The 69,669-nt window shown below is 41.8% G+C and overlaps 8 protein-coding genes and 1 long non-coding RNA gene across 16 annotated transcripts in view; 1 reads left to right on the forward strand and 8 right to left on the reverse strand.

The window, feature by feature from the left end:
• Positions 1–2,989, reverse strand: part of LOC139534523 (chromodomain-helicase-DNA-binding protein 3-like) — a 31,795-nt gene extending 28,806 nt beyond the window's left edge. For all 5 annotated transcript variants that reach the window (XM_071333717.1, XM_071333716.1, XM_071333714.1 and 2 more), the window contains exon 1: positions 2,307–2,989. In XM_071333717.1, the coding sequence (XP_071189818.1) occupies positions 2,307–2,469 (163 nt within the window). In that variant the 5' untranslated portion in view covers positions 2,470–2,989. The remainder of the gene's footprint in view (positions 1–2,306) is intronic.
• A 1,760-nt stretch (positions 2,990–4,749) lies between these two features.
• LOC139534527 (uncharacterized) lies at positions 4,750–7,972 on the reverse strand. 2 transcript variants are annotated; one of them, XR_011666962.1, is made up of 4 exons: positions 7,837–7,972; positions 7,680–7,756; positions 7,358–7,521; positions 4,750–5,051 (listed from the first exon to the last, which is right to left on the reverse strand). It is a non-coding gene; the product is annotated as an uncharacterized lncRNA (long non-coding RNA). The 2 variants fall into 2 exon arrangements; XR_011666961.1 differs by lacking the exon at positions 7,837–7,972 and having other exon boundaries at positions 7,680–7,765.
• A 329-nt stretch (positions 7,973–8,301) lies between these two features.
• Positions 8,302–15,257, forward strand: LOC139534526 (N-alpha-acetyltransferase 38, NatC auxiliary subunit-like). 3 transcript variants are annotated; one of them, XM_071333721.1, is made up of 3 exons: positions 8,302–8,441; positions 12,589–12,766; positions 14,825–15,257. In XM_071333721.1, exons 1-3 carry the CDS (start codon positions 8,403–8,405, stop codon positions 14,947–14,949), a joined length of 342 nt encoding a protein of 113 aa, XP_071189822.1. In that variant the 5' UTR covers positions 8,302–8,402; the 3' UTR covers positions 14,950–15,257. The 3 variants fall into 3 exon arrangements, with proteins under 3 accessions (XP_071189822.1, XP_071189823.1, XP_071189821.1); XM_071333722.1 differs by having other exon boundaries at positions 8,331–8,441; positions 12,621–12,766; XM_071333720.1 differs by having other exon boundaries at positions 8,341–8,447.
• A 1,215-nt stretch (positions 15,258–16,472) lies between these two features.
• Positions 16,473–23,732, reverse strand: LOC139534525 (dnaJ homolog subfamily C member 3-like). Its single transcript, XM_071333719.1, has 12 exons — positions 23,231–23,732; positions 22,706–22,816; positions 22,258–22,382; positions 22,016–22,090; positions 21,513–21,656; positions 21,031–21,212; positions 20,619–20,738; positions 19,632–19,737; positions 19,258–19,378; positions 18,847–18,979; positions 18,467–18,615; positions 16,473–18,251 (listed from the first exon to the last, which is right to left on the reverse strand). Exons 1-12 carry the CDS (start codon positions 23,313–23,315, stop codon positions 18,109–18,111), a joined length of 1,494 nt encoding a protein of 497 aa, XP_071189820.1. The 5' UTR covers positions 23,316–23,732; the 3' UTR covers positions 16,473–18,108.
• Positions 23,733–24,035: 303 nt separating this feature from the next.
• On the reverse strand, positions 24,036–26,849 carry LOC139534528 (claudin-15-like). The gene is made up of 5 exons (XM_071333724.1): positions 26,333–26,849; positions 25,647–25,811; positions 25,269–25,350; positions 24,995–25,102; positions 24,036–24,694 (listed from the first exon to the last, which is right to left on the reverse strand). The coding sequence occupies exons 1-5, from the start codon at positions 26,547–26,549 to the stop codon at positions 24,598–24,600; spliced, it is 669 nt and encodes a 222-aa protein (XP_071189825.1). The 5' UTR covers positions 26,550–26,849; the 3' UTR covers positions 24,036–24,597.
• A 7,352-nt stretch (positions 26,850–34,201) lies between these two features.
• LOC139534529 (mitochondrial fission 1 protein-like) lies at positions 34,202–43,345 on the reverse strand. The gene is made up of 5 exons (XM_071333725.1): positions 43,133–43,345; positions 41,627–41,759; positions 35,603–35,679; positions 35,310–35,415; positions 34,202–35,120 (listed from the first exon to the last, which is right to left on the reverse strand). The coding sequence occupies exons 1-5, from the start codon at positions 43,274–43,276 to the stop codon at positions 35,014–35,016; spliced, it is 567 nt and encodes a 188-aa protein (XP_071189826.1). The 5' UTR covers positions 43,277–43,345; the 3' UTR covers positions 34,202–35,013.
• Positions 43,346–43,674: 329 nt separating this feature from the next.
• LOC139534530 (cytidine deaminase) lies at positions 43,675–47,056 on the reverse strand. The gene is made up of 5 exons (XM_071333726.1): positions 46,760–47,056; positions 46,474–46,602; positions 46,214–46,325; positions 45,750–45,807; positions 43,675–43,979 (listed from the first exon to the last, which is right to left on the reverse strand). The coding sequence occupies exons 1-5, from the start codon at positions 46,764–46,766 to the stop codon at positions 43,869–43,871; spliced, it is 417 nt and encodes a 138-aa protein (XP_071189827.1). The 5' UTR covers positions 46,767–47,056; the 3' UTR covers positions 43,675–43,868.
• An 8,497-nt stretch (positions 47,057–55,553) lies between these two features.
• LOC139534531 (transmembrane protein 272) lies at positions 55,554–60,022 on the reverse strand. Its single transcript, XM_071333727.1, has 5 exons — positions 59,914–60,022; positions 59,458–59,541; positions 59,317–59,367; positions 58,978–59,169; positions 55,554–56,951 (listed from the first exon to the last, which is right to left on the reverse strand). Exons 2-5 carry the CDS (start codon positions 59,510–59,512, stop codon positions 56,716–56,718), a joined length of 534 nt encoding a protein of 177 aa, XP_071189828.1. The 5' UTR covers positions 59,513–59,541; positions 59,914–60,022; the 3' UTR covers positions 55,554–56,715.
• Positions 60,023–65,827: 5,805 nt separating this feature from the next.
• Positions 65,828–69,669, reverse strand: part of LOC139533345 (transmembrane protein 272-like) — an 8,745-nt gene continuing 4,903 nt past the window's right edge. Inside the window, exons 2-4 of the mRNA XM_071331395.1 lie at positions 69,052–69,102; positions 68,723–68,929; positions 65,828–66,347 (exon numbers count right to left, since the gene is read on the reverse strand). Of these exons, the coding sequence (XP_071187496.1) occupies positions 66,139–66,347; positions 68,723–68,929; positions 69,052–69,102 (467 nt within the window). The 3' untranslated portion in view covers positions 65,828–66,138. The remainder of the gene's footprint in view (positions 66,348–68,722; positions 68,930–69,051; positions 69,103–69,669) is intronic.

The following is a 69,669-nucleotide window of genomic DNA, read 5'->3' on the forward strand; positions in this document are numbered from 1 at the left end:
ATATGGGAGGGACTAGTGTCTTAACATGACTTTCTACCTTGACTGAATTCTGACAAATTTTCAATTAGTTCCAGTCAGTGTGTTTGACAGATAAGTGTATTTGACAGCTGCTTGGTATAGTTCAATGAAAAGCAAAGCCATAACTGGCTATATTGACATTATATGTCAATGAGTGTTGTATAGCACACAATAATAGTATTCATGGTGGTATTTGGAAACTGAGGCTGTCATATAAGAAATGTATACCCATAGCAATATATTTGTCCTGCAATAAACAATTGGGGAAATAGAAACCAATAAAACATGTCATAGCTTTATTTCGAAGACAACACCACCGAACGTTTTGAGGATCTGTTAGTGAGTTTTCAAGGGACTTCCAAATGAGTCTTTCAAACCTTTATTCAAGTTTTTCACTAGGCAAAGCGAGAGACAGTAGCCTTTTTGAGAGTGAGAGAAAGATAAGCCTATGTATTGTCAGGAGGGTGGAGAAAAGGGGAAACACATCACCAAGAACTATCGCTTACGGCCACCATGCACATCGTATAAATTAGTTCGTTTTTATTGTTTGTCTTTGTTGGGCGCCTACAGTAGGGTTACAACACGCAGCGCGCTCCCAAACAAGGTCTCCGCATGTCTGCTGCAGAGTGCAGCCAGAGGCGGCAGCAGCACGCACGCGGGGCTCGGTGATTCTAAGGCCGCAAGCCAGTCTGTCTATATCTGATGAACTGAACCAGAGAGGAAGAGGCGAAGCGAGAGGGATAACTAGGCCCAAAATCTATCTTCTCCAGCAGGTGGCGGTTTTGCGTTTTTATCGCTCACCAAGCGAGGAGTTTTGTATGGAGATCAATGAGAGTGTCGAATTTGGTTAAAACAAATATGTAAAGGCTTATTTGTTACTTGTGGCTTATTTGACCGAATAGAAGTTTCGTAATGCTTAGGTTGCTACTAGTGTACTGATATAAGTAGCACATGTGACATACCTGGAACTTTGAGAAAAAAACCACTTTATATCGGAGTTGTGCCTGTTGTTCGCAGGCGTATCTGCCCTCTCATTGGCTAAAATGGTCCCACCTGCTCTTGCCTCCTCCCGACTGCCTTCCATTTTATTTACATGTATTTTTATTGTTAGAGCGGCCACTTGAGTATCTAGTCAATATAATGGGGCGTCTGTGACTGAAACAACTCCCTACCCTAGGCTACTTCCCGTTAACTCCAAAACCTGGGTCCTGACCACAAGAGCGACAACCGCTGGCGGAGGTCGCTGGGGGTTGGCAACGGCGGGAAGCGCACTAATCGATTCGCGCGCTTGTCCGTCTCGAGACAATCAATTCAGTGATTCTAAATGGGCCCTTGTTGAATATCCCAAAATCATGATATGCAATAGCCTATCGAATGCTACTATTGAATAGGCTACATGCACATGCATTCTATTTAATTAGGCTAATTCAAATTAACTGTAAAATAATGCAAGCATGTTACTAGGTTTTCAGGAACCAGGTAGGCCTGATCATAGTCCCTCAAAAATAAACTTATTTGAAAAAAAAAAAAAATGTTTTGCACATTACATTGTTGTAGGCAAGTCCTTTCTTTCATGTGGCTATATTTATTATGTTTATTACATGCCTGCTTGTTAAATATGTGTTAGTCTGCTATGACAACGAAAAGAGAGGGAAAACAAAGGCCCTGTTGGCGACACATAACGGTTCTATTCATAACTTTAGTAGAGTGTCAGTGTCCTATCATGTACCGTCCCTGTCAGTGTGGAGACAGTCAGGGGGTAGGATCAAGTTTATTTACACGCTGTCATACCAGCACTCACTCCATCATCCGGTTTTAACGCTTACGCCTTACACATCACTATTCTAAAGATCACTATCAGAAAGCGTATTGCTGGGGAGTCCATGTTTTCTAACAGTGATGTCGTGAGCTTTACCCTTCACGTCGACCTATTCATATTGAGATATGATATATATTGATGAATGTGGCACCATTCTACGGATGAAAAGAAAGTCGAGGAGGATCAACTTTGTTAATTGTAGGCAATATATATGGGATAAAACGAAAAGAGCATTCTCAAGTTGGTTTAGAAGTTGGAATCCTCAACTCTTTCTATTTCAAACCTGCGCTATCCTCTGGAGCAACGGGAGCGCAACTAATTATATTGTAGCAAAGGATAACTATTGAGATGAGCAGCACAACGTGTCCTGTCTTACTTTTTTCACAATTTGGAGTATGTGTTTCTATTTTGTGTGCGCGCTCCCGAGTCTTTCGCCAGTGTCTGTCTCCTGTAGCCTACTATAGCCTACCTGGCGCGGCTAGTGTTGCAGTTTCTCGAGGCGCCGCCGGCGAGTTTATGTCGCTTGCGTTCTCGTCTAGATCTCCGTCGTCCTCTTCTTCATCAAAATCTCCTCCCTTGGAATTAACCAACATGCCCTTGTATTCCTCACAGGACCGGAGAGGAGAGGACATTATATTCCTGTCATCGGCTCCGTACTCGAAATCAGAAATCCTCCGGAATTATGATATTTATTTAATATTCAAATCGACTCCAGAAAAAAAGTGGGGGGCGTTTTGGAATATTTTACACTACAACGCAAGGAAACAAAGATGGCCGCCCTTATATTTATTTTTTAACAACCCCCCCAATAAGAAAAATCCCCTTACATAAAAAATGGCTGACTATATTATTGCAGAACGCCCCCCACCACCCCTCCTCCTTTCTCTCTCTCTCTCTCTCTCTCTCTGCCTGTCTCTCCCTCTCTCCGCGCACCCCTCCCTCCTCAAAAAACATTCACATTGTTACAAGAAAGGGGGTGTATGACTGCTTGTATAAATTGTTACTTGTTTGTTCCCCCCAAATCAGACACGAAGGCAGACTTGCCTGGTAACTGTGCCCCAAGATCACACGAAACAACGCTCCCTTTCTACACTGCAGAACACGACACAAATCTCTGAAAAATTCTTAAAGGCCCCCACCGTAGTATAAAATTATACGTGTGTGTGAGAGAGCGAGAGAGAGAGAGTCGGGGAGGGAGCTTGAAAGCGTGTGTGTGGGGGGCGGGGGGGTTGGAAAAATCTGCCGCAGCCATGCCCAGACTTTACATCAGATTGGATTGCTTAAAAATTAACCACTTGTGGTGGGGATAGAAAACAATGCAATATGCAGACTGTCATTTTTTTCAACTGGAAATGATTTCGGATTAAAATATAAATCGAATAAATTATTTTCAAGATGGTGAACACAGAGAAATGAAAGAGGACACATTTTTAACGCATCTTGTACTGTTTCAGTAAGGCAATGTGAACTCTAGTAGTCAGACTACCTTGTCTCCCCTTTAGGCAGTTCAGTTTTGATTAAGGGGTCTACGATCAAACATACTATACATACAATCCCTTCAGGAAGTATTCACACCCCTTGACTTTTTCCACACTTTGTTGTTACAGTCTGAATTTAAAATGGGATTACATTTAGATGTAGTTTGACTGGCCTACACAATAAATCATAATGTCAAATGTTTTGAGATACAGGCGTCCTTCCTAACTCAGTTGCCGGAGAGGAAGGAAACCGCTCAGAAATTTCACCATGAGGCCAATGGTGACTTTAAAACAGTTACAGAGTTTAATGGCTGTGATCGTAGAAAACTGAGGATGATGAACAACATTGTAGTTACTCCACAATACTAATCTAATTGACAGAGTGATAAGAAGGAAGGCTGTACAGAATAAAAAATATGACATAACATGCATCCTGTTTGCAACAAGGCACTAAAGTAATACTGCAAAATATGTGGCAAAACTAAATTAAATGTTCCTGAGTGGCCTCGTTACAGTTTTGAATTAAATCTTCTTGAAAATCAATACAAGACTTGAAAATGCCTTTCTAGCAATGATCAACAAACAACCTGACAGAGCTTGAAGAAAGGTTTAAAGAATAATGTGCAAATATTGTACAATCCAAGTGTGCAAAGCTCTTCTTAGACAAACAGACTCGCAGCTGTCATCGCTGCCAAAAGGTGATTCTAACTTGTATTGACTCAGGGGTGTGAATACATATGTAAATTAGATATTTTTGTATTTTATTCTCAATATATTTTTACACATTTCTAAAAAATATATTTTTACTTCGTCATTATGGGCTATTGTGTGTAGATTGGTGAAAAACACATGAATTCAATCAAAATTTAATTCAGGCTGTAACACAACAAAATGTGGAATAAGTCAAGGGGTACAGTATGAATACTTTCTGAAGGCACTGCATGCACATTTTACAGTAAAAAATGTGTGTGTTGAATAATTGTGATGAAAAACTAGACATTGATAACAATGACACGTCACTGATTTAAAGAAATATGTGTAACATGGCTTTTCACAACTAGCTAAAACTGCTACTGTTACAGTAGATTTGGTTTCCTGCACATTCTGTAGTACAGGAAATTAAAACTCAGCAGAGCCACAAAGGAGCTGTTGAGAGGAAGTAGCCTACTATTAAATATCACATAAACAATTACCATGGTTACCATGCAGTTTTATGTACAGTTTTGGCAGACTATTGTTAATTTATTAACGTATGTTGGCCTATTGTAGATGCAAGAAGGTTTGAAGGAATGACAAAAGGAAGACACTGGGATAGAATGGCAAGGAAATTATGTTGATTGTGAGGTTATGAGTTCTAGTCCTTTACGTGCTCAAATTCGCTGTAATAAAATGTTAATAACAATATCACAATATAAAATAAATTAAGGACATGTATTTTGTAAGTCAACCTTTTAATAGATTGCTCATATTGCTCATCACCATTTTCTGACATCCTTACATATGAGGTCAAAGTTCAGTGGGATTGTCGTTGAGTAGAGACCCGATGGACTGGGAGAAGAGGTCGCAGTCCATGCGTCCACTGTAGAAGTCCTCATCCTTGTTGAGGATACCGTTCTCCTCCAGTGTCTTACTAATGTCCCGGTTGACGCAGTTGTGCTTCCAGGTGGAGCTGGCGGCGTGGGAGCTGTTGCGAAGTTAACGCTGGGGAATCTCATTCAAGGTCTCCTCGGAACACACTTGGGAAAAGAGAGGGAGAGAGGAGAGAGCGAGAGAGAGAGAGAGAGGAGGGAGGATTTGCTGTTTTAGACCTTATTTTACTTTTCCACCCCATGTACAGTGGTTATTGACTGTAGCTGAAATCAGTTGCAGCAGTTTTAGATTTAGAAACTACAGTCAGTATACCAAACATTAGGAACACCTTCCGAAAATTGAGTTGCACCCCCCCTTTTCCCTCAGAACAGACTAAATTCGTCGGGGCATGGACTCTACAAAGTGTCGAAAGAGTTCCACAAGGTGACTCCAATGCGCCTGGCACCTACTACCATACCCCGTTCAAAGGCACTTAAATATTTTGTCTTGCCCATTCAGCCTCTGAATGGAACGCATACACAATCCATGTCTCAATTGTCTCAAGGCGTAAAAATCCTTCTTTAGCCTGTCTCCTCCCTTTCATCTACACTGATTGAAGTGGATTTAACAAGTGACATCAATAAAGGATCCAGCATTCAGCTGGATTTACCTGGTCAGTCTATTTAATGGAAAGAGCAGGTGTTTGTTCTGTTTTAATGTTTTGTATACTCAGTGTATAGCTTATATTTATGATACAGTATATAAATAGTAATAGTAATTTTTTTATTTTACCTTAATTTAACTAGGCAAGTCAGTTAAGAACAAATTCTTATATACAATGACGGCCTAGGAACAGTGGGTTAACTGCCTTGTTCAGGGGCAGAACTACAGATTTTTACCATGTCAGCTCGGGGATTCGATCCAGCAACCTTTCCCCAACTGGCCCAACGCTCTAACCACTAGGCTACCTGCCGCCCCGGCTACCAGCCATTGTCCTCTAATGACAAGAGGATTTTAGGATTTTTCATTCAAAAAACTGTATTTTCCATTGGTTTATCTATGAAAATCATTCTGTGGACTATGGGCAAGTTTTGCAACAGGCAGTTAAACGACTCTAGCTTGGCTTCCACGATTTTAGAAAAAGAAGAAAGGAATTTGTTTATGCAGGGTCCAATGGGCACATTTGCCAAGAACCACTAGAGAGAAAGTGAGGGAGGAATGAGGGGGGAGGGAGGAGGCAGGGCAAGAGAGAAAGAAGGAGGATAGACTGTTTGAGGAAGAGAAAGAGAGTGTGAGTATGTGTGTGCAGGGACAGAGTGTGGGAGAGAAAGAGAGAATTTGTGTGTTTTGTGTGTGTGTGTGTGTGTGAGAGAGAGAGAGAGAGAGAGAGAGAGAGAGAGAGAGAGAGAGAGAGAGAGAGAGAGAGAGAGAGAGAGAGAGAGAGAGAGAGAGAGAGAGAGAGAGAGAGAGAGAGAGAGAGAGAGAGAGAGAGAGAGAGAGAGAGAGAGAGAGAGAGAGAGAGAGAGAGAGAGAGAGAGAGAGAGAGAGAGAGCATGTGTCTGACTGTGTGAGTGGAGAGTGGAGCACCCACACTAAGCCTCTGGCTCAGTAGAAGACTAGTAGTGCCAGCTGGGGCGGGTTGGCGGGAAAGCCTGCTCTCCCACCGTGCTCTCCCACCATGCTGGAGAGGAGAGGTGTGCTCGGGGTGTGAGTGTGCTGTGTGTGTGTGTGTGTGTGTGTGTGTGTGTGTGTGTGTGTGTGTGTGTGTGTGTGTGTGTGTGTGTGTGTGTGTGTGTGTGTGTGTGTGTGTGTGCTGCAGGGGGAATGAGTGAACCCAGCCAGGACTCACTCATATGCCCCCAGGGTTTGACAGTGACACAGTGCACTACTAACTCCACCTCGTCGTGTCCCGTTGGAAGCGAGTCATGTACAGGCCAGGGCTACCTAAAGGGCAGTGTGGTAACCCATATATTATGCAGCCAGTGGCACACAGAGGAAGGGAGAAACAGCACCTGTGCTCCACTCAGTGATATTATGCTGTGTGGGTGAAACCGTGCCAGATGAATGGACACACTCCCAAAAGACTGTTACTGTGATATGCTGAGGGGTAGAGGTGAGGGAGGGGGTAGGAGGATAAAGCTTGAACAACTACAATAGAATGCATGATGGTTATGTATAAATGACGCACGTATGCATGTAGGTGATATGTATGTGATATGTAGGTGATACGTAGGTAGGTGATATGTATGTGTGCAGAATGATGTCTGTATGTTGTCTGCATATCTATTGCACATGTATGATGCAGCACTGATGATATCTATGTAAGACACTAGGCCTCGCTTGCCAGGGGATGGTGTCAGGCTAAGTGAGATTAGTATGATAACACATGTAGCCTATACATGTGGCATGTACACATGTAGCTTCTTGTGCTCTATGCATGACATTCTCGCTAATCTAAATAAGGATATTTTACCTCCAGCCTATGCTCCTGGGATGTGAGGGTGTTGATGATGCGGATCCACCTGGTCTTGGCAAAATAGTCCCACCTCATATTGGGTATCCCTCCACCAGGGTTGCCCAAAGTCATTGGTCCAGTCAGTACTAGGGCAGGGAGACGACACGTGCACAGAGCGCCCCCTAGGGGTGTAGTACATCAAACAGTCAGATAGTGGGTTAAGGGGGGTCCGAATCTAAGAATACAATTTGTGAATTACTCATGATGAAAAATAAACTTTAAGAAGACAAATATGCTGAATTCTTGATAAAGATTATTTTCAGATTATTTTCTCACTCACAAATGTTGTCTTTAATTCAAACCATTGACTGATGTCATTTCCTGCACAGTCAATAATAGGTTTCAGAAGTACATCCCCTGAAAAATAATTGTGTAATTTAATAAATGTTTGTAGCCTAATAATAGCCTATTATAAATGCATGCATCTGACAACTCACGTTTAAAGTCATTCACCAATAGTGTCAGGTCGTACACCTTGCCCAGGTATGACACCCACAAGTCGCCAAGGCATGGTGTTATGAAAGGACACCTCGTTCGGAGTGAAATACTTTGGTCGCGGCATTTGTATTACTTCTGAAAGTTTACCCAATGTATGGAGACCTATAGAAGGTCATGTAAAATGTAACAACTGAGCATATGTCATAGATATAGAATGTTATTTATTTTGTTTATTTGCAAGCTCTTTCGCTACATTGCAAACAAGCTCCGTTACTATGGTAACCACGGAAGCATCTGGTATAGAGACAGCACGAGACTCATATCAGCTTTGCTGCTCCTCGTGAGCGGCTGGACAGTCCATAAATCACAAGACAGATATTTGACAAATGTAATGCTCAATTTGAAAAGTAAATAGGCGAAAAGTTTCAGCAAAGTTTTAACTCTTAATTTTTCATACCTACCTTGCATTCTACAATACCCATAATGCAAAGTATTCCCGGATGCATTTCCGGTTGTACGTCAGAGAAATAATTCCGCTAGAAAAATAGAATCAAGAAAGGGTGGAATGGCAACAATGATTGAAGAAAATGGTCCATCAACTCATGTAGGGGTGATATATGTTTAATATTCTCGTACTTTACACACTTTTAACGCATAATATTCAATTTGCCTAACTGAAAGGAGAGCGTGCGTAACTGATCCATACATTTGTTGGGCAAGTTGGAGCCACTAGCTAGCTATGCTAACGTAGCTACAGTAGTAGCTAGCTAACGTTATTTGTCCACAACCTACAGTACCATTAGCCAGCAGATCCGACCTGATTTCTTACAGCTGCACTAGGGTCGGACATACTTCCTGTTTAGATTAAAGGGTGTATGTGTTGTTCTCTGAATTGTCCCATTATCCCAACTATTATAGCGAGAAGATTGAACAAGATCTGCTAGTTTTGCCGAAAATCTGTCAATTTCGCCCGCATGCTTTGGTAGCAGAAGCCACAGCAGCAATTTTGGAATGGCAATGTCAGCCAATCAGCTCCTTTGTTCAACAGCACGTTCCATGCTACAATGGCTGCCAGTGCTTTGGCTACGGGCGAAAATCAGCAAATCGTTCAATCTTCTCGGTGTAACAGTTGGGATAGTGGGACAATTTGAAGTACAATACATTTCTCATCCCTGGATTGAGGTATGTTTTCCGAGCCATATCTTGTGCCGGCTGTGCAGTGTCTTAATCTACACAGGAAGTCTGTCCGACCCTAGTGTAGCTGTAAGCAAGCCGGTCGGATCTGCTGGCTACAGTACTATTGGCATTACCAAGAATAGTTGGACCAGAAACATCTGTTAAAAGTGGCACGCTTTTGCATTTCTTAAAGGGTGCATTTCAATAGTCTAAAGTAGCTTCTTCTCCTTAGCTCTAATCTAACCCAAAGGCTGGCAGATGGCGATATTGAGTCGTTTCGTCTTTAAAGCTCATTTAAGCTTGATCCGGAAATGTGGACCGGAGGCTCCGTACAGAGTGTGTGACACAATTGTAGCCAAATCATGCTCAGTACTGCATCGCCGTGCACCTCACAAGTTTTGTAACAATGCGGAGGGCACCTTGTCAACCTTGCCAAGGGGAAGCTTGACAAGCATACGAGGAGAAGAAGCCAGACGGTTGAGATCCACCCAGTATCACCATTATGCTTCTTTTACTTGTGGGTAAATCCATTTGAATTCGATCACTTTTTGACAGCACCCCTTTTGATTTGAATGAAACCTTTCATACATACTTGCCCATTGTAGAAGTGCTCAGAAAGTTACTGAGCCCCTTAGGGGTCATGGCCACCAGGCTAATCCATTCCCTCAGTTTTATTATCCATTCCCTCTGATTATTTATGTCCCTCTGTTTTTGTTTTATTAGTTCCCTCAGATTTTGTATTCGTTCCCTACATTTAAAAAAATCTATTTCTACAGATGTTTTATTTGTTACATTGTTTTTTTATCCATTCCTTCAGTTTTTTTTTCATTCATTCCCTCCATGACGGTCCCACTTGGCCAATAACATATTACAGCCTAATTGTTTTTCTATTTAGTTAATTACATGCTTCAAATGGTGATGATCACTGACCATTCATTAGCTAATTTCCAGTTTGTGTTTTCATATGTCTCCGAATCACAAGGGCAAATAATAGGTAACGGATGTGCAAAACCACTCAAGGTGCAAATACGGTGCTCTCATCCCTAGGCAATAAATCCGTCTGGCTCTGCTTCATGACCTTAGCTGTTCTGTCTATTTTCCAAAGGATTTCTTTAGCTACATCAGCTGATTTCCAGCTGATTTTTCATCGCAACCAAGCAAATAGCTATCAGTTTTAGTTATAAACATACCACATAGAGCCAGAGCTGCTTTAAACCATCTTTCTGTGTGCCTGGTTGGCTATGGCAGATGTTCACCTGCCTAGTGCAGGGATGAGAGCGCATCATTGCACCAGAATTATGCACAGTAAATTCGCATGCCGTTTCTTTCTGCCACCGGTGAGTCACATGCACAATTGTGTTTGTCTGGACCATGTTTTACTGGACATATGTCCCTGACTTTATGCACAAGGGGTAATACACTGGGTTGCGGGGAGGAGAGGTGCTCAAAATGGATCCATGTGGCATGAATCCGAGTGTAGCCTATCTGGTGTGCATCCTAAACATGCATCATTCATTTATGACTGCAAGTGATGCTCCTGGCTTTTCAGGCATATGAACACACCATTTGAAGCATGTAATAACTAAATAGAAGTACATTTAGGCTGCAATATGTTATCGGCCAAGTGGGACCGTCATGGTAGCCTACATAAGGAGAAGCGGGAACGAATAAACAAATAAAACAGAGGGAAAGTATAATTAATCAGAGGGAATGGAGAGAAAACAAATGATGGAATGGATTAGTCTGTTTTTTTTTTTTTAACACACCATGACCCCTAAGGGGCGCCATGACTTTCTGAGCACGTCTACAATGGGCATATATGTATGGAAGGTTTCGTTCAAATCAAAAGGGGTGCTGTCAAAAAATGATCGAATTCAAATGTATTTACACACAAGTAAAAGAAGCATAATGGCGATATTGGGTGCATCTCAACCGTCTGGCTTCTTCTCTTTGTATGCTTGTCAAGCTTCCCCTTGGCAAGGTTGACAAGGTGACACGACTTTTGAACACTTAATTTACCTAGCTCTGATCCATTCACATGCGTCGGATACGCACGCATGCGCATGGACCAGAGCTAGTTTGACGGTAAACAAAATGCTCAAAAGTAGTTTGTCTTATAGTCCTGGACAGTCATGGTAGCCTACATAAGGAGAATGATGTTTTTAGGCCTAGAGATAGGCTACTTAAATCCACAAGGACTTCAGGAGTAGCTTATTTGTTTTGTAGGGAACTAATAAAAAATTCGTAGGGAACAAATAAAAATTCGTAGGGAACAAATAAGTAGGGAACGGATACAATTTTTTGTAGGGAACGGATAAAAAAAACTGAGGGAGCAGATTAGCCCGGACATTTTTTTCACCACCATGGCCCCTAAGAGGCACCGTAGAAAGTGCCTTTTTGGATCTGAATGCCAAAACATTCAAGAGATAAAGGTGCTCAAAGTTGACCCATTTTGCATACCCTACCATACCATGAGACATCCATATCTTCATCACTGGAAAATATAAACAGTTGAGATTGATCTCATTTAAAAGCTTACAAACAGGGTCGCCAAACAATTATATAATTTCCCTCCCACACTTTTTTTCACGTCAATTATCAAAAAATGCATGAACTCAGATTATTTTCATATTTGCATATGTTGTAGCCTAGATCCTATTTTACATCATCTAAGGTTTTTGTGTTTTGTCCACTAACGTTTGAGATACAACATGCTCTTGAATACATGGTGAGTTTCATGTTTTGGGTGATAAATGTACTAAAATGGGAATAAAAAATAGACATTTCTACTTTCAAATGGTACCACAGAGATGGTTGGAGGTCCACACATCAGAGAATGTTGACTTGAATGGGAATATCTGTTGTTTTAAATTATACTGTTAATCCTCCATAGGAAACCTATTGAAATCATAGAAATATAGATAATAGAATAGGCATGACGTTTTACGTTGACATTCGATGGTGGGTGGACGAGCGGTCATCTTTGTGATAGTAATTAGAAGTTACAATTTAAATTTAAATGTCTATGCTGTACCAGATGAATTGCAGTGGTCTGAACTGGGATAGGTCCATTCTTTTAAATCTATTTCTATGATTGAAATGACACCAACCCTGTATTCAAGAGCATGTTGTATCAACTGATGGCGGTCACAACACAAAAACCTCAGATAATGTGAAAGAGGGTTTAAGCTACAACCTATGCGACTATGATTTTTTTGGGGGGGGGGGGTTATATGTATTTTTTATCATTTACGTTAAGGTTTAAAAATGACAATTTGTTTTAAAACATTTTTTTCAATAAATAAAATAGTTTGACAACGTACGCTTTTAAATGATATCAAACTCAACTGTTTATATTTTTTAGTGATGAAGACATGGATGTCTCATGGTATGGTGGGGTATGCGAAATGTGTCAACTTTGAGCACCTTTATCTCCTGAATGTTTTGGCATTCACGATCAAAAAGTCAATTTCTGACCGGAAGGGATGCTGTCAAAAAGTGATTGAATTCAAAGGGATTTACCCTTGAATGATTATACGCCTATCATCTAATTTCTCCCCAATCCCTATTTCTAGGGGCAGAGTGAACTGTCATCCTCTTCTTCCAGAGTGCGTCAGAAGCTGGAGAGCCTGCTGAACAAGAACATGAGAATCAGAATGACAGACGGACGGACGCTGGTGGGACTGTTCCTGTGCACAGATAGAGACTGCAACGTCATCCTGGGGTCCGCTCAGGAGTTCCTCAAATCCTCAGGTAACTAAAGTACATATTAGGCCTACATACTCTAGCAAGTTCACTGCTCTTCACCCCTGTTCCTGCAGAGCAGTCAAGGCAGGGTTTTGTCCCAACACAGCACTAAACACCTGATTCAGCTGACCAGTCAATCGTTAGTTGATTTGCTGTAAGAACCTGCAATCAGAAATGCAAACCATATTTCCACATTTTGTTGTGTTACGGCCTGAATTAAAAATTAATTAAATGTATCTGTCACTAGCCTACACCCAATACCACATAATGTAAAAGTGGAGTTATGTTTTTAGATTTTTTTCAAATCAATTCAAAATGAAAAGCTGAAATGTCTTGAGTCAATAAGTATTCAACCCCTTTGTTTTGACAAGCCTAAATAAGTTCAGGAGTAAAAATGTGTTTAACAAGTCACATAATGAGTTGCATGGACTCTGTGTGCAATAACAGTGTTGAACATTATTTTTTTAATGACTACCTCATCTCTGTACCCCACACATACAATTATCTGTAAGGTCCCTCAGTTGAGCAGTGAATTTCAAATGCAGATATTCAACCAATTTTTCCAATTCCTCACAAAGAAGGGCACCTATTGGTAGATGGCAAAAAAGAAAAGCAGACATTGAATATCCCTTTGAGCATGGTGAAGTTATTAATTACACTTTAGATGCTGTATCAATACACCCAGTCACTACAAAGATGCAGGCATCCTTCCTAACTCAGTTGCCGGAGACGAGTGAAATTGAATTTCTCATGGATTTCACCATGAGGCCAATGGTAACTTTAAAACAGTTACAGAGTTTAATGGCTGTGATAGAAGAAAACTGAGGATGGATCAACAACATTGTAGTTATTCCACAATACTAACCTATTTGACAGACTGAACAAAAGGAAGCCTGTACAGTATTACCTTAGTCCAACAAAGCATTAATAAAAAATGTTATGTTGAGGCTCTGATCAGGCCCTACACCCAAACAAGGGCACTGCGTTCATCCACCTCTGGCCTGCTCGCCTCCCTACCTCTGAGGAAGTACAGTTCCCGCTCAGCCCAGTCAAAACTGTTTGCTGCTCTGGCACCCCAATGGTGGAACAAACTCCCTCACGACGCCAGGTCAGCGGAGTCAATCACCACCTTCCGGAGACACCTGAAACCCCACCTCTTTAAGGAATACCTAGGATAGGATAAAGTAATCCTTCTAACCCCCCCCCCCCTTAAAAGAGTTAGATGCACTATTGTAAAGTGGTTGTTCCACTGGATATCATAAGGTGAATGCACCAATTTGTAAGTCGCTCTGGATAAGAGCGTCTGCTAAATGACTTAAATGTAAATGTTGAGGGCAAATCCATTACTGAGTCATGTTATGGGTATGCTTGTAATCGTTAAGGACCGGGAGTTTTTCAGGATAAAGAAACTGATTGGAGCTAAGCACAGACAAAATTATAGAGGAAAACCTGGTTCAGTCTGCTTTCCACCATACACTGGGAGAAGAAGACTGTGAATGTTCCTGAGTGGCCGAGTTACAGTTTTGACGTAAATCTACTTAAATCTATGGCAAGACCTGAAAATAATTGTCTAGCAATGAACAGCAACCAATTTCACTGAGCTTGAATAACTTTGAAAATAATAGTGGACAAATGTTGCACAATCCAGGTGTTTAAATTTCTTAAGAGACTCACAGCTGTAATCGCTGCCTAATTTGCTTATACAAACTATTGACTAAGGGGTGTGAATACTTATATAAATAAGATATTTCATTTTCAATAAATTTGCAAAAATGTCTAAACATGTTTTCCCTTTTGTCATTATGGAGTGTTGTGTGTAGATGGGTGAGAAAAAAACATTGAATCCATTTTGAATTCAGGCGGTAACACAACAAACTGTGGGATAAGTCAAAGGGTATGAATACTGAAGGCGCTGTAGCTCTCTGGGACCGGCAGTAAGCACTACTCTAGCTTCCCCACATGATATGTAGTTTCTATTTTGTAACCTGACCCTTATTACACTGTGTGTACAGATCCATATTTAAAATGTATTTTGTGTGCTTGTCTTGCTTGTTTTTGCATCAGACTCCTTCTCCCAGGGTGAGCCCAGAGTGCTGGGGTTAGCCATGATTCCCGGCCACCACGTGGTCTCCATCGAGGTGGAGTCAGACACCCTGGCCGACACACAGGGGTTCGGGGGCAGCCACTGAAGAACAAGCTGAGCTCACCCAAAGTTGGAGGACACTATCCTAGAAAAGGCTACAGTACAGACTTGAAATGGAGAATTCAATCAAAGGAATTCCAGGTGTGGCTGATCTCTGGTGCCAGGTGTCGTGGGTTTACCAGTCAGAGCCAAGATATGTGCGAAATGTAACCAAGCATCCCCAGTGACATTAGTGTGTGTGAAGTTAATACGGAGTATACAAGGTATTTGCGCAATAAGGGGCATGGGACTGAGCCAGACTGTACAGTATGTGTCTGTGTGATAAATGTTTTTCAATACATTTCAGTATCTAAACCTGTCTGATCTGTCAATGAGGAACGATGCAGACTTTCCTTATATACTGATAGTGCAGCAGTTACAGATAGTTCAGAGCATATGAATAGCTAAAGTGAATTACTTGACTTAAAACCCTTGGCTTCTATTAGGCGAATAGGTTATTGACGAATGTCCTCCATCTCACTCATCAGGGCAAGTCTTTCCAGGTCACACCATTTGAGGCCATCAGTTAGCTGTTCATAATTCACAACAATACACACATCTAAATGAATGGAATTAATATAAATATTAGGATGAGCAATGTCAGAGTGGTCTGGACTAAAATGCAGTATGTAAACATTAAAGTGACCAGAGATTCCTTGTCTATGTATATAGGGCAGGGTTGAGTAACCGGGTGGTAGCCAGCTATTTAAACGTCTGATGGCCTTGAGATAGCTGTTTTTTTGGTCCCAGCTTTGATGAGCTCGGGTGCTGTAGATGTCCTGAAGGGCAGGCAGTGTGCGCCCGGGGATGCGTTGTGCTGACCACACCACCCTCTGGAGAGCCTTGCGGTTGCCGTACCAAGCAGTGATACAGCCTGACAGGATGCTCTCAATTGTGCATCTGTGAGGGTGTCAGGGGCCAAGCCATATTTCTTCAGCTTCCTGAGGTTGAAGAGGTGCCGTTGCGATTTCCTGAAGTCCACGATCAGCTCCATAGTTTTGTTGACGTTATTTTCCTGGCACCACTCCGCCAAAGCCCTCACCTCCTCCCTGTAGGCTGTCTTGTCATTATTGGTAATCAGGCCTACTGCTGTTGTATCATCTGCAGACTTGATTCAATTGGAGGCGTGTGTGGCCACGCAGTCATGAGTGAACAGGGAGTACAGGAGGGGGCTGAGCACGCACCCTTTTGGGGCCCCTGTGTTGAGGAGCAGCAAAGTGGTGTTTCCTACCTTCACCAGGGCGGGGTTCAGACTCAGGGCCCCGAGCTTACATGATCACACAGGATTGCAAAAGTTAGCTATTATTTTCTGGTAATGTGTTTGGTATACTCAGTGTATAGGTGTGTCAAATAGTTCAAGCACACATGAACATTTTCATGGAACTAGACAAACCTGCTTGCTACTGGAAGATGATTTGCACAACAAAGACAACTCAAACATGAGCTAGAGATGGTATGCCATCAGTATAGTACTAAAATTATACCTGAACCATGAATTTATAACAGTAAAATAACCACAGAGAACAGGGGTTTGTTCCATATTTTAATAGTTTGAGCATTTTAGTTCAGTTTGGCAACGAGAAAACCCCCTAGAAACAAACCTGTACCAGGCAGTTAATTCAACAAGGTTGTCACATTAAAATGATCACGTAGTTGAGCAGTCGGTGACATAAAAAGCTTTCAGTTACAGCTATACTGCATCCTTAGAACTCAAATTATGTTAACAGTGGACTTAACAGGATGATATTGACAATCCATAATTTGGTTGTAGTCCATAATTTGCTTGATACACTAAAATGACGCAAGTCATTTGTTTGTCATTGCAGGGAGTCCCTTCAGTTGCTTTGGACTGGGGAACACAGGAGGATTAGTTATTAAAAAGGCCGGCAAATAAAAAGTTTTCAAAAGACACTTTGAAATCAATGAAACGGGGCAGAGCGAACACAGGCTCTTTCAGGAAGTAGACAGACATGCTTCATCCACTCACCCTTTTGACTGGGTACACAACCAGGAAGGAGTAGGTCACCAACTATTCCATAACACCTGTCGTGTCAATTAAGTTAGGTCAAGGGTATATTCAGTGGGAGAACATTCAAAGCTTTGCAGATAGAAATAACAGAACAGACATTGTTTAGTGAAGAAGAAAATGACATCAATCTCTTCTAAAACATTCTGAAAATAAATCAGTTTGAGTAGCTTGGGTGCCAGTCTGAATCTGCTTTTATCCAACTTGAGCTTATCTAAGTATTATTAAAAAGGTCCAATACAGCGTTTTTATCTCAATATCAAATCATTTTTGGGTAATAATGAAGTACCTTACTGTAATTGGTTTCATTTCAAATTGTGTTCTCAAGCAATAATTTTGCTAGGACTGTCTGGGAGTGGTCTAGCTTTTATTGGCAGAGGGGTTTGTAACTCTTTCTTATTGGTCTATTAAACTAATTCACCACCTAGTGATGTCACCAGGCAGGCCAAAACTCCATCCCACCAACACAACAGGCTGAGATTTCAAAGAGCTCTTATACCAAAAAGGGCATATAATTTTCACAATATTAATCCATCCTGAGAGAATATATATATAAAGCAGAGGAAAATCACATTTGACTGCACTGGGCCTTTAAATAAATGGAGAAACAGTCCAGCATCCAGGCTAGTTGAGCAAAAACCAAAAGAGCTACGTTGAATAGATGAAAAATGGAAGAAATACCAAGCAAAAGTAAAAGCAGCAGCAGACATCCCAAAGAAAAATAACATGGAGGGATGCAATGACAGGATCAACAGCCTGGGCCAAGTTGGGAGGACTGAACAGCGCACTAATGCAGGACTTTATTGGCGCGTCATCGACCACTCGAGTCAACAGCCGACAACATTGTCACTTAGTTTCATCCATGTAGAATCTGTGGTAGGAAAGTTTAACTCTGTACAACTCAACCCCTCGCGGTACAGTAGTAGTCCAACGCCTTCGACAGTGCCATTCACATCCCCATTGTCTCACTACATTACCCACAACACCCCACATCCAACCTGAATCCCCCAAATCCAACCCCCGGGTACGTCCACCAGTTACTCCACGGGTTGTCATAGCCCTAAAATCCTCCAATTGTAAATCCTTCCTGGTTCCGTCAGTCAGCTCAGCCCTCCCCCCATGTTTCTTGTCTCGTCCTCACTAGTGGTGGAACTTGAAGTGGTAGTTGCCGCCAGACTCGAAGGGGTTGAAGTGGAAGGGCCATCCCTGGCCACCCTGACCGCCTCCCTGTTGACTCTCTGGGTCCAGGGGGTCCTCACCAGAGTCAAACTTCTGCCGCATTTCTAACGGTTCGGGGTAGGGAGACATGAATAATGCACAACAAGTTTTCAACACATGTAGATTCCAGGAAAGAGGTCCGACAGGACGTTATCATACTGCAAATAGTTTACAGCTTCCTAAATACAGTCATAGATTTTCCAGTATGGGAGGGTTTAGTTAGTTGTGATCTTATCTACCAGCTTGAGCAACATTATCAGGTACGTATACAGTTCATTACCTGGGTCGGTGAGCACCTCTTTAGCAGAGGCGATGTCGATAAACCTCTTCTCTGCCTCCTTCTTTTCCGACTCCTCTCTGAAGTTGTCAGGATGCCACTGTTGGGCCAGTTTCCTGTACGCCTTGATTATTTCCTGTTTGTTGGCACTCCTGGAGAAAAACAACATGTTGGTAATGTAAAAGCTTGTTTGAATACAAGGAGCAAATGCATCCCCATTACCTTGAGGTGATCACAGATGGTGAAAATAGAATATCATTCAATAGAATCAACTTGTCCAATTGCTTATAGATCATAAATACACTGTAGATTATGCCAAGGAAGGAAGGAATTATGCTTTGAAGTAGTATTGAACAGAGCTCCCTTCTCTAGGTCAGTCATACCTATTGACACCTAGGATCTTGTAATAGTCCCTCTTCTGGGAGAGCTTGAGCAGTTTCTGGGCTCGCTCCAGACCTTCCCTGATCTCATTGTTCTCCGTGTCAAACTCCCTCGCTTCCTGGTAGTCCTCCACCGCTAGAGAGAGGCAGGGCAAGGTAAGGGAAAAAAGGCAGAGAGAGAAAGATCAAAATGGATACTTGACAAAGCTGGTACAATGATCCCGCTGGGATTTGGATGTGCAGTAATCAGGGCGGCGTTAGACTGGTCCTGGCTACAAAACACCGGGTTTGTTTACATGGCAAGTTTGACAGCCAGTGTTTGAGTACTTGACAGAGGAGAAACAAATGCGGCACAAAGTCTTATCACTGCGTGTCATCATTCTCTTTGCTACAGTAATAGCATGGTGAAAGTACCTTTCTCGTAGTCCTGGTTGAGGATGAAGGCCTCAGCTCTGTCTCGGAGGATGTTGATGTTGCGTGGGTCTCTCTGGTGGGCCTCTGAACAACTGTCTATTGCCATAGCAGGCATCTTGTTCTGGTGGAGACAAATGGAGTAACACTTATAAGCATCATCGTTTCCCCATTCTATTTCTAATTACTTAATTAGTAATATCATTTTTAAAGTTATGTGAAATCAGCGGTTGTAAAAGTAATTCAGAGAATTTCCGATACACTAACAATTGACTTGACTTCAGTAGAGGGACAGGTCATGCTAATCTACATACGTGACTATGGTCATAGAAATGGCCCACTCCATGGGTGAAACGTGTCTATGTGATGGGACCCACCTTGACCAGGCAGAAGCAGATTCTCTCCATGGCCTTATTGGTGTAGTAGGGGACATTAGGCTCTGTCCTCATCACCGACTCATACTTGTCTATGGCATCCTGATACCTGAAAACAAACATTTAATAATATTCATTTTAGGACAAGAGTTAAATAGAACCGCCATACAATAGTCATATCTAAAAATCAACCAAAGTGGATACAAATAGGTTGAGTGATAAAACTGTCAAAGAAACCTGTCGAGGGAACACAGGAACTGAAATATAAAACTCCTATAGGGAATGAAGCGTTGCCCACAGGGAGGGACTACCACAGAGATGGGCTACCACACAGGGAGGGACTACCACATAGAGATGGGCTACCACACAGGGATGGGCTACCACACAGGGATGGGCTACCACACAAGAATGGACTACCACACAAGAATGGACTACCACATAGGTAGGCAGGGATTGACCTGTTGCTTGGGGTATATGAACTGAGCCGTCGCTCAAGTTGAGCCTGCTCTGAGGTTACCCCATTAGGCAGGTGATAAAAAAAAGCGAAAACAACCAAACTGCATAGAATTCCAGTAGCCTAAAACATACTGTATCTTTCTGGTTCCTCCCCATTGTTTAAGTGAAAATAGACAATTTAGGGCATTTATGGCAGACGGGCAAGTTGAACCTTCTCTAATATGATGATTTTTTTTTACTGATCACAACAAAAATACAAAGAATTCCAGTACTGATCTTTGACTACTCCCCTTTGTGTTGGTGAAAGGCAGGCAACATATGGCACTTCAGCGTGTAAATAGCTCATTTACATTTTCGGGCCAGTGATCATAATTTCTGGGCAACACCCCCCCCCCCCAAATTTTTTTAAATACTTCGGATTTGTCTGATGGGCAACTGCATTTCAGTCTTTAATGTCAATCCCTGGAAGGAAAACCTAAGAGAAACCCCCACAGGGACTAGACTGCCATACTAGCTAGATGCAGTGGTACTGACCTTTCCCCCTGGATGTGCTCCTCGGCAGAGTCCAGCTGCTTGCTGATCTTCTTCACCTGTTTGTAACGGGAGAAACACTCCTTGTCGTCCTGATCCAGCTTCAGACACTCCCTGATGTGACTGCAGAGGGAGAGGGAAAGAGAGACAGATTTACACATTGCAAAGCGGTTTGAGATTTTTTGCCTGTCAAATAAAATTTAAAAAAAGTGTTTGTGTGTTTGAAAGAGAGTAAGCATTCTTTACTCACTCTCAAACTTCAAGTGTCACAAAAATCAACCACAGATACAAAAACACAAACCAATGTTGCTCTGAAGCTCACAACGTCTTCATTTACATGTATTTGCTTGGTAAATCTGGTTGTTTGTTTAAATCACTCCGGCCTATTTCTAATACAATTTTCTAGTGAGCATACCCTAGTGACTCCTGGTGCTCCCCCAGGTCATAGTGCAGATTGCTGAGCTTGAGGAAGGCAGCTCGGTTGTCGTTCCTCAGCCGGGTGGTGGGGGTCAGGTCCTGGATGGCCTTCCGAGGGTCTCCCAGACGAATGTGGCATTCAGCCCGGAGCTCCCGAGACTCAGGGTCCCAGGGGGAGAGCTGGAAAGAGAGAAGGGTGGGAGGTAGGTAGGGAGAGTTCAGTGGTGTGAATTTTTTCTTTGTGTGAATTTATGATTTGATACCAAGTCTGTTGAAGTATAGTGCACCACAGATTGATGAAGGTATTGATGATCAAGTTTAAGAGGCTAGGTGAAATAGAGTTCTCAATGTCTAGGCCCTGTGGCAGAGCTAACCCCTACCTCCATGACCAGGCCCAATGTCTAGGATCTGTGGCAGAGCTAAACCCTACCTCCATGACCAGGCCCAATGACTAGGCCCTGTGGTGGAGCTACTCCCTACCTCGACGACGCGGTCCAGCACAGCGATGGTGTAGCTGTAGTCTCCTCTGTGGTGGGCCGCGTGGGCATCCTCCTGCAGCCCCTCAAGCTCGATGGCCCTCATCAGCTGGTTCCGCGCCTCGTCCTGGTCAGGGGATTGCTGCAGCTGAGGAAATTTAAAAACGTTAAGGTTTCTGAAGAAACTGTGTGACATAGCAATTATAAAATATATAATAGATGACTCATATCAGGTCTATAAATACATAATAGAACACAACTCATATCAAGTGTATCTAATCATTCAGATTCCCTTAACCTCGCCCACATCACATAATTGCAATGACAAAGGGATAATGAATGAGATTTTTTTTAAATGCAATTTGAGAGAGTATATGATGAGGGTATGGGAAAAACAGCAGAGAGATTTTGGTTGACAGATGGATAAGGTGTAACTAGACATAGAAATATAATTAATAGTATGGTAGTAGTAGAATAGCAGCTATATTTTTATGCATCTAGACTTACCACAGCCTCAAAGTCCTCCCGGGCCTCCTGGGTGTTACCCTGCTTCAAGAAGATATTCCCTCTCTGCAGTCTGGCCTGGAAACATGGAGGCAGAGAGAGGGAAGAGGGGATATGGAGGAGAGCGGGATGGAGATTGAGTTTTTTAATCTCAGAGTTAATAACAATTTCACACAATTGTTGTTCATAACCGTGATGTATCATGATAACAGAGATGTTGTCGACAACTGTCTGTGTCCACTCACAGCGAGGAAGTCAGGTTTGAGCTGGATGGCTCTGGTCAGGTCCGGCAGGGCAGACTTGGACTTTCCCATAGCCAGGAACACAGCTGCCCGCTTATAGTAGGTCAGGTAGTTCTTAGAGTCGCCCTCTGAGGGAAGGGACAGGGTAAAATACAGTAGATAAGTAGGAGAACACAATAAATTTCTACTTTCATGTGACTATTATTTATTAGGCGTACATGGACACATTTGACTGAGAATGTGTAGTTGACTCAATGTGTTGACCTGAAAGAATAAAAGAATAAGGGAGAGAGAGATCTGAAATAATCCATCACTTGAAGGGACTTTGTTATGTGGAAGCAGCTTGACTTATTACAAACAGAGTACAGACAGAGAGGGAGACCGACAAACAGGCTACATGGGCAGTGATGTTGGAGCTATAATGATGTGTGTGTCTGGTTGGTAACCTTACCCACTGCAGAGTGGTAGTGGGACAGGGCCTCCGCCAGTTGACCGGCAGCCAACAGTTTACGGCCCATCTCCAAGTGCTGCTCAATCTCCACATGAGTTGCCCCCAAGACACCTGAAACAAAACACTTAGTGTGAGCCTCTTGGAAGCCCCCATAGGCAATTGCTCACATAACCACATAGGAACTGACCTAAATGAATGAGACAGAGTAGCTATGTTCATGAATGTTGTGTAATTTTAACAGTAGACATACATTCCTCCCTGTAGATTTAAATCATAGGACTTGTTTGTAAAGGGAGTATGTAAAAAAACTAAACCAACAGCCAAAGGGTTTCGATAGCCTAGTTAGCCTACAGTAGTTAACAAGGGCACACAGAAAACTACCTGATTATCCTGTACAATCGGTCGTAGCATACCTAGCTAAGGAAATAACCGAATACTTAGTTACCGGTATTTTTTAAATCAACAACTCTATGCAGACTGAACTATTCGGGCAAAACACATTGCTATCTATCTGTCTGGTCTTACCGTCCAACTGGAGGTCCAGAATGACACAGAGCAGTGACAAGGAAGACAGGACCCCGCTGAGACCTTTCCGTCGCCCCGACTCCATACTTATATACTTCACACTTCTCCTGGAGTTGTATATTTCACGTCTCTCATATAATTTAATTGCAAACTACGTACGATATCATTTAAACGGTAATTTTCTTCATAACGTCTTCATCGTTTTGAGGCTATATGTATTTGTAGTCCGGTTAAGAAATAGTTCCGAGTGACACCTTGGACAGCTAATGGAAGGTTCCTATAATTTCCTCGCGTAGGACAACGTTGTTTAGACAGCCAAAATTGCAATATCACATGGATCTAATAAATTATTCCAGTTTTCTCTACGTGGCATGACATTGGATAACTTCGGCAGCTGTCAACTTAGGTCCTTTCTAAAGTGAAACTTCACCCAGTCCGGTTTTTACCCCCTCCTTCACGGATTCAAATGCCCTACATTTCTGTGCGGTGAGTGGCCAGTTCTAGCAGCACACATCGTTGTTGCCTACCAACGTGGGGCGGTCTCATTGGATGAACTATTTTAGCTCGTAGACAACACTCCCATGTCCATATATGGCACATAACGCCGTCGCTGTACAGTCACTGGTCATACCATAATATTCACAAAGGAATTTTATTGATTAGCCTATCCCTCAGTGTTATCTGTGGGCCAAACACTATGCCTATTGTCTGTGATAATAATAAACATATGGTTGATCATGTTCATTCCTCACTAGAAACCGTTACGCATGCTACGTTAGGTTATTAGATACACACAAAATAGTTATTTGAGTATTTAAAGAATCATTTTATTGGGTGGAATTGTAAACAAAACTAATGAACTAAAACAAACATTCAGAATGGCATAGGACAGCAACACCCATCTCAGACATTATAAAACTGTACAAACAATACAAAACATCTCGATAACATCAATACTTGAGAATCAAGTCTTAATCTGTTGGTTTGGACATGCCCCTAGATCTAGATGTTTCACCAAATCATCCCTTTTCATGCCAACATGAGCCTATATCATTATGAAAATAAAAAATGTGATATAATGCAGGCATCAGTCATTAGACATCTCAGCTATTGCACGTTATTTTACAAGCGACATGTTTGCACAGTGCACCACAACCAAACTAACAGGCATAATATCTTCAATATGAGGTGATTGATCCAAATATGAAAGACATAATATAGCACTTAACCTCCCTCAGCACTATAGATATCGTTTACACGTCTTCAGCAACTATGCGGTCAACAGTGAGTCTGGTTTGTAGGCATTGGACATGGTGGATAAAGGTGAACCCCATGGTTCATTGGTGCTCTCTCTCTCTCTCTCTTGTTCAAACGTAGGCGTTCCGGCCATAGGAAGTGGCAGCCTGACTCTGCGATGGTGCAATGCCAGAGTACACTGTGCCCCTGGGCTGGTAGGGGTAAGGTCTGAGGAAGAGGATGAGAGGAAGAGTGGGTGAGGAGGGCACACATAGATAAAATAAAACCACCAATCACCAACCCACATGCATTAAGGATTGAAAAACACACACGCACACACGCACACACGCACACACGCACACACACACACACACACACACACACACACACACACACACACACACACACACACACACACACACACACACACACACACACACACACACACACACACACACACACACACACACACACACACACAGACAGACAGGCAAACAGAGACACACACACAGTATCCACTGAACTCACTGTTTCTCAGACGTGCCCAGTTTGCAGGCACATGTCAAACAAGATCCCCCAACGATAGCAAGAACAGCAGAGCACCAGCCAATGTAGAGGCCCTCTCCAATCTCATACCTGCAAAACACAGTAGGTCCTACATTTTGTCTAGTTCATAAACAATAGGCTATATTACATGTTGGCTTGGTGACTGCTCTTCTGTCTAACAGACAGCAGAGGGCAGCAGAGTGCCAGTAGCCTAATTGCAGTAATTGGAATGGGTGGTAATTTCCTTCTCACTTACTTTATCCCGGGATATAATGGATTAAAAAAGTCCTGGGTGATGTTGAAAGCATACCAAGATACTGAGATCATTGTACACAGGCCTGAGAGAGATATATAGTATGTGTGTATGTGTTTTTGTTTGTGTGTGTGTGTGTGTGTGTGTGTGTGTGTGTGTGTGTGTGTGTGTGTGTGTGTGTGTGTGTGTGTGTGTGTGTGTGTGTGTGTGTGTGCGTGCGTGCGTGCGTGCGTGCGTGCGTGTGTGTGTGTGTGTGTGTGAGAGAGAGAGAGCGAGAGAAAGAGAGAGAGATTATTTAAGTTAATTGTGCACAAGATAATTCAGATTTAGCACTTATGACTATAAACAGTTAAAGAAAACAGTTTGAGAATATCCCTTTACCCTGAAGCAAGAATAGGACACCTCCAACACCAGCTATTCTACCCTTTAGAACCATGTTCACTCCAGCTGCTTTAGAACACTGCATCCCGATCAGGGTTGCAAGGAGCCCGATAGATCCGAAAATAATCGCAGCAATCATTAGTGCTCGAGACGCCTGGATATATCCTGCGGAACAGAGCGTATGAATAAACACAAATTGTCAATTTCACAAACAAAATGAATTGGCCTATAACATGTTTTTTTTATACTGTAATAACAAATACGAGGATTATTACATTTGTATCAAATGTGATTTGTAAAGAAACATATTGAGTTCTACACATTTTATAGCCAAATAATAGCCAATAAGTATGATGATATTTAAGAATATGATCTATTGAAATGGAACTATCCTTCTGTTTTGTGTTTATTAGAGAAGAAAACAACTCTCAAAACTCTAATTGTGTAGCAAAAAAAGGTCAGATTTGACTGATTTCATATCAACCAATGATTCAACCTAAATTAATTGTTTATTGATGTCGTTCTGGGATGATCATATTTGAACCTTTTGACCGCTCAGTCACGAACAAAACATTTCTCAGAAAAAGTGTAACATATGGGCCTTGGCATATTTGTTTAATGACAACAAAACAATATCATCACAGGCAGTAAGTCCAAAATATTCTATTTCTCTAGGATGTCCATACCATTCAGGGCGAGCAGAGAGGGGAACTCGTGGCAGTTGTGGACACCTGTAGAGTCCGTGGCACAGGACATCCATAGGTTCTCATAGATGGTAGAGGTAGTGATGACGCTCCCGTCAACAGTGGAAACTTTCCAGTAACGGTTAGGTATAGCTATACCCACCATCACCCATCCTATAAACCCAAGCAGCAAGGCGACGACCTCCACTATTGGATCCATTCTGTTTTTTCAAGTATTTGGCGATAAATAAATAGAGAAGGCGATAGACAAATAGAGATAAAGAAACAGGGTATTTCCTTCGTTAGGTTGTATCCTCTTCAATTTTATTAGATTCACTTATTTTTGTGTAGGATATTCGTGCTTAAAAAAAAAAACGAACATATAGTTCACCGGTGCAAATGTTTTTGAGTGTCTGTTCCCCTTCTTGGACACGGTTGTGTTAGGTTGCCAATGAGAAAGTTTGTTGAGAGCAACAGATATGCTCAATGATTTATCATTGTCTAGCTGTGTTCTCTCCCACCCCCTCACACACAGGTTCACACACACACAGACAGAGACACACACCCACACATACACATACTCACACACACACACTCTCTCTCGCTCTCATTTTACAGCCTGAAACTGAACAGGTGTCTATCAGGCAATGGAGACTTACGAAAGTCCAATGGTTGCTCTATGCCCTTGTGTTCACAGTATGTCAGAATACATGAAAGTTGACTTAGCCTACATGTATTTTTAGGAAATAAATAATTGAACAACCTGTGGGTGTAACGTTTTTCGTCGGGCGAAAGAGAGGAGGACCAAAATGCAGCGTGACGATTATCCATTTTAATAGAATACTTTAACAACGAACAAAAACAATAAACCGACAAAATGAACGAAGACGAAACAGTCCCGTAACGTGAACACAAACACAGAAACACAGTAACAGGAACAATCACCCACCACCCACAATACAAAACAGGCTACCTAAATATGGTTCCCAATCAGAGACAACGACTAACACCTGCCTCTGATTGAGAACCATATCAGGCCAAACACATAGAAACAGACAAACTAGACATACAACATAGAATGCCCACTCATATCACACCCTGACCAAACAAAACATAGAAACAAACAACGCAAACTATGGTCAGGGCGTGACAGTGGGGTACCACAGGGTTCAATTCTCAGGCCGACTCTTTTCTCTGTATATATCAACGATGTCGCTCTTGCTGCGGGTGATTCCCTGATCCACCTCTACGCAGATGACACCATTCTGTATACATCTGGCCCTTCTTCGGACACTTTGTTAACAAACCTCCAAACGAGCTTCAATGCCATACAACACTCCTTCCATGGCCTCCAACTGCTCTTAAACGCTAGTAAAACTAAATGCATGCTTTTCAACAGTTCGCTGCCCGCACCCGCCCGCCCGACTAGCATCACTACTCTGGACGGTTCTGACTTAGAATATGTGGACAACTACAAATACCTAGGTGTCTGGCTAGACTGTAAACTCTCCTTCCAGACTAATATTAAGCATCTCCAATCCAAAAATTAAATCAAGAAAAGGCTTTCTATTTCGCAACTAAGCCTCCTTCACTCACACCACCAAATATACCCTAGTAAAACTAACTATCCTACCGATCCTCGACTTCGGCGATGTCATTTACAAAATAGCCTCCAACACTCTACTCAGCAAACTGGATGCAGTCTATCACAGTTCCATCCGTTTTGTCACCAAAGCCCCATATACCACCCACCACTGCGACCTGTATGCTCTAGTCGGCTGGCCCTCGCTACATATTCGTCGCCAGACCCACTGTCTCCAAGACATCTATAAGTCTTTGCTAGGTAAAGCTCCGCCTTATCTCAGCTCACTGGTCACGATAACAACACCCACCCGTAGCACGCGCTCCAGCAGGTATATCTCACTGGTCATCCTCAAAGCCAACACCTCCTTTGGCAGCCTTTCCTTCCAGTTCTCTGCTGTCAATGACTGGAACGATTTGCAAAAATCTCTGAAGTTGGAGACTTTTATTTCCCTCACTAGCTTTAAACATCAGCTATCTGAGTAGCTAACTGATCGCTGCAGCTGTACATAGCCCATCTGTAAATAGCCCATCCAATTTACCTACCTCATCCCTATATTGTTTTTATTTACTTTTCTGCTCTTCTGCACACCAGTATTTCTACTTGCACATCATCATCTGCACATCTATCACTCCAGTGTTAATTTGGTAAATTGTAATTACTTAGCTCCTATGGCCTATTTATTGCCTTACCTCCTCACGCCATTTGCACACACTGTATATAGACTTTCTTTTTTTTATTCTATTGTGTTATTGACTGTACGCTTGTTTATGCCATGTGTAACTCTGTGTTGTTGTTTGTGTCGCACTGCTTTGCTTTATCTTGGCCAGGTCGCAGTTGTAAATGAGAACTTGTTCTCAACTGGCCTACCTGGTTAAATAAAGGGGATTTTTTATTTTATTACATATTATAATGGATGTACTAATATAGCTAAAACATTGAGATATTACATTGTCCAACATTACATCCCAAATATTTTTTCTCTTTATTCTTAATTTGATACATAGCCTATTCATATTTTTTCAATATGAAATTCAGTTTCTGCATCATTGCAGGTTGACCTATGCCAGTTCCACTAAATAATACAGGCTACATGATATTGATGCTGACAAACTCCTAACTGGCATAGAGTCGGGTGTTGTAAATTGGTCTTTTAAAGGGATGACTGAGGAGATCTGGACAAAATGTGTTCCTCCAGTTATATTTGTTTTGGTCGTGAATTTTATTGCTTCAAGGCCAACTGACACAAGGTCAACTGTCACATTTACCATCCCACTAAAACTGCCAGTTCCAAGTAACACACCCAAATCACATAGGCTACCATCTGTTGCATGGTTGTTGTAGAGTAAGTGTAACATAGTCACACACTTCCTGGAACCCGGACCCCCACTAATATTCCCATTCAGAACAATGTTAATCCTTAACCTGATTCAGTGACAGGGGGTTGAAGTATAGGCTGCATCTCAATAGTCTGTGGCTTCCTTTCTTCATCTTCTCATCTCCTCTTCTTCATCTGAACTGATCTGAAAACAACGGACAGGTGAAAGTGATACAGATGCCTGCTGTTGTACATAGTTTTTTGCCCTGTCCAGTTATTTCACGTCAGTAAATGAGAGAGAAAGCTTCTTTAGTCTATTGAGATGCTGCCTAGTAAATGTAGTCTAGCCTATAGCCTGCTAGCTCTGTTGTCCGCCTACACCGGAGTTCACTTGCTCTGAAAAGAAAAGGAGAGATGAAAGATGTTTTCTGCCCATGTTTACCGAAGCCTAATTGTATGGCTTCCTGTTGTCCGAACCATTAGTTCTTCATGTTGTTATGACTATAACTGTCAAAAAGATTTTAATGTGATTTTTTATGGAAGGGTGTGTAACTTTCCCTAACTCTTTACAGGTATTTGTCATCATTAAAATGTGATTACTCTGCAAGTACACTGGCTAAAGCTGTGAGCTAGGGGTTGGTTGGGCATAGATCTAAGGTTCAAGTTAGTCTAGACCAGGTTCTTTTTATGACTTTTTCTGCTTCAGACCCAATTGAGAAATTGACCGTTCTCCCGTGACGCAAATCATCCTCAATGACTCAAATTAAGAAGAAATAGTGTGTGATTATAGATGTATTCTCATAACTCAGAACTCACCTCTCACATGCCTAGGGCCCACTTTGGGTTCCGACCCATTGTTTGAGAGACCGTGGTCGAGACCAGTGCTTCTCAATGTTGGCACCCACATGTCTATGTTGATTTCACTCCAGCTAAGTATCAATTAGGCACTAAGTACTGTATCTGCCAATTAACTGAGTGGTTTTAAATTATTAGTTATATGGCTGTGTTATTTCATAACATTTGGACTATTTGATGAATCCTTGTGATGTCCTTGGTGTAATAGGTTAAAATAAAAAACGGTCTATTACCATTCCCATAACGGCACTGCTTAGAAAAGTGTGTGTGTACAGGATGTGTGGAAGCCAGTAATCTGATAAATTACTCTGGTATAATGGACAATGCAGAAACTAAATTGGGTTTCCCGTCAACCTGATATAGAAAGTTAAATGCCCTTCTCTGTAATGCTTATATTAGCAATTGATGGCAGTGGCTAATTTAAAAAAAACGAATTGTGGATTGCAGTCTCTCCTTGCCTTTCAAAGTAATGAAACTAAGGCTGATATTTTTCCACTAATTGGAATTTTGACCGATAAGACAAATAATTGGTCTAAATATCAGAATTGGGCTGCCTGTGTAAACACAGCCAAATATACACATTAATTTGTAATTTGGCTGAACTATCCCTTTTATGTGATGTGCTTTTCCTTGTGTCCCTGGCCTTAGCACACCAACCCAAATGAGAATTATTTTGCCCGATGCTTTGTCATGGTGAGTTTCGGTCGTGTCGAAGAGTTAATGAGTAGCTAGCTAACAACGCTGGCGGCTGATAAGGCCTACGTAAGTAATAACCTATCATCCATAATCTTTAAACCTTCATGTTGTAAAATTATATCCACAGTGAGTGAATCCATTCTGGAGCGTTTGACACCAAACTCAACTAGGCTAGTGAACAGCCAAATCAAATGTTATTTGTCACATGCGTCGAATAATACAGGTGTAGACCTTACCATGAAATGATAACTTACAACCCCTTAACCAACAATTAAAAAAAAAATATATATTTAACCTTTATTTAACTAGGCAAGTCAGATAAGAACAAATTCTTATTTACAATGACGTCCTACACCTGCCAAACTCGGACGACGCTGGGCCAATTGTACACAATAAAATAACAAAAACAAGGCTATATACAAGGTGTTCAGGTACCAAGTCAATGTGCAGTGTATAGGTTTGTCGAGGTAATGTACATGCAGGAAGGGGTCATGTGACTATGCATAGATAATAAACAGAGTAGCAGCAGCGTAATTGAATAGAGTGAAGGAATGTGAATGTAAACTCGGCAAAAAAAGAAACGTCCTCACTGTCAACTGCGTTTATTTTCAGCAAATTTAACATGTGTAAATATTTGTATGAAAATAACAAGATTCAACAACAGAGACATAAACTGAACAAGTTCCACAGACATGTGACTAACAGAAATGGAATAATGTGTCCCTGAACAAAGGGGGGTCAAAATCAAAAGTAACAGTCAGTGTCTGGTGTGGCCACCAGCTGCATTAAGTAGTGCAGTGCATCTCCTCCTCATGGACTGCACCAGATTTGCCAGTTCTTGCTATGAGATGTTACCCCACTCTTCCACCAGGTCCCAGACGTGCTCAACGGGATTGAGATCCAGGCTCTTTGCTGGCCATCGCAGAACACTGACATTCCTGTCTTGCAGGAAATCACGCACAGAACGAGCAGTATGGCTGGTGGCATTGTCATGCTGGAGGGTCATGTCAGGATGAGCCTGCAGGAAGGGTACCACATGAAGGAGGAGGAGGAGGATGTCTTCCCTGTAACGCACAGCATTGAGATTGCCTGCAATGACAACAAGCTCAGTCCGATGATGCTGTGACACACCGCCCCAGACCATGACGGACCCTCCACCTCCAAATCGATCCCCCTCCAGAGTACAGGCCTCTGTGTAACACTCATTCCTTCAACCATAAACGCGAATCAGACCATGACCCTGGTGAGACAAAACTGCGACTCGTCAGTGAAGAGCACTTTTTGCCAGTCCTGTCTGGTCCAGCGACGGTGGGTTTGTGCCCATAGGCGACGTTGTTGCCGGTGATGTCTGGTGAGGACCTGCCTTACAACAGGCCTACAAGCCCTCAGTCCAGCCTCTCTCAGCCTATTGCGGTCAGTCTGAGCACTGATGGAGGGATTGTACGTTCCTGGTGTAACTCAGGCAGTTGTTGTTGCCATCCTGTAACTGTCCCGCAGGTGTGATGTTTGGATGTACCGATCCTGTGCAGGTGTTGTTACACGTGGTCTGCCACTGTGAGGACGATCAGCTACGTCTCACAGTACGGACATTGCAATTTATTGCCCTGGCCACATCTGCAGTCCTCATGCCTCCTTGCAGCATGCCTAAGGCACGTTCACGCAGATGAGCAGGGACCCTGGTCATCTTTCTTTTGGTGTTTTTCAGAGTCAGTAGAAAGGCCTCTTTCAGTTTTCATAACTGTGACCTTAATTGCCTACCGTCTATAAGCTGTTAGTGTCTTAACGACCGTTCCACAGGTGCATGTTCATTAATTGTTTATGGTTCATTTAACAAGTATGGGAAACAGTGTTTAAACCCTTTACAATGAAGATCTGTGAAGTTATTTGAATTTTACGAATTATCTTTAAAAGACAGGGTCCTGAAAAAGGAACATTTATTTTTTTGCTGAGTTTATGTGTTTATTTTTCCGTTATTTTACCAGGTAAGTTGACTGAGAACACGTTCTCATTTGCAGCAACGACCTGGGGAATAGTTACAGGGGAGAGGAGGGGGATGAATGAGCCAATTATAAACTGGGGATTATTAGGTGACCATGATGGTTTGAGGGCCAGATTGGGAATTTAGCCAGGACACCGGGGTTAACACCCCTACTCTTACGATAAGTGCCATGGGATCTTTAATGACCTCAGAGAGTCAGGACACCCGTTTAACGTCCCATCCGAAAGACAGCTGTGTCCCCAATCACTGCCCTGGGGCATTGGGATATTTTTCAGACCAGAGGAAAGAGTGCCTCCTACTGGCCCTCCAACACCACTTCCAGCAGCATCTGGTCTCCCATCCAGGGACTGACCAGGACCGACCCTGCTTAGCTTCAGAAGCAAGCCAACAGTGGTATGCAGGGTGGTATGCTGCTGGCAGTGTTTGTGGCGTCAATATGCATGTGTGTGTGAGTGTTTTGTGTGTTTGTCCATGTGTGTGTTGGAGTGTCAGTTTAGTACGTATGTGTGAGTGTTTGGTTAGAGTACAGTGAGCTTACAACGAGCCTGTGCAAGAGTCAGTGCAGAAAAAAATATGAAATAAGAATACAATAAGGGGGTCAATGTAAATAGTTCTGGTAGCCCTTTGATTAACTGTTCAGCAACCTTATTGCTTGGGGGTAGAAGCTGTTAAGGAGCCTTTTGGTCCCAGATTTGGCGCTCTGGTACCGCTTGCCGTGCGATAGCAGAGAGAACAGTTTAGGACTTGGGTGGCTGGAGCCTTTGACAATTGTTAGGGCATTTCCTCTAACACCGCCTGGTATAGAGGTCCTGGATGGCAGGAAGCTTGACCCCAGTGATGTACTGGGCCGTACGCACTACCCTCTGTAGCGCCTTGCTATTGGATGCCGAGCAGTTGCCATACCAAGCGGTGCTGCAACCAGTCAGGATGCACTCGATGGTGCAGCTGTATAACTTTTTGAGGATCTGAGGTCCCATGCCAAATCTTTTCAGCCTCCTGTGGGGGAATAGGCTTTGGGGAGTGCTCTACATGACTGTCTTGGTGTGTTTGGACCGTGATAGGTCCTTAGTGATGTTTACAACCAAGGAACTTGAAACTCTCGACCCGCTCCAAACAGAAGAAAATGGACTGAAACAGGGAGAAGCTACATGAACTAGGGCTACCTGGAGTAGGCTACCTGAACTAATAAGAAATGCTTGTTTTTGTTTTCTGTTGCAAAACCTTTTGCTACAGTTTGCATTATGAACACAACCCTGGCACATGCACATCAACAGTAAAGAGAATGCGAGTTAGACTTGTGAAAACAACGAGCAGGTCAGGGAGGATTGAGGAGTGCAAACTGTACTTTGGTCGATCAATAGACGATCCCTTTAGAGAATGACGTTGATAGATTGAACAGACTGGGAGATGGGTCTGCCAACATTGTGCGTGTATACTAGCTCTGCCCTTTATTCATTTCCTTCCATCCTGTTGATCATTTATAACAATTCAAAACACAACAAAGCATGCAGTGACCCAAACGTGTGGTTGGTTTACACTGAACATCTGCAAGGATTATGATGACAATGATGTATCTTATCTCCAATAGTGCATTCCAAATGTGTACATTAAGAACCATAACAACTTTAAATGAATTCATTTACAATAAAAAGTTGATAAGTCTTGGTATTTTGATGTATTACATTACACCAGATACAAAACAATCATAATCATGTTAGTATCCTGTTATTACGATCACTTGAGTAAATGGTGCTATATTGTGGATAAATACTGTTATTTTGACTTCTACACTGCAAATTAAAGACAAATTAGTTGGGTATTCATCTTGCTAACTAACATACTGAGGGCAGTAAGTCAAGAAATGCCATTCCATTCAGCTACATATTTCATCACCCTTATTTACACTGTATAATATGGAAGAAAAAAATGTGGCACAATATACTTCTGTATGAATATACACATGTCGAATTCACTGGAATCAAAACACCTGTTAAAATACAAAGACAATTTAAGTGAAATTAAGGCTACTTTCAGAAACCAATCCCCAAACATTATTCCATGGACAATGTGAGTGAGATGTTTTTGGAAGCTCATCGGGTGATCTTCTCATCTTTGGAAACACCATCCATTTCCAACCGTAGTTGAATTTGTTATGGGGAACAAGTTAAGAGAATGCTTGTCGTCAGTCTTTCTTTGAGGTGTGTTAGTAAAGCTAAGGCCCTCCACACTTCATATTAGGACCTCGGACCATGACCCTTAGACACAGCCAATCCGATGAGGCCTGCTAATCCGGCCACGCCCAGGCCGATTCCCCCGACGATCGCCATGCCGACCAAGCCATCTGTGTGGAAAAAAGTGAATGTCAAAACATGAACATTGCCCTTATTACTTACACCTATCCATCTTCTACCCGTCATGTCCTGCTACATCAGTGATCATGAAGGAGACAAGGAAATTATTCAAATTAGAACTATTTGTTCAAAACTAACTATCCAGCCTTCATATATGCTCCCTGTTCTTCGCCATTCACCTTTTTTTAGAGCCTTGTCTATGAGCTTTTCCAGCTCCAAGGCTTGCTTGTTCCCAGGTTCATTCTTCAGGAGAGTGCGGATGTACTTCAGAGCTTTCTCATAATCCTGTGATGATATATGGAGCGATAGAGAGAGAGAGAGATACAATTGAGTAAAAGGTGCAATGATATCTTCCACAATCAACTCAGAGATGGGAGACAGAGTAATCTATTTCATTACAATAAATTATCTCTTAAAACCTGGGGGGTAATAGTAGTAGTAGTAATAGTAATAGTAGTACAGTGAATGTCACCTTAAGTCTGTAGTTGGCCACAGCTAGGTAGAACAGGAAGTCTCTGGCATCGTCCTTTGATCCCTTGTTAACCAGCTCTATAAAACAAATTGAGCAACAGTCCCAGTAACATTATTATAGGTGGGTTAAAACCTTTCTAGGACACACGTTCCGCTAGCGGAACCCCTCGGCGACATTCCGCTGAAAAGGCAGCGTGGGAAATTCAAAAAATATATATTTTAGAAATATGTAACTTTCACACATGAAAAAGTCCAATACAGCAAATGAAAGATAAACATCTTGTTAATCTACCCATCGTGTCCGATTTAAAAAATGCTTTACAGCAAAAACACAACATATGATTATGTTAGATCACCGCCAAGTCCAAAAAACACACAGCCATTTTCCCAGCCAAAGATAGGAGTCACAAAAAGCAGAAAGAGATAAAATGAATCACTAGCCTTTGATGATCTTCATCAGATGACACTCATAGGACATCATGTTACACAATACATGTATGTTTTGTTCGATAATGTGCATATTTATATCCAAAAACCTCAGTTTACATTGGCGCCATGTTCAGAAATGCCTCCAAAATATCCGGAGAAATTGCAGAGAGCCACATCAAATAACAGAAATACTCATCATAAACTCTGATGAAAGATACATGTTTTACATATGATTAAAGATAAACTTGTTCTTAATGCAACCTCTGTGTCAGATTTCAAAAAAACTTTACGGAAAAAGCAAACCATGCAATAATCTGAGACGGCGCTCAGATAGAAACAACATTTCTCCGCCATGTTGGAGTCAACAGAAATACAAAATTACATTATAAATATTCCCTTACCTTTGATGATCTTCATCAGAATGCACTCCCAGGAATCCTAGTTCCACAATAAATTGTTGTTTTGTCCGATAATGTCCATTATTTATGTCCGAATAGCTACTTTTGTTAGCACGTTTAGTACACATATCCAAACGCTCGTGCAGGTCCAGGCGAACTTCGGACGAAAACTTCAAAAAGTTATATTACAGGTCGAGTAAACTTGGCAAACTAAGTATAGAATCAATCTTTAGGATGTTGTTATCATAAATATCCAATAACGTTCCAACTGGAGAATTCCTGTGTGTCTATAGAAGTAATGGAACGCAAGTCGATATCATGTGGAATGCGCATGACCAGGACCTGGCTCTCTGCCAGACCACTGACTCAAACAGCTCCCATCCGGCTCAACATCACAGTAGAAGCTTCATTCAACATTCTACAGACTGTTGACATCTAGTGGAAGCCGTAGGAAGTGCAAACAGATCCTTATCCCACTGGGATTTCAATAGGCGATGAGTTGAAAATCGACCAGCCTCAGAATTCCCACTTCCTGTTTGGATTTTTTCTCAGGTTTTTGCCTGCCATATGAGTTATGTTATACTCACAGACATCATTCAAACAGTTTTAGAAACTTCAGAGTGTTTTCTATCCAATAGTAATAAGAGTAGGAGGCAGTTCACTCTGGGCACGCTATTCATCCAAAGTGAAAATGCTGCCCCCTATCCCTAAAAGTTTAAGTAGGCCAATGCACTTTACGTTGCACTATGTCAGCATTTCATTCCAAAAAGATCCAATCACTTATATACAGGGCCTTCGGAAAGTATTCAGACCTCGACTTTTTCCACATTTTGATACGTTAGGTATTGTTTTTTTAAAATAGTTTCCTCCCTCCTCATCAATCTACACACAATACCAATAATGACAAAGCAAAAACAGGTTTAGATTTTTTTGCTCATGTATAAAAAATATAAAAATAAAACTGAAATATTACATTTTCACAAGTATTCAGACCCTTTACTCTGTACTTTATTCAAGCACCTTTGGCATCGATTACAGCCTTGGATGGGGAGCGTCACCGCACAGCTATTGTCAGGTCGCTCCAGAGATGTTCAAATCGGGTTCAAGTCCGGGCTCTGGCTGGGCCACTCAAGGACATTCAGAGACCTGTCCCGATGCCACTCCTGCGTTGTTTGGCTGTGTGCTTAGGGTCGTCTTCCTGTTGGAAGGTGAACCTTCGCCCCAGTCTGAGGTCCTGAGCGCTCTGGAGTAGGTTTTCATCATGTACGTTGCTCCGTTCATCTTTGCCTCGATCCTGACTAGTCTTCCAGTCCCTGCCACTGAAAGACATCCCCACAGCATGATGCTGACACCACCATGTTTCACAGTAGGGATGGTGCCAGGTTTCCTTCAGAATTTACGCTTGGCATTCAGGCCAAAGATTTCAATCTTGGTTTCATTAGACCAGAGAATCTTGTTTCTCATGGTCTGAGAGTCTTTACGTGCCTTTCTGCAAACTCCATGCGGGCTGTCATATGCATTTTACTGAGGAGGGCTTCCGTCTGGCCACTCTACCGTAAAGGCCTGATTGGTGGAGTGGTGCAGAGATTGGGTTCTTGGTCACCTCCCTGACCAAGGCCCTTCTCCCCCGATTGCTCAGTTTGACCAGCTCTAGGAAGAGTGTTGGTGGTTCCAAACTTCTTCCATTTAGGAATGATGGAAGCCACTGTGTTCTCAGGGACCTTCAATGCTGCAGAAATGTTTTTGTACCTTTCTCCAGATCTGGGTAGGCCATCATTGTAAATAAGAATTTGTTCTTAACTGACTTGCCTAGTTAAATAAAAGGCTCAATAAAATAAATACATAAATCTGTGCCTCGACACAATCCTGTCCAGGAGCTCTACGGACAATTCCTTCGACCTCATGGCTTTGTTTTTTCTCAATCATGCACTGTCAACTGTGGGAAATTATATAAACATCTCAAGAATAATGGAAACAGGATGCACCTCAACTCAATTTCGAGTCTCATCGCAAAGGGTTCGAATACTTCTGTAAATAAGGCTTTTCTGTTTTTTATACATGTGCATACATGTCTAAAAAACTGTTTTTGTTTCGTCATTATGGGGTATTGTGTGTAGATTAGAGATCGACCGATTAATCGGAATGGCCGATTAATTAGGGCCGATTTCAAGTTTTCATAACAATCGAAAATCAGTATTGTTGGGCCCCGATTTGCCGATTTTTAAATTATTATTATATTTTTTTTTACACCTTTATTTAATCTTTATTTAACTAGGCAAGTCAGTTAAGAACACATTCTTATTTTCAATGACGGCCTAGGAACGGGGTGGAACGACAGATTTTTAACCTTGTCAGCTCTGGGGGATCCAATCTTGCAACCTTACAGTTAACTAGTCCAATGCTCTAACACCTGATTACATTGCACTCCACGAGGAGCCTGCCTGTTACGCGAATGCAGTAACCTAAGGTAAGTTGCTAGCTAGCATTAAACTTATCTTATAAAAAACAATCAATCAATGACTGTCATTGCTCCAATGTGTACTTAACCATAAACATCAATGACTTTCTTAAAATCAATACACAAGTATATATTTTTAAACCTGCATATTTAGCTAAAAGAAATCCAGGTTAGCAGGCAATATTAACCAGGTGAAATTGTGTCATTTCTCTTGCGTTCATTGCACGCAGAGTCAGGGTATATGCAACAGTTTGGGCCGCCTGGCTCTTTGCGAACTACTTTGCCAGAACTTTACGTAATTATGACATAACATTGAAGGTTGTGCAATGTAACAGGAATATTTAGACTCATGGATGCCACCTGTTAGATAAAATACGGAAAGGAATAAACGTTTTGTTTTCGAGGTGATAGTTTCCGGATTAGTCAAAGGTATATGGTTTAGAGAGAAATAGTCGACGGGTTATAGTTCCTGTAATAACTTGCGGCTGAACTTGAAAGGGGTTCCTTCGTTATTTTACCGTTCATGTCTTCCATAGAGAATGTCTTGATCTACTTCAAATAAGGTCTGTGTTTCGCGGAGGAGCACTGACAGGGGACCATGCAGACAAGCTCTGCTTTCTGCACTACAACCTAAAACTTCTTAACTGGGAATATCGAAGACCCATGAAAGCTGGTGGTTCGTTTTAACATATATTCTCATGTTATTTGAGACTAAATTGATTTTATATATGTATTATATTAAGTTAAAATAAAAGTGTTCATTGTTCATTCAGTATTGTTGCAATTGTCATTATTACAAAAATGTGTGTGTATGTATGATATATACAGTGGGGAGAACAAGTATTTGATACACTGCAGATTTTGCAGGTTTTCCTACTTACAAAGCACGTAGAGGTCTGTAATTTTTATCATAGGTACACTTCAACTGTGAGAGATGGAATCTAAAACAAAAATCCAGAAAATCACATTGTATGATTTTTAAATAATTAATTTGCATTTTATTGCATGACATAAGTATTTGATCACCTACCAACCAGTAAGAATTCCGGCTCTCACAGACCTGTTAGTTTTTCTTTTAGAAGCCCTCCTGTTCTCCACTCATTACCTGTATTAACTGCACCTGTTTGAACTCGTTACCTGTATAAAAGACACCTGTCCACACACTCAATCAAACAGATTCCAACCTCTCCACAATGGCCAAGACCAGAGAGCTGTGTAAGGACATCAGGGATAAAATTGTAGACCTGCACAAGGCTGGGATGGGCTACAGGACAATAGGCAAGCAGCTTGGTGAGAAGGAAACAACTGTTGGCGCAATTATTAGAAAATGGAAGAAGTTCAAGATGACGGTCAATCACCCTCGGTCTGGGGCTCCATGCAAGATTTCACCTCGTGGGGCATCAATGATCATGAGGAAGGTGAGGGATCAGCCCAGAACTACACGGCAGGACCTGGTCAATGACCTGAAGAGAGCTGGGACCACAGTCTCAAAGAAAACCATTAGTAACACACTACGCCGTCATGGATTAAAATCCTGCAGCGCACGCAAGGTCCCCCTGCTTAAGCCAGTGCATGTCCAGGCCTGTCTGAAGTTTGCCAATGACCATCTGGATGATCCAGAGGAGGAATGGGAGAAGGTCATGTGGTCTGATGAGACAAAAATAGAGCTTTTTGGTCTAACTCCACTCGCCGTGTTTGGAGGAAGAAGAAGTATGAGTACAACCCCAAGAACACCATCCCAACCGTGAAGCATGGAGGTGGAAACATCATTCTTTGGGGATGCTTTTCTGCAAAGGGGACAGGACAGGACGACTGCACCGTATTGAGGGGAGGATGGATGGGGCCATGTATCGCGAGATCTTGGCCAACAACCTCCTTCCCTCAGTAAGAGCATTGAAGATGGGTCGTGGCTGGGTCTTCCAGCATGACAACGACACGAAACACACAGCCATGGCAACTAAGGAGTGGCTCCGTAAGAAGCATCTCAAGGTCCTGGAGTGGCCTAGCCAGTCTCCAGACCTGAACCCAATAGAAAATCTTTGGAGGGAGCTGAAAGTCCGTATTGCCCAGCGACAGCCCCGAAACCTGAAGGATCTGGAGAAGATCTGTAGGGAGGAGTGGGCCAAAATCCCTGCTGCAGTGTGTGCAAACCTAGTCAAGAACTACAGGAAACGTATGATCTCTGTAATTGCAAACAAAGGTTTCTGTACCAAATATTAAGTTCTGCTTTTCTGATGTATCAAATACTTATGTCATGCAATAAAATGCAAATTAATTACTTAAAAATCATACAATGTGATTTTCTGGATTTTTGTTTTAGATTCCGTCTCTCATAGTTGAAGTGTACCTATGATAAAAATTACAGACCTCTACATGCTTTGTAAGTAGGAAAACCTGCAAAATCGGCAGTGTATCAAATACTTGTTCTCCCCACTGTATATATATAAATACTTTTTAAAAAATGTTTTAAATCGGCCGATTAATCGGTATCGGCTTTTTTTGTTCTCCAATAATCGGTATCGACGTTGAAAAATCATAATCGGTCGACCTCTAGTGTAGATTGCTGCGGATTTTTAATTTATTGAATCCATTTTAGAATAAGGCTGTAATGTAACAAAATGTGGAAACGGTCAAGGGGTCTGAATACTTTCCGAAGGCACTGTACATCATTATTTTATGAGAGGCATTTGTAAGGATATCTTATTGTCTTCCGAGTACAGAACTACTGTAGGCTACCCACCTTCCAGCAATACGATTCCTTTCTTGATGTCACTTGAATACTTGCTCCGGGTCAGACACCATGCATATTCAAACTTGGTCTCCTTCGATACGCCCCCCTTCACCAATTCAGAGTTGTACTTCTTCTCAAATTTCTGATGGTCAGAAAACAGAACAAATATGGGTACCTTTAGTGGGTTCAGGGTGTTGATAGTCTTTACTGGTGAATTTACTGAAGGCAGTGATAATAAACAATCTCAATTGTTGTAGCATATTCCAAGACTGTATTCCTGTCATAATAATAAAATAAAAATATTAATCCGAGACCTTTAGTAATGGAAGTTTGATGTTGACAGTACAGTAGCTACATTAATGCTGTATCATGGTCAAGCGTGATATCACTGCGACCTGTATGCTCTAGTCGGCTGGCCCTTGCTACATATTTATCGCCAGACCCACTGGCTACAGGTCATCTATAAGTCTTTGCTAGGTAAATCTCTGCCTTATCTCAGCTCACTGGTCACGATAACAACACCCACCCGTAGCACGGGTGTATCTCACTGGTCACCCCCAAAGCCAATTCTTCCTTTGGCCGCCTTTCCTTCCAGTTCTCTGCTGCCAATGACTGGAACAAACTGCAAAAATCACTGAAGCTGGAGACTCATACCTCCCTCACTAGCTTTAAGCACCAGCTGTCAGAGCAGCTCACAGATCACTGCACCTGTACATAGCCCATCTGTAAATATCCCATCCAACTACCTCATCCCCATACTGTATTTATTTATCTTGCTCCTTTGCACCACAGTATCTCTACTTGCACATTCATCTTCTGCACATCTACCATTCCAGTGTTTCATTGCTATATTCTAATTACTTCGCCACCATGGCTTATTTATTGCCTTACCTCCCTTATCCTACCTCATTTGCACACACTGTATATAGACTTTTTCTACTGTTTTATTGACTGTATGTTTGTTTATTCCATGTGTAACTCTGTTGTTGTATGTGTCGAACTGCTTTGCTTTATCTTGGCCAGGTCGCAGTTGTAAATGAGAACTTGTTCTCAACTAGCCTACCTGGTTAAATAAAGGTGAAATAAAAAAAATAAAAAACGCGTGTTGTGCAAGCTAACTAATGTTGGTCGAACAGCATTCAAGATGCAATATGAAAAACACAACAATGCGCTCAACACTTGGCTTTTAAACTTTTCGTTGGATTGAACTATCAATCAAAAGGCTTCATACATATCTGTATACTGTGTAGTTAGGCAAAACGACCCAACAGAACGCAGCTAGTGTTAGTGATTATGTGTAAGGAATGACAGCTAACGTTACTGTAGCTAGCTAGCTACTAGCAATATGGCTAGATAACGTTAGCTAGCATGTTTCACTTCTACACCTTAACTGTTGTAAACGTTTGATCACATATTAACGAGTGTATCTGGAAAGCTGGGTGTCTCCGACACCGTTGTGTCTAAACATGATACAGCTTTGTTATAAATCAAGAGAATTATAAAACGTAAATTTACCAAAAGGTCTTCGGGTGCTACCAATTCACTCACAACAGCCTCCATGTTTCCGGAAGTAACGGACTGGAAATGCCCACTTTTAGCACGTGACAACAGCATCCAAGTTTCTAGGTTGAAAATACTGTATATTTTCGACCTAGCCATGTTTCCGGAAGTAAGTGACTGGAAACTCCCACTTTTACCACGTGGCAAGCATTTTTTTTTTTTTTTTACCTTTAACTAGACAAGTCAGTTAAGAACAAATTCTTATTTACAATGATGACCTACCCCTGCCAAACCCTAACCCGGATGACACTGAGGCAAATGTGCACCGCCCTATGGGATTCCCAATCATGGTCAGTTGTGATACAGCCTGGAATCAAACCAGGGTCTGTAGTGACACCTCTAGCACTGAGATGTAGTGCCTTAGACTGCTGCGCCACTCGGGAGCCCCTAGCTAGCCATATAATTTTAGCAAACATTATATTATTTCCATGTTTCCAATGGAAGACGTTTTTGCTAAATCATATACAACTACAATAATAAATGAATACACACAAACATTAAAATCATATGGTTTTATTTAATGCAAACAGTCATTTTAATGGTACTTGAAATAAATTCTGCCTGGCTGTACCACTACATCTAAATGGAACGTGGCGAGAATAAGTATTTTGAATGTGAAATATCATATCTATACTGTGTGAATTACTGTAACTGTGTAGGCTAACTATGGCTATGTCCATGGCTGTGTCAGTTAATGTCCTAGGTGGGCTGGCGAGAAAGCTAGAGGGAGCAGTTCTTTGAGGCTGGTTTCTTTGTATGATCCATCTGGCTTAGTCAAGTACACAACCCAATCTGTTCCAAACTGCGGAGAGAGAGAAAGAGTGAGAGAGAGAGTGACTTATAACACAGTTGACAATTACATATCTATATATATATTATGTAACTCTATATGAAAGTAGTACAATTTTTATAAAGATTTAGAGGCACATTGTGTACAAACATAATCCTTGCCTGCTGCCTGTGGATATATTATTATACACTGCTCAAAAAAATAAAGGGAACACTTAAACAACACAATGTAACTCCAAGTCAATCACACTTCTGTGAAATCAAACTGTCCACTTAGGAAGCAACACTGATTGACAATAAATGTCACATGCTGTTGTGCAAATGGAATAGACAAAAGGTGGAAATTATAGGCAATTAGCAAGACACCCCCAAAAAAGGAGTGATTCTGCAGGTGGTGACCACAGACCACTTCTCAGTTCCTGCTTCCTGGCTGATGTTTTGGTCACTTTTGAATGCTGGCGGTGCTCTCACTCTAGTGGTAGCATGAGACGGAGTCTACAACCCACACAAGTGGCTCAGGTAGTGCAGTTCATCCAGGATGGCACATCAATGCGAGCTGTGGCAAAAAGGTTTGCTGTGTCTGTCAGCGTAGTGTCCAGAGCATGGAGGCGCTACCAGGAGACAGGCCAGTACATCAGGAGACGTGGAGGAGGCCGTAAGAGGGCTACAACCCAGCAGCAGGACCGCTACCTCCGCCTTTGTGCAAGGAGGTGCACTGCCAGCGCCCTGCAAAATGACCTCCAGCAGGCCACAAATGTGCATGTGTCAGCATATGGTCTCACAAGGGGTCTGAGGATCTCATCTCGGTACCTAATGGCAGTCAGGCTACCTCTGGCGAGCACATGGAGGGCTGTGCGGCCCCACAAAGAAATGTCACCCCACACCATGACTGACCCATCGCCAAACCGGTCATGCTGGAGGATGTTGCAGGCAGAAGAACGTTCTCCACGGCGTCTCCAGACTCTGTCACGTCTGTCACATGTGCTCAGTGGGAACCTGCTTTCATCTGTGAAGAGCACAGGGCGCCAGTGGCGAATTTGCCAATCTTGGTGTTCTCTGGCAAATGCCAAACGTCCTGCACGGTGTTGGGCTGTAAGCACAACCCCCACCTGTGGACGTCGGGCCCTCATACCACCCTCATGGAGTCTGTTTCTGACCGTTTGAGCAGACACATGCACATTTGTGGCCTGCTGGAGGTCATTTTGCAGGGCGCTGGCAGTGCACCTCCTTGCACAAAGGCGGAGGTAGCGGTCCTGCTGCTGGGTTGTTGCCCTCCTACGGCCTCCTCGACGTCTCCTGATGTACTGGCCTGTCTCCTGGTAGCGCCTCCATGCTCTGGACACTACGCTGACAGACACAGCAAACCTTTTTGCCACAGCTCGCATTGATGTGCCATCCTGGATGAACTGCACTACCTGAGCCACTTGTGTGGGTTGTAGACTCCGTCTCATGCTACCACTAGAGTGAGAGCACCGCCAGCATTCAAAAGTGACCAAAACATCAGCCAGGAAGCATAGGAACTGAGAAGTGGTCTGTGGTCACCACCTGCAGAATCACTCCTTTTTTGGGGGTGTCTTGCTAATTGCCTATAATTTCCACCTTTTGTCTATTCCATTTGCACAACAGCATGTGACATTTATTGTCAATCAGTGTTGCTTCCTAAGTGGACAGTTTGATTTCACAGAAGTGTGATTGACTTGGAGTTACATTGTGTTGTTTAAGTGTTCCCTTTATTTTTTTGAGCAGTGTATTTTGTTCTGTGAAATATCAGTGGTGACCTTACCTCAATGAGCACCTGCCGACAAGCTCCACAAGGTCCCACAAAACTATCTTTGATGTCACTACAGAACACACACACACACACACACACACACACACACACACACACACACACACACACACACACACACACACACACACACACACACACACACACACACACACACACACACACACACACACAGAGAACTTGCTTTGGCAATGTAAACATATGTTTCACATTCCAATAAAGCCCCTTAAATTGAAAATGTAATTAAATGGAATTTGAATTGAGAGAGAGAGAGAGAGAGAGAGAGAGAGAGAGAGAGAGAGAGAAAGAAAGAAGAAAAAAAACAGAGATAGCCAGAGACATGGTTAGCCTGGTTATTAGAGATCATGGTTATAGACAATTCAATATGTTCAGTCTCACCAGTCATAGAAGTAATTTAGAAGGTATGATTACGGAGGGCTACTGGGCCAGTATCTCACCATGTAACAGCGATAGCACTGAATTTCCTGTGTCCCTCTGCTATGGCTCTCTGTATTGCTGTTCGCTCAGCACATACTGTGAGGCCAAAAGAGGCATTTTCCACATTGCAACCTATTACACAAACAACCACACACAAAGGACAACATATTCCATGTCAAAATCAATTTTACTGCAATTAGCATAAAATGTCAAATGTGCTGTTGAGAGAATAAAAATGACATCAGTCAGTAATATCTAAGCTCCTTGACTAAGATATTACCCGTAATTATAGCGCCATCTGCTGTCAATATGGCGGCACCGACCGGGAACCGGCTGTAGGGGCAATATGCCATTTCCCGTGCAAGCATGCACTTTAAAACGAGCTCCTTGACTTTTGCGTTGTCTGTGCCTGGGATATGAGTAGGACACAGAATAAATAAAATCAACACAAACTTACAAACGTAATGCTTTTAACTCTGTCTGTCATATTTAGGATTGCCTTACTCTGTGTTTAAAATACTGTTGGCAATAAAAGATAGCGGTCTCTCTATTGTTAGTGCACTTGCCTGTCATATCGGTTGGAATCGAAAAGGGTCTTCCACAAGTAGGCTATGCAACTTTGAATCCTTTTGAAACTGAGAACTTGGAGATCAGAGTAGGACAACTTCATTCAAGTTACGGTACCGAGGCAGCAGCGCACAAGTTGGTTTTGTCTTGCAAAAAAAAATCTTACATCAGAAGGGACTAACTCCCGCTTGTGTAATGTTGACCTCTACGCCATTGGTTCGTTGAACGTGTGCGTCATTTTGGGGAGAATTGCATTGTGCCACCAGCCACAGCGGAACCAGGCATTTCGTTGTTCTGTTGAAAGAATAACTACAGTAAACACACATTCAAAGAATACATTCACACACATTTACATATTTTGCAAGGTGACCAGTTTTCTTACTAGCTTTATTTGTAATTAAAGTGACAAAAAGGCTTGCATACACACACAGTGGTGTATGGGACTATAGGTATATGCCCATATACCCACTTTTTTGTTTGGCGAGTTTTTTTTCTACACCGCATTTCGATCATCTAGACCTCAAGAGGGCGATATTGCACCTTCTCACACCATGTGTGAATTAATTGTCATGTGTGAATACTAATACATTATCCAATTAGTCCAAAATAAATTTCCAACCATATGGATTGACTCAACGGAAATGTTTGCCTGCAATTATTCTCATCAGCAACCTACAATTTAGCCTAATGCACATATCTTAAGGAAATTAGCTATCAACATGAATCATATTTAATTGTCTGTTATCAAGATTATATGAGAATAATAGGCATTTTATCTAAGGAAATGTAATCTATTTCCGAACAAAGTAGTCATTTTTATTCACTATAGAAATACATGTAAAACGTAAATGCTGAGGATATGGCTTCTGCAAGCACCAACATCCCTCTCAGAAAAGTTGACGATTCCAAAATGCACACATTATTTAACACACATGTAAAGAACGGAGGCGCAGTCTGTTAAAAAAAAAACCGAAAGCCTCTCATATTAACGTACGAATCCACTAACACTCAAGACCAATATGTTCTTAATGTTTTTTTAGGAGAGCTTGGTGATAAGGTGTAGGCCTATTTACAGGCAATGAACTATTCAACAGTGTCAGAATAGCTATCATTCAGAGTTCCTGCGCTTTTACGCGTGCTTAGCGGAGAAGCATATCTCTCCAAATACTGTGGTCTTAACAGAGTTGGGGAAGTTGTTGGGTTATTTCTATAGCGAATAAAAATAGGCTAGCCATTTATGTTCTGAGAATAGTTGACATTTTCCCCTCTACATTTTCTGATATAAAAATGGCCATCATACAGACCCACTAGGGTTGAATATTTCCCAGTATTTTACAAATGTTCCATTCGAGAGGGTACCCGGTATGTCAAAACGGGAAGTGTCAATAATAAGCATTATAAAGCATATAAATATGTTTGGATTTGATTAGAGCTTTGATCAGCATGAAAATTCTAACCTGATGCTACCTGAGCCTGATGAGCCTGATGTATTAAAAACATTTTATGAGCCCTACAATAAGGAAATGCAATGAGTCCAAGCCCAAAAAATGCCCAAATGATTGTGCCTTTATCCAATACCTATAGGCTATATCAGTGGTTCCCAAACGTTTTATAGTCCCGTACCCCTTCAAACATTCAACCTCCAGCTGCGTACCCCCTCTAGCACCAGGGTCGGAGCACTCTGAAATGTTATTTTTTGTTGCCATCATTGTAGGCCTGCCACACACATACTATATGATACATTTATTAAACATAAGAATGAGTGTGAGTTTTTGTCACAACCTGGCTCTTGGGAAGTGACAAAGAACTCTTATAGGACCAGGGCACAAATAATAATATAATAATAATCAATAATTCTGCTCTTTATTTAGCCATCTTACATATAAAACCTTATTTGTTCATCTAAAATTGTGAATAACTCACCACAGGTCAATGAGAAGGGTGTGCTTGAAAGGATGCACATAACTCTGCAATGTTGGGTTGTATTGGAGAGAGTCTCAGTCTTAAATCCTTTCCCACACACAGTCTGTGCCTGTATTTAGTTTTCATGCTAGTGAGGGAAGAGAATCCACTCTCACAGAGGTACGTGGTTGCAAAGGGCATCAGTGTCTTAACAGCGCGATTTGCCAAGGCAAGAAACTCTGAGCGCAGCCCTAACCAGAAATTTGGAAGTGGCTTCTGATTAAATTAAATTTTCACAGAACCACTTGTTGCAATTTCGATGAGGCTCTTGTTCACATATGGGTAAGTGGACTGGAGGCAGGTCATGAAAGGGATAACGAATCCAGTTGTTTGTGTTGTCCGTTTCAGGAAAGTACCTGCGTAATTGCGCACCTAGCTCACTCAGGTGCTTCGCTATATCACATTTGACATTGTCCGTAAGCTTGAGTTCATTTGCACACAAAAAATCATCCAATCATACAAATCAAATTTCTATTATAATAATAAATAAATAAATGTGAATCACATTTTTATTTGGTGTACCCCCGACGGCATTGCGTGTACCCCAGTTAGGGAATACCTGGGCTATATGATCAGTGGCGACCCATTATTCAAGGCAGGTGCGGCAATGTAATAACATTTAAAAATATATATATACTAAAGCCGCATGCTAACATGGTCTCTTTTTTGCGTTCTTGAGTAAGGCAGCTCCAAAATGCAGGTGTTTCAGCCTAGCTCAGTGCTTTCTGTGGTGGTGGGGCAGCCAGCGGAAAATACAGAGCGTAGGGGTTGGTAATGTTCTCTAGTTGCGCGGTGAGTAGCTCAGTGTTCTGTCACTCATGATGACAATATGTCACCGCAAAATCTACAGGTAGAGCTCGAAAATCCGAGCCTCTTGGGTGCTGCCATAGATTTACATTAGAAGTGCACATCCAATAAGGCTCAAGGTAATTGGCCACAGATAAAATGATGACAAATCGTTATATCAACCGTAGCTTTGATTGGACTGATATCATACTTTATAAATCTTAGCTAGCAAGCTAGACAAGCAGTCATCATCAAGAATCAAGTCCACAATCTACTGGCAAATCCTTTTTAATCCTTGAAGAGGATTTTGCCAAGAGTGTGCAAAGCTGTCATCAAGGCAAAGGGTGGATATTTTAAGAATCTGTTTGTTTAGCACTTTTTTGGTTACTACATGATTGCATATGTGCTATTTCATAGTTGTGATGCTATCACTATTATTATACAATGTAGAAAATAGTAAAAATAAAGAAAAACCCTTGAATAAGTAGGTGTGTCCCAACTTTTCGCCGGTAGTGTAAGTATTCAGACCCTTTACTAAGTACTTTGTTGAAGCTGCGTTGGCAGCGATTAATGCCCTGAGTCTTCTTGGGTATGATGCTACAAGCTTGGCACACCTGTATTTGGGGAATTACTCCCATTCTTCTGTGCAGATCCTCTCAAGCTCTGTCAGGGTGGATGGGGAGCGTTGCTGCAAAGCTGTTTTCAGGTCTCTCCAGAGATGTTCGATCGGGTTCAAGTCGGGCTCTGGCTTGACCACTCAAGGACATTCAGAGACTTGTCCCGATGCCACTCTTGCGTTGTTTTGGCTGTATACTTAGGGTCATTGTTCTGTTGGAAGGTGAACCTTCGACCCAGTCTGAGGTCCTTAGCGCTCTGGAGCAGGCTTTCATCAAGGATCTCTCTGTACTTTTCTCTGTTCAACTTTCCCTTGATCCTGACTAGTCTCCCAGTCCCTGCATCTGAAAAACATCCCCAAGGCATTATGCTGCCACCACCATGCTTCATCGTAGGGATGGTGCCAGGTTTCCTCCAGATGTGACAATTGGCATTCAGGCCAAAGAGTTTAATTTTGGTTTCATCAGACCAGAGAATCTTGTTTCTCATGGTCTGAGAGTCCTTTAGGTGCGTTTAGGCAAACTCCAAGCGGGCTTTCACGTGCCTGTTACTGAGGAGTGGCTTCTGCCTGACCACTCTTCCATAAAGGCCTGATTGGTGGAGTGGTGCAGAGATGGGAGAACCTTCCAGAAGGACAACCATCTCCACAGAGGATCTATGATGCTCTTTCAGAGTGACTATCGGGTTCTTGGTCACCTCCCTGACCAAGGCCCTGCTTCCACAATTGCTCAGTTTGGCCGGGCGGCCAGGTCTCGGAAGAGTCTTGGTGGTTCCAAACGTCTTCCATTTAAGAATGATGGAGGCCACTGTGTTCTTGGTTTTTGCTCTGACATGCACTGTCAACTGTGGGACCTTATATAGACAGGTGTGTGCCTTTCCAAATCATGTCCAGTCAAATGAATTTACCACTGGTGGACTCCAATCAAGTTGTACAAACATCTGAAGGAGGATCAATGGAAACAGGATGCATCTGAGCTCAATTTCGAGTCTTATAGCAAAGGGTTTAAATACTTATGTAAATAAGGTATTTTACTTTTTTACTTTTAATACATTTGCAAAAATTTCCAGAAACCTGTTTTTTCGCTTTGTCATTATGGGCTATTGTGTGTAGATTGATGAGGGACATTTATATGTAATCAATTTTAGAATAAGGCTGTAACGTAACAAATTGTGGAAAAACTTAAGGGGTCTGAAAACTTTCCGAATGCATTGTATATGCTCTCTTTGGTAAATAAATGAAACTAGCTCCTTTAGGATAATCTTTTTGAGTGTGAACTGTATTACTGTAATGTATTGTATTATATGGACTGGAATTAAGCAGATCGTTCAAACCATAATAAAGCAGAAGAGAACATGCAATGCTCACATGCAGCCTTCAAAGTTACAAGTATAGGCTAGCGAATTTGATTTACATTTTGAAATATAATAGGGCCTTTTTGTATAGGATAATTAGTAGACTAACGCATATAAACTACCGTTCAAAAGTTTGGGGCCACTTAGAAATGTCCTTGTTTTTTAAAGAAAAGCATGTTTTTTTGTCCATTAAAATAACATAAAATTGGTCAGAAATACAGTGTAGACAATGTTAATGTTGTAAATGACTATTGTAGCTGGAAGCGGCTGATTTTTTATGGAATATCTACGTAGGCGTACAGAGGCCCATTATCAGCAACCATCACTCCTGTGTTGCAATGGCACGTTGTGTTAGTTAATCCAAGTTTATCATTTTAAAAGGCTAATTGATCATTAGAAAACCTTTTTGCACTTATGTTAGCACAGCTGAAAACTGTTGTTCTGATTAAAGAAGCAATACAACTGGCCTTCTTTAGACTAATTGAGTATCTGGAGCATCAGCAGTTGTGGGTTCAATTACAGGGTCAAAATGGCCAGAAACAAAGCACTTTCTTCTGAAACCCGTCGGTCTATTCTTGTTCTGAGAAATGAAGGCTATTCCATGTGAGAAATTGCCAAGAAAGTGAAGATCTCATACAACGCTGTGCACTACTCCCTTCACAGAACAGCGCAAACTGTCTCTAACCAGAATAGAAAGAGGAGTGGGAGGCCCCGGTGCACAACTGAGCAAGTTCATCAGAGTGTCTAGTTTGAGAAACAAACGCCTCACAAGTCCTCAACTGGCAGCTTCATTAAATAGTACCCGCAAAACACCAGTCTCAAAGTCAACAGTGAAGAGGCAACTCCGGGATGCTGGCCTTCTAGGCAGAGTTCCTCTGTCCAGTGTCTGTGCTCTTTTCCCATCTTAATCTTTGCTTTTTATTGGCCAGTCTGAGATATGGCTTTTTCTTTTCAAATCTGAGAGAGAGAAAGACTGCAAGAGAATGCAAGCGCGTGCACTGATTTAAAGCAACGATATTCGAGTGATAGGCTGTTTTAAAACTCTGCAGCTGCACAAAAAAAAACATCTTTACAATTTAAAACCAAGGTGACCCCAAAAGCCAGATGGAGATGGGTAAATTAGACAAGCATTCAGTCTTTATATTACTGTAGCATAGGCTATGCTGCAGCAAATGTAGGCCTCCTTGTCACAATTTTTTTTTTACCATAATGAGATGATAGGTCTAATGCATTGTGAACTGCGTTCCATACTGAGATGGACTGTCTGTCACCACCCTGAGTGTTGATTCATCATGCAGAGGCCACAGAGAAGCCAGATTTAGACATTGCATATAATTTAACAATTCCATTTCACGCCATGGTGTTCATAGATATAATTTATTATAATTTACTGGTTTCTGAAGGTTATTTATTCCGGGAAAAGTGAGTGGTTTTGGGTGGTAAATCCCGGTAAATCTAGGTAACCCGGTTCCCACCATTCAACCCTAATACCCATATGTTAAGAACAGACAACAAATATGTTTTGTTGATTGACGTCTTGTTAAGCAAGGATGAGACTGCTTCGCTATATCATCCACAACCTTCTAAGATATAAGTACTCTTCTGAGACAGTATAATGTGTTTTTTTTGTCAGATATCTGTCTATCCTGTTTTTCTTTTTACATTCTAATGCTGAATTGCAGGATATATTATTGTCTGCAAAGAGTGTCCCAGCAGGGCATTTGCTTGCTCCTTTTTTTAAAGGATATTGGGATTTGGAATTTTTTATATTTTCTGATTGGATTCATAGTCTCCCCTTTAACTGTCCTAATTGCCCCATTTTTATAACCTCTGATGTTCAGAGATTGAGATTGAGAGGATCAGCTTGAGCAAAGTGAGGTGTAGAATCACTGATCTACAAATAGTATTCCCTGCCAAATAATAGGCTTTGTGCAATTAAGATTTGTAGTCACTGGAGGAAAAGGGAATCAAATCTCAACTCTGATTCCCGGCAGTGCTTTGGGTATGGAAGGGAGCACAGAGGATGGAGTTCACAAGCATTGATGAAGCCCTGAGCAGGCTGCAGAAAACCTTTACAGTTGAAAGAGAGCCCAGTGACCTGAGGAGAGGAAGAAGCAGAAAAAAGTGATAATACAGTGATGCCCAAGACCAGTTTACGGTGCATTTGGAAAGTATTCAGACCCCTTGACTTTTCCCACATTTTGTTACGTAACAGCCTTATTCTAAAATTGATTACATTATTTATTTTCCTCATCAACCAACACAATACCCCATAATGACAAAGCAAAAACAGGTTTTTAGAATTTTTACAAATGTATTAAAATAAAAAACTGAAATACCTTATTTACATAAGTATTCAGACCCGTAGCTATGAAACTCGAAATTGAGTTGATTCAATTGATTGGGCATGATTTGGAAAGGCACACAAATCAAATCAAATCACATTTTATTGGTCCCATACACGTATTTAGTAGATGTTATTGTGGGTGTAGCAAAATGCTTGTGTCCCTAGCTCCAACAGTGCAGTAATATCTAACAATTCACACCAATACACACACATCTAATAGTAAAATAATGAAATTAAGAAATACATAAATATTACGACGAGCAATGGAGGAGTGGCATTGACTATAATACAATAAAATATAATATAGTATATACATATGAAATGAGTAAAGCAGTATGTAAACATTATTAAAGTGAATAGTGTTCCATTATTAAAGTGACCAGTGATTCCATGTCTATGTATATAGGGCAGCAGCCTCTAAGGTGCAGGGTTGAGTAACCGGGTGGTAGCCAGTTAGTGATGGCAGTCTACACCTGTCTATATATGGTTCCACAGTTAACAGTGCATGTCAGAGCAAAAACTGAGCCATGAGGTTGAAGGAATTGTCCGTAGAGCTCTGAGACAGGATTGTGTCGTATGCACAGACAGGGGTCCGAATACTTTCTGAAGGCACTGAATGTGTCTGTGCATACGAATGGGAGAGTGAATATGAATATGTGTAGGAGGGCGGGAGAGATTTGGGTGGGCTAGGGTGAGTAAAGATGGGAGTTTGGGATACGCTTGGCTTGGGTGGGGTAAAGGGGGGACAACTGTAATTGTATAAAAAAAAATGGTGACTTGCAAACCTGCTGTAAAATGAATAAGAGTCCTGAAAAGACTAGGAAATGATGTCAAATCATTATTATTCCTTGTTTGTCATTATAGCTAAGATTCAATGGTGGTTATTGGTGAAAATCGAGAGGGGCTTAATCCAGGGGACTCGGATGGGGTGACTGGGAGGGCATCAGACACTTCTCTGAGGTGTGCATGGGCCTCCACTCATCCCATTTCAGTCACTTGGTGGACCCACTCTCCCCAAGTAGACCCCCACCAGCCACTATACTTTAATTTAATTTATAAGGTAATACAAACTGGCCACAGTACTTAAGTAACAGTCTTTCTCCAATGTATGTACAATGACATAATCCACATTTTCTTTTTGGTACATTAGGAGAGGAGTTGGAGTTTAAAAGCCCTAAAAAGGCAAAGCGCCTCATAGTACAACGTAGACCAACAAAATCCAATTTATCACATGGAATATGCACGTGCTTCATGATAGCATTTCAAATCAAATTTCAAATCAAATGTATTTATATAGCCCTTCTTACATCAGCTGATATCTCAAAGTGCTATACAGAAACCCAGCCTAAAACCCCAAACAGCAAGCAATGCAGGTGTAGAAGCATGGTGGCTAGAAAAAACTCCCTAGAAAGACTCTGTGGTCACTAAAGATCCCATGGCACTTATTGAAAGAGTAGGGGTGTGAACCTGAGTGTCCTAGCTAAATTCCCCATCTGACCCTCATACCATCACGGTCACTTAATCATCCCCAGCTTCCAATTGGCTCATTCACCCTCCTCCTCTCCCCTGTAACTATTCCCCAGGTCATTGCTGTAAATGAGAATGTGTTCTCAGTCAATTTACCTGGTTAAATACAATTACAGACCCAAGTTTAATAAATTGTGACAATAAAATAATAACAAAGCTCGTAAGCAATATAATGGCAAAAGTATTACCAGACTTGATACATATCAATCAAACAGGGTTTATTAAAAATAGACACTTGCAAATACAATAAAATGTTTCAGTTTAATGCAGTACGCTAAAAAACAAGATGCATTTATCAATAATCGTTGTTGATGCCGAAAAGGCTTTAGACTGTCTTGAATGGCCTTTTCTATTTAAAACTTTGGAAGCTTTCAGCTTTCCAGCAGAAATAATACATTTAATAAAAATATTAAATAAATGTCCTAAAACAAATATATACACAAATAATACATTATTGGATGAAATTGCTTTAGAAAGGGGCACAAGACCGGGATGTCCTCTCTCCCCCTTTCTGTTTGCACTAGCAATTGAACCGCTTGCAGAAAGAGTTAGACAGAACCAAAATGTATCAGTATTGGTTTGCATGAAAATAAAATAAACTTATTTGCAGATGATATCCTGATATACCTGACCAATATTTAAAACTTAATGCCCCCCTTGCTAAAAATATTCTCAAGATATAAAATTAACTTAATAAAAAAAAGAAATAATGGCAATAGGAAAAATTAAAATAATAACTCATGATCTAAAGCAATCCTTTAAGTGGATTAATATTTAGGATGCTTAATAAATGACAACAAACAACAAATATTAAAATATAACTTCATCCCATTACTCAATAATATGAAAGCAGATCTAATTAAACAGAGCAATCTTCCCATAAATTTAACAAGTAGAATAAACCTCTTCAGAATTGTATGACTCCCAAAGTTTTTATACTTATTCTTGGTAATACCAATTATCCCACCGAAAACATTTAAAAAAAAATGTAAATTCGGTAAAAAGTATACTCAGGCTATCCAACTGACAATCTCTTAAGAAAAAAAAATGAATACCCGGAAAAACTATGGGAAAACTATTTTTCACACAGTGCGACTTTCCTTCACCGGGCAGAACGTTTGGGAACATTATTGTATACCCACTTCTCCAGCCACCACTACACACACACACACACACACACACACACACACACACACACACACACACACACACACACACACACACACACACACACACACACACACACACACACACACACACACACACACACACACACACACACACACACACACACACACACACACATACACATACACACACACAGAGAACAGCAAATGTTAGTGAGCTTTCTGTCCCACAGAGTTCTCAAGCGTCCACACCATACGATCTCTTATGTGAATGGAGTAAATGGTGTCCCCTAAATGCCATTTTCACACAGGTAATGAAGATGAAATACACTCCACAGAAGAACACCACAGCCATACAGATGCTGCCCAGGCTGGTGAACCAGAAAGCAAACAGGTATATCTTTCTCTGACAGTACTTCTCTCCACCGTTCGAGTCATAGTTCGGGGGATATATGGAGTACACCCACTCACAACCTTAAGATACAGAAAAAAAAAGGAATAATGTTAGACAAAAATAGGTACAGTGCATTCAGAAAGTTTTCAGACCCCTTGACTTTTCCCACATTTTGTTATGTTACAGGCTTATTCTAAAATGGATTAAATTTTAAAAAATCCTCATCAATCTACACACAATACTGTAGCAATATTGATGAAATCAAATAAAATACAATTTTATTAGTCACATGCACCGAATACAACAGGTGTAGACCTTACAGTGAAATGCTTACTTACGAGCCCCTAACCGATAGTGCAGTTTCAAAAAATATGGATAAGAATAAGAGATAAAAGTAACAAGTAATTAAAGAGGAGAAGAAAAAATATCAATATATACAGGGGGGTGCCGGTGCAGAGTCAATGTGCGGGGGCACCGGTTAGTTGAGGTAGTATGTACATGTAGGTAGAGTTAATTAAAGTGACAATGCATAGATGACAACAGAGAGCGGCAGTGGTATTGAAGTTGCACAGGAAACAGGAAACGGAAACCAATTGTTACTTACTTCATGTACTTGATGTGCTGGTTAACAACATGCATGGTAAAGATTGATTAACTATATATCTTTGTCTGTTGTGACTACTACATCACAAAGGATATTGAAACAAATATTGTATAGTGACAAAGCAAAAACAGGTTTTTAGAAATTTCTGGAAATGTATTAAAAATAAATACAGAAATACCTTATTTACATACAGTTGAAGTCAGATGTTTACATACACTTAGGTTGGAGTCATTAAAACTTGTTTTTCAACCACTCTGGTTGAAAGGGAGGTGACCAAGAACCCGATGGTCACTCTGACAGAGCTCCAGAGTTCCTCTGTGGAGCACTCCACCAATTAGGCCTTTATGGTAGAGTGGCCAGACAGAAGCCACTCCTTAGTGAAAGGCACATGACAGCCCACTTGGAGTTTGCCAAAAGGCACCTAAAGTACTCAGACCATGAGAAACAAGATTCTCTGGTCAGATAAAACTAATATTGAACTTGTTGCCCTGAATGCCAAGTGTCACGTCTGGAGGAAACCTGGCACCATCCCTACGGTGAAGCATGGTGGTGATAGCATCATGCTGTGGGGATGTTTTTCAGCGGCAGGGACTGGGAGACTAGTTAGGATCGACGGAAAGATGAATGTAGCAAAGTACAGAGAGATCCTTAATGAAAACCCCCTCCAGAGCGCTCAGGACCTCAGAGTGGGGTGAAGGTTCACCATCCAACAGGACAACGAACCTAAGTACACAGCCAAGACAACGCAGGAGTGGCTTCGGGACAAATCTCTGAATGTCCTTGAGTGGACCAGCCAGAACTAACTTGACCCCGATCTCTGGAGAGACCTGAAAATAGTTGTGCAACGACGCTCCCCATCCACCCTGACAGAGCTTGAGAGGATCTGCACAGAAGAATAGGAGAAACTCTCCAAATACAGGTGTGCCAAGCTTGAAGCATCATATCCAAGCAGACTCAAGGCTGTAGCTGCTGTCAAGTGTGTATTTAAGTTTTTTTTTTTTTTTTTGTACATTTGCAATGATTTCTAAAAACATGTTTTTGCTTTGTCATTATGGGGTGTTGTAGATTGATGAGGGGAAAAAATTATTTAGTCAATTTTACAATAAGGCTGTAACGTAACAAAATGTGGAAAAAGTAAATTAGTCCCCAATGGACTGTATATACAGATTTGTGGAAATAACGCTACTGTTTACTTTGTGACATACTGTGGAGTCTATGTATTGGTAATGACAATGTGAAGTTGGTGGTGCTAGGCTATTCTGCAACTTCCTGTGCTCAAGTGTTCTGGTTGACCGGTTGGTGCACCCAAACTTCAACACATCATTTCTTGTTTCCCCTAGCCTCTCGAGATAGTGAATCCTTTCAGTTAGTCTCCCATTGACATTAATGCATGAATGCAAGTGAAAATTTGACTTAAGTGGAAGATAGGATTTGCCCCTATGTGCCTATTGCCACCTCCTTCTCCCTTCCTTCAATCTCCTTTCCTCATCCCTCTTGCTTACCTGTGATGAACCAGCCGAGGTTGAAGAGTTGGAGGAGGAAGATGCAGGAGGAACACAGTAGGCTCAGGAAGCCAGTCTCCAGTGTGTTATTGAGGTAGGATAGGAGCAGGGAGGCGATGGACGTCACCCCGATCACCAGCAGGTAGATGGGGATATAAGGCTGTAAGGGGCAGTCATGTAGGTGCATAGCCCCTAAAGGAAGAAAGTGGAGATTGATTATATACAGTATGTCAGTTTCTCTCAATGGGTGGTTTTAGGCCTCTTGCAGTATCTTATCCACCATCAATGTCATTCTTGCAGTAAGGACTATGGAGAGGAAAGGAAAGATGATGTACACACCTAATCCCACTGCTGACATTAGAAACATCCATAGGATGATATTCAGCACAACTGTAGACAGAGAGAACGAGAGATCACAAACTCGAGAACATGCTGAAAACACTGAACACTCATTTGTTATATGAGAGGTAACTACTGTACCTATTATTGAGATCAGACAGGATGACAGAACGGGAGACCTCTGTGAAGTCTCCATCTTTTGTGAGTCTTTTAAATCTAAAAGGACTAGACACAGGATTGGTCTCTGAACAGTCATTTCAATGGACTAACAATCAGACTTAAAATATTTGATAGATGGTTCCAGGTTCAAAGTTTTTATTTACCAAATTGCAGAGAGCAAAGACTCTTGACATTTAAATATACCAGTTGCAGTTTATATTCACTTCTATACAATGTGCCACTAATAAATAATGAATAAGATAAAAACTCAGCATAGATAGCAGTTCTTGATTAACTTTATGTCAAATGCTGAAATCATAAATGAATGGTTGTCAAATGGCGTGGAAATTAACACTGAGCCCTCAAATTAGTTGTTGATAAAAGTATACAGTATTCAATACATCAAATATGTTGTTTTATTTTGTGAGTATCTCTTACCTGTCTCTTTTGTGAAGGAGTGAATCTGTCAAGATTTTTGCTTTTCCGTTACCGTGTAGCCTCACAGCTTGTGCCATAATTAGTCAACTTTGAAACTTCTACCATTGAGGTAGGATGTTTTGAAATGCACCCTCAGGGCAAAGCAGAATCATTGCAACACCCCCTAACCACACTCTACAACACAACTCATACACTGCATAGAGAATTATTCTTAGCAGCCATTTCCTTTGCATTTTCTCTTTTCAAAGACTAAAATTGCTAAAGCCAGAGTTACCAGAGTTACATTACTGAAAAGAAAGCTAGTTTGTAATATCTTTATTAAGGCAGGATGTTTGAAAATAGTCCCCAAGACACCACCTACAGTATATGACAAATAGACTGGATAGGTCAGCAACAAGGCAAGTCAAAAACCCTTTAGTCAAAAAGTCTCAAAACCCCCCAAGAATTACTCCTGAGATCACTCCTGTCCAGGCAGCCCATAAACATTGTCAGCTTGTATGACATTTATTTGAAACTGCTGGGCATGTTGCCTTACATTCCCCACAGCCTGCCCTCCTTTTCCTGTAGTCCACGGTCGTCTCCTTTGTCTTGCTTACATTTAGGGAGAGGTTGTTGTCCAGGCACCACACTGCCAGGTCTCTGACCTACTCCTTATAGGCTGTCTCATTGTTGTCGGGTGATCAGTCGTCAGCAAACTTAATGATGGTGTTGGAGTTGTGCTTGGCCACGCAGTCGTGGGTGAACAAGGAGTACAGGAGGGGACTAAGCACGCACCCCTGAGGGGCCCCTGTGTTGAGGATAAGTGTGGCAGTTGTGTTGTTGCCTACACTTACCACCTGGGGGCGGCCCGTCAGTAAGTCCAGGATCCAGTTGCAGAGGGAGGTGTTTAGTCCCAGGGTCGTTAGCTTAGTGATGAGCTTCGTGGGCAGTATGGTGTTAAACGCTGAGCTGTAGTCAAAGAACAGCATTCTCACATAGGTGTTACTTTTGTCCAGGTGGGAAAGGGCAGTGTGGAGTGTGATTGAGATTGCATGATCTGTGGATCTGTTGGGGTGTCATGTAAATTGGAGTGGGTCTAGGGTTTCCGGGATGATGGTGTTGATGTGATCCATGACCAGCCTTTCAAAGCACTTCATGGCTACCGACGTCATTTAGGCAGGTTATCTTCGGTTTCTTGGGCACAGGGACTATGGTGGTCTGTTTGAAACATGTAGGTATTACAGACTCGGTCAGGGAGAGGTTGAAAATGTATATGTGCGGTCACTGTGGGGACGACGTCGCCAATGCACTTATTGATGTAACCGGTGACTGAGGTGTTATACTCAATGCCATTGGATGAATCCCAGAACATATTTCAGTCTGTGCTCGCAAAACAGTCCTGTAGCGTAGCATCCGCATCATCTGACCACGTCCGTATTGAGCAAGTCACTGGTACTTCCTGCTTTAGTTTTTGCTTGTAAGCAGGAATCAGGAAGATAGACTTTTGGTATGATTTGCCAAATGGAGGGCGAGGGAGAGCTTTGTACGCATCCCTTTTGTGGAGTTAGTGTTCTTACTCCCGATTGAGCTGCGGTGTTCAGCTATGCGTTGTTTTAATTGTCTTTTCGTTTGTCCTACATAGGCTTTCCCACATGAACAGGTGATGAGATAGATTACTCCCTTTGTTTTGCATGAGATGATATCCCTAACAGGGATTTTTGTGGGTGTCTGAAGAAGGATGTTTTTGTAGTGCTATTGCATTGTGTGCATGAGCCACATTTGTAGTTCCCATTTGGAATGGGTGTCAAGAGTGTCTGAAGGGGCAGGTCAGATCTCACTAAGCTATCCCCAATATTGCAACCACACTTATAGACTACAAGTGGGGGTTCCTTGAAGAGATGTGCAATTAATATATTTTTTTTTGTATGAATTGTATTTTCTATTTAAAAAATGTTTACCCCCTTTTTCTCCCCAATTTTGTGATATCCAATTGCGATGCAATTACGATCTTGGTTCATCGCTGTAACTCCCCAACGGGCTCGGGAGAGGCGAAGGTCGAGTCATGCGTCTTCCGAAACATGACCCGCCAAACCACGCTCCTTAACACCTGCCCGCTTAACCCAGAAGCCAGCCGGAGGAAGCACAGTCAGCTGGGACAAGGACATCCCGGCCGGCCAAACCCTCCCTAACCCAGATGACGCTGAGTTAATTGTGCTCCACCTCATGGGTCTCCCAGTCACTGCCGGCTGTGACACAGCCTGGGATCGAACCCAGTGCTTTTTCAGGACTGATTTCATTTTCTCCGAACACTTGGTGTACTTAGTGCAAAAGACCGTTGCGTTGTTTTTCTTCTTTGGTTTAGTTTTTAGCAATACATCTCTTGGTTTTTGAGATATTTTCATCATTGCAGCATCAAGAGTTTTGTCTTTGTAGCCTCTCATTTTGAATTTATCTGTAATTCTCTTAGCATTGCTGTCAAAATCTGACTGGTGGCCACAGATTAGTTTTACCCTGCATAACTGGCTATATGGTAGACCATTCTTGAGGGGAAGGGGATGCATACTCTCCGCACGTAGCAGGGTATTGTGGTCTGTGAGCTTGTGTATTAGTCTCTGTGTAATGCATCATTCTCCTTTATGATCCATGTTGTTAGGTTCTAATTTTCAGAGTAAATAACTCACGGACAAGTTTAATTCTTCCCAAAGGGTCGACACAGCTTTATTCAGTCAAAGACATAGCTTCCCCTGTGGTGGTATTCATACCCCACTTTCGGTGGAGTCTCCTCCTTATCACTGAACATTGCATCGTTCTTGCTAAGCAGGGAACTAAGTGGGTTGAGCCTTCAACGGTTTCTCCCCTTATCAGTACTGTCACATGCAATTGTTTTCCCTGCACTCAGCCCCTCCCAAGCTTCATTATGGCACCCCTCATGTCTCTTTTGTAACTAATCAAATCAAATCAAATGGTATTGCTCACATACACATGATTAGCAGATGTTAATGCGAGTGTAGCGAAATGCTTGTGCTTCTAGTTCCTACCATGCAGTTATATCTAACAAGTAATCTAACAATTTCACAACAACAAAGGAATGAATAACAATATGTACATATAAATATATGGATGAGCGATGGCCGAACGGCATAGGCAAGATGCAGTAGATGGTATAGAGTACAGTGTATACATATGAGATGAGTAGGGTATGTAAACATTATATAAAGTGGCATTGTTAAAAGTGACTAGTGTTACATTTATTACATCCAATTTTTAATTATTTAAGTGGCTAGAGATTTGAGTCAGTATGTTGGCAGCAGCCACTTAATGTTAATGATGGCTTTTAACAGTCTGATGGCCTTGAGATAGAAGCTGTTTTTCAGTCTCTCGGTCTCATCTTTGATGCATCTCTACTGACCTCGCCCTCTGGATGATAGCGGGGTGATCAGGCAGTGGCTCGGGTGGTTGTTGTCCTTGATGATCTTTTTGGCCTTCCTGTGACATCGGGTGGTGTAGGTGTCCTGGAGGGATGGTAGTTTGCGTTGATGCGTTGTGCAGACCTCACTACCCTCTGGAGAGCCTTACAGTTGTGGGCGGAGCAGTTGCCGTACCAGGCGGTGATACAGTATGCTCTCGATTGTGCATCTGTAAAAGTTTGTGAGTGTTTTTGGTGACAAGCCAAATTTCTTCAGCCTCCTGAGGTTGAAGAGGCGCTGTCTGTGTGGGTAGACCATTTCAGTTTGTCCGTGATGTGTACGCCGAGGAACTTAAAACTTTCCACCTTCTCCTCTACTGTCCCATCAATGTGGATAAGGGGGTGCTCCCTCTGCTGTTTCCTGAAGTCCACGATCATCTCCTTTGTTTTGTTGACGTTGAGTGTGAGGTTATTTTCCTGACACCACAATCCGAGGGCCCTCACCTCCTCCCTGTAGGCCGTCTCATCGTTGTTGGTAATCAAAACTACCACTGTGGTGTTGTCTGCAAACTTGATGATTGAGTTGGAGGCGTGCATGGACACGCAGTCGTGGGTGAACAGGGAGTACAGGAGAGGGCTGAGAACGCACCCTTGTGGGGCCCCAGTGTTGATGATCAGCGGGGTGGAAATGTTGTTTCCTACCCTCACCACCTGGGCGCGTACCGTCAGAAAGTCCAGGACCCAGTTGCACAGGGCGGGGTCGAGACCCAGGGTCTCGAGCTTGATGACGAGTTTGGAGGGTACTATGGTGTAAAATGCTGAGCTGTAGCCAATGAACAGCATTCTTACATAGGTATTCCTCTTGTCCAGATGGGTTAGGGCAGTGTGCAGTGTGGTTGTGATTGCGTCGTCTGTGGACCTATTGGGGCAGTAAGCAAATTGGAGTGGGTCTAGGGTGTCAGGTAGGGTGGAGGTGATATGATCCTTGACTAGTCTCTCAAAGCACTTCATGATGACGGAAGTAAGTGCTAAGGGGCGATAGTCGTTTAGCTCAGTTACCTTAGCTTTCTTGGGAACAGGAACAATGTTGGCCCTCTTGAAGCATGTGGGAACAGCAGACTGGGATAGGGATTCATTGAATATGTCCGTAAACACACCAGCCAGCTGGTCTGCGCATGCTCTGAGGACACGGCTAGGGATGCCGTCTAGGCCGGCAGCCCTGCGAGGGTTAACACGTTTAAATGTTTTACTCACGTTGGCTGCGGTGAAGGAGAGCCCGCAGGTTTTGGTAACGGGCCATGTCGGTGGCACTGTATTGTCCTCAAAGCGAGCAAAGAAGTTGTTTAGTTTGTCTGGGAGCAAGACATCGGGAACCCCGATGGGGCTCGTTTTCTTTTTGTAGTCCGTGATTGACTGTCGACCCTGCCACATACCTCTCGTGTCTGAGCCGTTGAATTGCGACTCTAGTCTGTCTCTATACTGACGCTTAGCTTGTTCGATTGCCTTGCGGAGGGAATATGTTCCTATACTTCTGTACTTCTATACTTCTATACTTCTGAGTTTAATATAACAATGTTCCAAGTTTAACCCCGAATCCAACAATGTCCAGGTAGTTTATTTTTCTCTCATCAGTCTGCATGGTGAATTTGAGATCCAATCGCAATACAACACTGGTATTCTGTAATAAAAACTGCTTCAACATTGTATTATGTTATTATTGCTATTATTACTAAACGTAATTTTGATCAGTCATATTGCTCAAAATGTGATTATAATGATTGTATATTTAAACCCAGTGATTTTGAAAGGCTTCTAACTGTCTTGGTAATTTAGCAAGTATTTGAGTGGCGTTTGATTTAGCATGGACTTTGCGCTTTTGGGATTATTAAATTGATTCCCTTGTACAAGGCAACTCAATCAGTGCAGCTCAAGTATTTGAAAGGAGTTTACATATGTTAAGCCAGGTCGGGGACACCAAAATATTCTCTCATATAGGCCTTGTGTAGCTCATACTAATTAAAGCACTGTTTTGTCAAATCATACAGATAAGACGTATCCTGTGATGTTATCAGTGAATAGGGCATTTTGAAAGCATTGAATGAAAGAAAATAGCTGTACAAAGAGTTCAAATGGAGTAACATTAAAACTGAACAAGGTTCATCTGGGATTCTCAAGTAACGGAACCCTTTCGGTTTCATTTTGATCTCAGGGGTTGTAAGGCTCCCAGTCAAACACATAACAGTAAGCCTGATATGTTTGTTAGTCAATGATTACGTAGAGCTATCCATAGAGATATATAATGTATGAACAATATGCCTTAGGCATGGAAATGCGTATGTTACCCAGACGGAAAGAACCGGTAATAATGTGGCTCTGATAGACCTGTATCACTGACTAATTGTGATACAAAAACAGTTTTGTCCTGCAGGTTAAACTGAATCACTTATACAATCATACACCCACACCAGACTAGGATGATAAAGACATGAAATACAGGCACATTACTCACAATTTTAACTTTTTGTTTAATACATTTAATAATGTATAAATAGTTTAAAATCGAGCTAATGAGAATGAATGCAACAACGTTTCTCATACAGAAACACAGTAATATATAATAACAGTTAAAACACAATTCGTTATTCAATTGATAACTGGATTCCATTGGTTTTCTCTAGTTTGTTAAGTAAACATTATACACTCTCCTCCCCTCTTCTCCTCTCCAATACTATCTTCCTCCGCTCCTCTCTTCTCCCCTCTCCTCTACTGCCCTCTACTCTCCCCTCCTCCTCCTGTCTTGTACTGTTGTCTCATCTCCTCCCCTCCTCTCATCCTCTCCCTCATGCTCTGTTGTCATCAGGGTCCCGCTTGCCCAGTATAAAGGCACAGACAAGCATACAGCATCCCCCCAGCAGCAGAAGGCCCAGCACAACGTAGGCTAGCGTGGTGGTCCAGAAGGCAAACAGGTACAGGGTCTTGTTGCAGTAGGGGTCCTCAGTCAGTGTCTGGTTGAAATTGGGCTGATAGATGGAGTAGATCCACACGTTACCTAGAGAGAGAGAGAGCGAGAGAGAGCGGGAGAGAGCGAGAGCGAGAGAGCAAGAGGGAGCGAGAGAGAGCGAGAACGAGAAAGAGAGAGAGAGAGGCCTTTGGTATGAAGTTGAAAAGACTGACATTATGTCAAGTAAATGTTTCCTAACAGAGTTTAAAACTCACGAGAGTCTGTTATTTTTGCAAGTCTTTCACTTTCACAGCTTGAGATACTGTAACGTTGTATTTTTGGTGGGAATCAGTCAGTTCTTGGAAGACGTTAAAAGTGTGCTGGAACGCTTCCTCCTCTCTCTCTCTCTTCCTATTATCGCTCTCTCTCTCACACACACACACACACACACACACACACACACACACACACACACACACACACACACACACACACACACACACACACACACACACACACTAGAGGTCGACCGATTAATCGGAATGGCCGATTTCAAGTTTTCATAACAATCGGAAATCGGTAATTTTGGACACCGATTTTGCCGATTTTTAATTTAAAAAAAAATATTTTTATATTTTTCACACCTTTATTTAACTAGGCAAGTCAGTTAAGAACACATTCTTATTTTCAATGACGGCCTAGGAACGGTGGGTTAACTGCCTTGTTCAGGGGCAGAACAATAGATTTTTACCTTGTCAGCTCAGGGATTCAATCTTGCAACCTTAAGGTTAAGTAGTCCAACGCTCTAACCACCTGCTTCACGAGGAGCCCGCCTGTTACGCGAATGCAGTAAGAAGCCAAGGTAAGTTGCTAGCTAGCATTAAACTTATCTTATAAAAAACAATCAATCAATCAATCATCATCACTAGTTATAACTACACATGGTTGATGATATTACTAGTTTATCTAGCGTGTCCTGCGTTGCATATAATCGATGCGCATTCGTGAAAAAGGACTGTCGTTGCTCCAACGTGTACCTAACCATAAACATCAATGCCTTTCTTAAAATCAATACACAGAAGGATATATTTTTAAACCTGCATATTTAGCTAAAAGAAATCCAGGTTAGCAGGCAATATTAACCAGGTGAAATTGTGTCACTTCTCTTGCGTTCATTGCACGCAGAGTCAGAGTATATGCAACAGTTTGGGCCGCCTGGCTCATTACAAACTAATTTGCCAGAATTTTACGTAATTATGACATAACATTGAAGGTTGGGCAATGTAACAGGAATATTTAGACTTATGGATGCCACCCGTTCGATAAAATACGTAACGGTTCCGTATATTTCACTGAAAGAATAAACGTTTTGTTTTCGAGATGATAGTTTCCGGATTCGACCATATTAATGACCTAAGGCTCGTATTTCTGTGTGTTATTATGTTATAATTAAGTCTATGATTTGATAGAGCAGTCTGACTGAGCAATGGTAGGCACCAGCAGGCTCGTAAGCATTCATTCAAACAGCACTTTCATGCGTTTTGCCAGCAGCTCTTCTCAATGCTTCAAGCATTGCGCTGTTTATGACTTCAAGCCTATCAACTCCCGAGATTAGGCTGGTGTAACCGATGTGAAATGGCTAGCTAGTTAGCGGGGTGCGCGCTAATAGCGTTTCAAACGTCACTCGCTCTGAGACTTGGAGTAGTTGTTCCCCTTGCTCTGCATGGGTAACACAGCTTCGAGGGTGGCTGTTATCGATGTGTTCCTGGTTCGAGCACAGGTAGCGGCGAGGAGAGGGATGGAAGCTATACTGTTACATTGGCAATACTAAAGTGCCTTTAAGAACATCCAATAGTCAAAGGTACATGAAATACAAATCGTATAGAGAGAAATAGTCCTATAATTCCTATAATAACTACAACCTAAAACTTCTTATCTGGGAATATTGAAGACTCATGTTAAAAGGAACCACCAGCTTTCATATGTTCTCATGTTCTGAGCAAGGAACTTAAACGTTAGCTTTCTTACATGGCACATATTGCACTTTTACTTTCTTCTTCAACACTTTGTTTTTGCATTATTTTAACCAAATTGAACATGTTTCATTATTTATTTGAGGCTAAATTGATTTTATTGATGTATTATATTAAGTTAAAATAAGTGTTCATTCAGTATTGTTGTAATTGTCATTATTACAAATACATTAAAAAAATCGGCCGATTAATCGGTATCGGCTTTTTTTGGACCTCCAATAATCGGTATCGGTATCGGCGTTGAAAAATCAGCATCGGTCGACCTCTAATACACACACACACACACACACACACACACACACACACACACACACACACACACACACACACACACACACACACACACACACACACACACACACACACACACACACACACACACACACACACACTGTTATTTCTCTATCCTACCACACCGTCTTTCTCTCTCCCACGGTCTCTCAGACTCACCGCTGATGAACCAGCAGAAGAGGAAGAGGGAGGCCAGGGTGCTCCAGGTGGTGCAGAGGGGGTTCAGGAGGTTGGGGGCCATGTCATCTGAGTCCTGGGCACATGGTAGGCAGGAGAGCAGGGCTAGGGCCAGGCCGGAGGCCCCCATTACCATCAGGTAAATGGGGATGTAGTGCTGCCGGGGGCAGTCATAAAGGTACACTGCACCTATAAAGTAATACATAGGGGTAGGAGAGTTTGGGATGGTCAGTTGCAGCAAGAGAGGGTTGCAAAGTGTACAACAATGGTAAGGAAGGTTTATTATAAAAAGTATTACTTCAGCTACTCACCTATGGTGATCTGCGCGATAGGAATGACACATGCAAGTAGTTTAGAGATACCTGGGGGAGAGAGAAGATAGAGGTTCAGATTTTTACCCTAAACCCAATCTACATATTTTAGCTACATTTTCCCTTTGATTTAAAGTGGTAATCTGCAGCTACTATATACATTTTTGGACCTATATATTAATGATATGTTCCCATTGATTATTACATAATATAAGTTAGAAATGCCTCATGAGCTTAGTTCAACTGTCATCCTCAGAACCGAAAATATAAGCTTGTTTGAATTTTACTCCAATGTTTGTATATAAAGTAAATGTAAATCGATAGCATGGATGGTCAGTCCTTGCATCCATAGCCATGTCTATGAATTATTCGATAGTGGTTACATTTCTGCAGCCCCATCCCTCAGCTGTTTACCAATAGCTATGTTATTGTTTCAACTGCTGAAGGGCGCTTTAAGTGGAAGTTAGGATTCGACCCTAAATGCACCATTCAATTGATCTGAGCAACTCTTAAGTGATGCAATCGGACGTCTTTCATTCCACCTGATATGGTTGGTTTGGAAGGGTGACCCATGTGTTACAGCAGATTTCCCCTCTCCATCTTGTGCGACACAGTCAG

Source organism: Salvelinus alpinus, chromosome 11, assembly GCF_045679555.1.
Source record: "Salvelinus alpinus chromosome 11, SLU_Salpinus.1, whole genome shotgun sequence".
In the NCBI taxonomy this organism is placed as follows: Eukaryota; Metazoa; Chordata; class Actinopteri; order Salmoniformes; family Salmonidae; genus Salvelinus; species Salvelinus alpinus.

Bases quoted from the DNA above. Each gene is read 5' to 3' on its own strand.
- LOC139534526 (XM_071333720.1), top strand. From the start codon at position 8,403: ATGGCAACAATGATTGAAGAAAATGGTCCATCAACTCATGTAGGG. The intron at 8,448-12,588 runs GTGATATATGTT...CCCTATTTCTAG, and splicing joins GTCCATCAACTCATGTAGGG to GGGCAGAGTGAACTGTCATC. The intron at 12,767-14,824 runs GTAACTAAAGTA...TTTTTGCATCAG, and splicing joins GGAGTTCCTCAAATCCTCAG to ACTCCTTCTCCCAGGGTGAG.
- LOC139534525 (XM_071333719.1), bottom strand. From the start codon at position 23,315: ATGGAGTCGGGGCGACGGAAAGGTCTCAGCGGGGTCCTGTCTTCCTTG. The intron at 20,739-21,030 runs GTATGCTCACTA...CTCCCTCTGCAG, and splicing joins GAGCACCAGGAGTCACTAGG to TCACATCAGGGAGTGTCTGA. The intron at 19,379-19,631 runs GTGGGTCCCATC...TGTCTCCACCAG, and splicing joins TCTGCTTCTGCCTGGTCAAG to AACAAGATGCCTGCTATGGC.
- LOC139534528 (XM_071333724.1), bottom strand. From the start codon at position 26,549: ATGGATCCAATAGTGGAGGTCGTCGCCTTGCTGCTTGGGTTTATAGGA. The intron at 25,351-25,646 runs GTAAAGGGATAT...TATCTCTCTCAG, and splicing joins TGTCCTATTCTTGCTTCAGG to GCCTGTGTACAATGATCTCA. The intron at 24,695-24,994 runs GTGAGTTCAGTG...CCTCTTCCTCAG, and splicing joins CTGGGCACGTCTGAGAAACA to ACCTTACCCCTACCAGCCCA.
- LOC139534529 (XM_071333725.1), bottom strand. From the start codon at position 43,276: ATGGCTAGGTCGAAAATATACAGTATTTTCAACCTAGAAACTTGGATG. The intron at 35,680-41,626 runs GTGGGTAGCCTA...TTTGTTTTATAG, and splicing joins AGGAATCGTATTGCTGGAAG to AGCTGGTTAACAAGGGATCA. The intron at 35,416-35,602 runs GTGACATTCACT...ATATCATCACAG, and splicing joins TGGCCAACTACAGACTTAAG to GATTATGAGAAAGCTCTGAA.
- LOC139534530 (XM_071333726.1), bottom strand. The intron at 45,808-46,213 runs GTGAGATACTGG...TGTGTTCTGTAG, and splicing joins AGTGCTATCGCTGTTACATG to TGACATCAAAGATAGTTTTG. The intron at 43,980-45,749 runs GTAAGGTCACCA...CTCTCTCCGCAG, and splicing joins GTCGGCAGGTGCTCATTGAG to TTTGGAACAGATTGGGTTGT.
- LOC139534531 (XM_071333727.1), bottom strand. From the start codon at position 59,512: ATGGAGACTTCACAGAGGTCTCCCGTTCTGTCATCCTGTCTGATCTCA. The intron at 59,368-59,457 runs GTACAGTAGTTA...CTCTGTCTACAG, and splicing joins CTGTCTGATCTCAATAATAG to TTGTGCTGAATATCATCCTA. The intron at 56,952-58,977 runs GTAAGCAAGAGG...CTGTATCTTAAG, and splicing joins CCTCGGCTGGTTCATCACAG to GTTGTGAGTGGGTGTACTCC.